The sequence below is a fragment of the Accipiter gentilis genome, chromosome 13, assembly GCF_929443795.1.
Source record: "Accipiter gentilis chromosome 13, bAccGen1.1, whole genome shotgun sequence".
NCBI classification, from domain to species: Eukaryota; Metazoa; Chordata; class Aves; order Accipitriformes; family Accipitridae; genus Astur; species Astur gentilis.
Window position 1 is genome coordinate 23,239,980 of NC_064892.1, and position 72,089 is coordinate 23,312,068.

Here is a 72,089-nt window from a genome sequence, read left to right on the forward strand (position 1 = left end):
GAATTTTTCATAATGTAGACCTCTTCAGTCTAACAGATACAACTGTAAGATATTAAAGGTGCATAAACTGAAAACTCAGAGTAGAAATAAGAAAATTTGTTATTATAAGAGAAATTAATCTCATTGTTTACCAGTTTTAAAGTTTGGAATTAAATTCTTCAGCTCAGATTTGGATATTCTAAGAGTTATAGTCATAGTTAAAACTGGAATTAATTCAAGGAAATCATATGACTTTTGATACATCAAGGGATTTTTGCAATCCTTCTCTCCAGTAGATAAGTGAATCACCAAAAATGCCATTATAGCACTGACAAAACTTTCTACTTTCCATTTAACAGAATATATGTGGTGTTATTCAACATTGTCTTCATAATTCCTGCTTTTGATTTCTGAATGCTTACTTTCAGGAATAATCAGTTGAGATTGATCTGAATTAGAAAAAAAAACAACTTCATTAAGCCTTTCTCTTGCTTCTTTCAAAAAAAAAAAAAAAATGCTTTTCCCTGTCATTAATTAACCCCTTAATTTGGAACAATACTTCATCTGTGATGGTACCAGATATGATCTGCCACTAACCTTAAAATAACAAATAACAAAAAAGGGGGGAAAAAGACAAACACAAAAAGGCCTATACTTCAGAGAGGAAAATACAAGTAGTGCTGCATAGCTGTGTACACAGTTACACATTTATTTCAAGTGTCTCACTTTTCTGTGCTGGTAACACACTGGAATTACTGTATCTGAGATGGTAACTGCCTTACATGACACAGAATATCAGTATTGTTACTAACCTGCACAATAAGAGAAATCTTAAAAACAAGAATACAATGAAAAGTTATAGAAAATGTTGGTATTTTAGCAACTGCCCCGAGGCATATTTGTCAGGAATTGTAGTTTCAAAGTGAACTCAGGACTGACTTGATCTGAGATAATATGCAATTGTTCTATGCCAGCATTGTAAGTCCAAATGACCTGAGATTGTGCATTCAAAGAACAGCTTTATGTGTGTTCACTATACAATTTGACTGGAACCCTCCTCCTTTTTGAGCTTTATATTAAGTCATATTCTGGCAATTGCACTCGTACACATGTGCAGAGACTTTGCTTTCACTTTCAAACAGGACAAAAGGAAAATAGAATGGCAAAGCAATTAAATAAGAATAAAAAAACCTTTAGTCCTGCCTCAAGAGAATGGGTGAAGAGTGAAAAAGCATATCCTAACATAGATTAGGACAGGACAAGAAATACAGAGATTAGTGACAGGACAAGAGGCAATGGGCACAGCCTGAAACACAGAAGGTTCCATCTGAACATCAGGAAACACTTTTTCACTGTGAAGGTGACTGAGCACAGGTTGACCAGGGAGGTTGTGGAGTCTTCCTCCTTGGAGATATTCAAAAGGGATCTGGACAAGGCTGTGAGCAACAAGCTCTAAGTGTCCCAGCTTGAGCAGGGCGGTTGGACCAGGTGACCTCCAGAGGTCCCTTCCAACCTCAGCCATTTTGTGATTCTCTTATTACTAAGATGTTAAAGATTCTTCCTACATCTGAGAAAGAAGCAGAGCAAAGTAACAAAGAGAAATTAAAGATATTGTGTGATTATGTTTTTTTAGAATATCACAAGATTAATGACATTAAAAAAATTAAAGTATCAATTAGTTTATAATTTCCTACTTTTCAGTAGGAAATTGTATTATTACAAATTTAATAAGTTATTCTTGCTACTTGTAAAAGACCCACAGGAACATCTGGTACTTGTCTCTCAACCTTAGATGTAGAGGCAGGGAAAAGATCCCTGTAAGAACCACATGAGGCTTAAAAAGAAGGAAAAAATGCACACATGAAATTAGTTTATGTTTAGTTTGGTGGTCATGAGTTGATATAAAAAAATTGGTGGTTAATAGTGATATCAAAAATAATATCATCTAGGCTCATATGTTCTCACACTCATTTCCTTCCTCTGAATCTCTGCGGAATGTATCATCATGAAGGTCTAAAAAGCTGAACAACTGATTTTTTTCCTTCAAGCAATGAGCAGAGGGTGCAGCTACCCTTGGCTATGGCCTGCCATTGTTGCATGGGGAACACATGCATTCTTTCCCTGCCACCACAAGTGGAAAATGTTGCTGACACTTTCTTTGGCAAGAATATTTGATGCTCCCAGGCCAAGCAATAGTGTCCTCACAACACATGGTATTGTTTTAGTTCAAATGCACTTTGTGGGTTCTGAAGGAAAAACAGTCTCTGGGGAGTTTAGGAAAGGAAGAAAAAGTAAGCGTTCAAAAAGATACTATAATGGTGCTAGAGAACAATTCATTTACCAGTGGACTAATGTCTTGGGAGACTCAGATTTTGCAAATCAAGTGCAGGCAGTACCCTCAACATCACTGTCCTGGTTCCTTTCTGTTCTATTAAACTGTTCTTATCTAAACCCATGAGTTTTACCTTTTTTTTTTTTTTTTTTTTTTTCCGATTCTCTCCACCATCTCCCTGGGTGGGAGGGGAAGTGAGTGAGCAGCTGTGTGGCGCTTAGTTGTTCTCTGGGGTTAAACCACAACAATCATATATCCTAAACATCAAGATGGAGAGTAGCTCTGGACTCACTGAATGAATCTTAGATTGCATGGGTGTTTTTGCTGCTCATAGGCAACGGTGTCTTTGATGCAGCTGAAAGATGGACCCTTCCCTCTTATTATAACAGGCAATGTCACTCCATTGATCATTCAACTGCAGTACTTGGCCATCAGATTGATGGGGACTGTCTTTCCCCCTTCTTCAAGTGGGCAAGAAGAAATCCCATTGACTCCTACTGCTCACTGTGCCTCACCTGATTTTTCTAATATACCTTTTTTAAAATTAAAAAAAAAAAAAAAAAAGAAAAGAAAAGTAAGTGATTTTCTTCTAAGTGCTTAGATTCATTTTGTGGCATGCCTCATGCTTATCCATATTGTTAACAAGCTCTACAGCATAGCTCTATATTGTGGCAAATGGTTCTCACCTAGATATGTCCACACATGTTGCAAGAGATAACATGGGCCAGAAAATACTTTTTCTTGCACTTTTCTGAGAGTTAATACAGTTTAGGTCTTTCAACACACTCTGTGCCATGCCACCTGACCTCAGGACAAGAGTGTGTTCCCTGGCCTGTGTTGATTATCAGCCTTAATATAACCAATGAACATAAATCTCTGCATTCACATCTCATCTTTAAAACCCAGCTATCTGAAGTATAATGTCCAAAGGGTAGCACCTTATTTGGCTCCTTCCTCATCTGTTCTCTCAACTTCTTCAGTTAGCAGAGAGACAAATTAGAAACAAAGCTTTAATTGCTTTAGGCAGACCTAGATGCCTAAAGCAAGGACAGATGACTTCAGCTTAAATGTCTAACATTCAACTTCAAAAATTCAGAAATTTTTTTGTTATAATACCAAGACCTAGAGAATCATCATCCTCAGATTTCTTTTATCTTCATTAATATATGATACTCAAAAGGCAAAGACCTAATGTTATTTTTTTGGCATTATTCAAAATATTTTAATAAGGCTTTACTTTCTGTTTTGCTGTATAGGCACTTAGGCATTTTCAGCTTCAAAATTTTATATGTGGTGATCCATGTGTAATCTCTTTTAACCTTCCATTTTAACTTTCAGTTCTAAGTATTCAGGGACAAAATCATCAGCACTTTACTCTGATCTCCCCTTCATTGCTTTTGATAGGTAAAAACACTCTCTCCAGCAGTATGACTGTAAAATCTGATGCCTCAGAGGTGTAGTTCCCACATACAGTCAAGTAGCACCCTTGGGGAATGGTTAGTTGCCATGAGCAAATCATGTCCTTTAAGATACCCCTACTGATTGAGAGCAGTACTCACTGATCTTTCCTACTGGGATGTTTCTAGATTTTTTGTTTTTCCTTAGCAGTCTAGTGTTGCAATGTATAGGCAATAAAAGGAGACAGAAAATAAAAGTTCCTGTAAAAGGAACAAAAACATTTGTAGTCCTGCTGTGGCGAGAGGATAAAAGATCCTCAAGTACAAAGACACACACAAGTGGTGAACCCCCGTCACTCATCCAGCTACTGTCTCATTTTACTCTCCCCCAGACACTTTTTAAAAATATTTCTTGGGGATTCAGTTGTAAACCAGAATTTATCTTGTGGAACAATGTGTCCATATGTTTTATTAAACAGCAAAAGCAAGACATCTCAGAATGTGAAAATTCAGTCAACCAGAATTTCAAAAGGGGCTGAAAGCCAACCTCCAATATTTGCATGCACAGTTTTGTGAAGAGAAGTCACTTGAGCACACAAGATGCTTAATTTAATGCACTTACATTAAAGCTTCATGAATTTACACTTGAGTGATAGAACAGCTACATTTTTAATATTTCTGCCAATTTATAGATATAATAGTTTTGCAGCATTTCATAAGCACTTTGACCAACTAAACATATAGAATATTTTAGTTTGCTAAAGTTAGTGTTTCCGTGCATTGAATCCAGAATAAACTCACGATCTCAGCAACCCTTTCTCTTGTCAGTAGCCTCCTAAGAATGCACTGAATAGTTCATGCACTAATCCATACCAATTGTCATTAACACATCATCTTCATTAGTACGTTAATTATGCCTTTCACCATATAATACTATGAAAAGATATCAGATACTGTGAAAGGGATATCAGGAAACCTAAGTTGTAAACTTATCTGAAAGAGTGCGATTTTAAGGAAGAATATGAACGTCACAAGGAACCAAATTAGGCTCCATACTGTAGACATGTCAGATTAAACCTAATACAGATTTAACAGGCAAGCCAAGTGTCTAAGGCCCTACTATATACAGCGTATATATAAAGTGAGATTCAATTGCCTCAACATCAAGACCAAGTGCTATTTCAGCTTTCTAAGTGCTTGAGATATCCACATAACCCTGGCAGATACGATACAGGATTAACAGCAGACACGCACTCATCTGGTCAAGCACCTCAGGGCCAGATGTGATACACCAAGTCATACAATGTTGCAGCGATGCCTATGCTTAGGCAACTGAATCCGCACCTAGACCTTCATTGAATATAATAGAAATATAGAAACCTCTCACACACTAACTTTTAAATGTAGCTGCCAAAATTTACATGTCTACAGTCTGGATCTAAATCTAGACTGGATCTTGGTTGCACAAAATTAGTGTCTAGAGTAATTTGAAGTGATTGCCGGTATTTCACTCAGCTTTCAGTCAATACTACAGAAGGGGCAGGGTACGCGTTAAAACTTCGGTCCTGTCTGTCATTTCTATGTGCCTGACTTGAATACCCTAGAATCTCAAACTGGGAGGCTATATTCTGGCAGGTGCATTGTATGGTGTACCCCAGGGGTAAACACTGGGTCCGATCTTGTCTAACATCTTCATTAATAATCTGGATGATGGAACAGAGTTCACCCTCAGCAAGTTTGCTGATGACACAAAACTGAGAGGAGTCACTGATACTGCCATCCAGAGGGACCTCGACAGGCTGGAGAAATGGGCTGACAGGAACTTCATGAAGTTCAACGGAAGGGAGGTGCAAAGTCCTGCACCTGGGGAGGAACAACTCCAGCACCAGTATGTGCTGGGGACCATCCGGCTGGAGAGAAGCTTGGCAGAAAAGGACCTGGTATTATCAGTGGACAGTAAGTTGAACATGTGCCAACCATGTACCCTTAAGATGAGTGTTGCCAACAGGTCGAGGTAGGTTATCCTTCCCCTCTACTCAGCCCTGGAGAGGCCACACCTGGACTTCAGTGTCCAGTTCCTGGGCTCCTCAGTACAACAGAAACATGGACATAGCGGAGGGAGTCCAATAAAGGGTCACAAGGATGATGAAGGGGGACTGGAGCATCTCTCCAATGAAGAAAGGCTGAAAGAGAAGAAGGCTCAGGTGGAATATTATCAATGTATATAAATACCTGAAGAAAGGATTCATAGAGGATGAAGCCAGGCTCTATTCAGTGGTGACCAGTGATGGGAAAAGAGGCAATGGGCACAACCTGAAACACAGAAGGTTCTGGCTGAACATCAGGAAACACTTTTTGACTGTGAGGATGACTGAGCATAGGTTGCATGGGAAGGTTGTGGAATCTCTTTCTGTGGAAATATTTAAAAGGTGTCTGGACGTGGTCCTGGGCAACCAGCTCTAGGTGGCCCTGCTTAAGCAGGGGGTTTGGACCAGGTGACCTCCAGATGTCCCTTCCAATCTCAGCCATTCTGTGATTTTGAGAACTGTGTCCAAAACTTTTTACTGTATATCCATTTGCTAACTTAATTTTTCCATGTCCAGGTTTGATTTACCACTGATTGAATATTAACAGAGGAGTCACTACATTCATCATTTCAGACACACAACAGTTCAAACGAGAGAATTATGTAATTCCAATCAAGAAGTAGGAGTCTCATTCCCTTATTTATCTTTCTCCATTGATCTCAGAGATATAACATGTCCAATATGCTCCAAATCCAGTAAGGACATCAGCATCTAGAATTTAGGAATTACAGATTAAAACATAAAATACAAAGCATACCTAAGCTTTGAGCATAGAAACTGTTTCCTAAAAGTACATTTGACATTTCATGCTGATTCTCTAACTTTGTTTTTTCCTCTGGAAACACTGTTGCGCTTGACCTTAAAGAAAAATTTGATTGAACTTTCCAAAAAATGCAATGCACAGTTAGAATTTTATTTTATTTTTTAAATAAGACTCGTTAATATATAGGTAATACTGATGAAAATAAATAATTTTACTTTACAGGAGGAAGGTAAACAACATAATATATGATCAGTATCCAAATTTTACAATGAATGTTTTCCTGACCTTGGCAAATAACATCATTTGTTACTATTAAGCTGCTGGCAGAAATATTTACATGGCAGCTTGCATTTTGCAGTTCCAGAAGAATGATTTGGAGCTCAGTATATATGTTCTCTTTCTACTTCACTGACAATTAATAGGTTAAAGAAGCCCTAACCTTATTTGGAAATATAATTTATTAAATGCTATCACAGTAATCATGCAGCCATAGGCAGGGTGAAAATGTCTTTCAAGTTCTGCTTAGATTTTCCTGTAAAACAACATACTGGAAGATCCCTTTTTCTTATATCACAAATGAACTCATTCATGTAATAACAACACTCATTCATGCGCATTATTCGTATAGTAAGAGAAATATTGTGCTACTGATAGTAATACAACCTCTTTGATATGTGTTTTCTTTTTTTTTCTTGGATATTTTATGAATTCTTAAGTACTTCATTCATTGTTTCGGAAGTACTTCACTGATTACTTCTACTCCTGGTGAAAGTCCTTAAGAATGACTGTATTTTGTGAAAACCGAAGTTTTCCTCATTTTGTTATGAATTTCACTATGCTTATGGGTTCATCTAATAGAATTGAGTACTACAACTAGGACTAGGCCTGGGAGGGAAACCCATCGCAATTACAAAATCAAAACAATTTAATGTTAATGCATCTTGAAATGTACTTCCTTTTAATTTTTTGAGAGTGGGAGTTAACTTTTAATTAGTTGATAACATCTCTTTACATGTTGCTCCGATGTTTGCTAAAAATAAAAGTCTTATTAATATAAGACTCCCAGTACTTTGTAAGCAATGTCTTTACCTATTTTTCTGTGTGAATTTAAGTTGTATGTGTTGATTATGCATACGTATGCTAGTTAGTACTTTAATTGTGCAGTAGTTTAAACACCAAGCCTGAACATGATTATATTATGAACTAAAATGTAAGGGCTACAATAATGACCAGTTTTGCATTCTCATCTATACTTTATCATAATCTTTTTTCTTTTCTTGTTTCTTTCTGGTATGTGATTAATTTTGAGGACCTAGAAATGTCAAGACAAATCTCATCTTATCTCATCTTTCATGTGAAGAAAAGCTGAACATACAGATTAATGCCACTGTTCAAAATCTGTCTTCTATAAAGATCAGACATTAGTCTCACTTCCCTCCTCATGCTCTTTCTTCCACACTTCCCTTGATCTGTTCCTCCGGGTCTAAGAAAAAACTGACAAATGCTGATTTGATTTTTGGAGGTCCCCCAGATCGGTTCATAGATTTTGGAGGCAATGTTGCTAAGGCTGACACTGATAACCCTAGTGTTACAGCCAAGTCCAGCTGAGCTCTGTGCCTTTCTGAGAAGTTCTACTGGCATCTAAATAACATATGAACAGCATGATTTATTAGATTGCACAAAGCAAATTTCTGCACTCAAGCCATCTCTCTGGTGTTCTGTCCTTTATTGCCAAGTCATTAACTTTTCTCCCTTAGTTTCCTGTGAAGTTGAGATAAAATACTAAGTACTTAACATCTGTGAAGTACAATATAAATGACAACAGGCACCAAAATTACACATTGCTCTGGAGTGTAGCTGGTAGCCTAAGGATTTGATTCACTGCTCTTTCTCTCTTAGAAAGCTATCTATTTCATTGTCTTGGAAATTTTAGGAAGTGCAAGCCAGGTATAGGTATGTGCCTCATTGCCCTATTCACAAGGAATCTAGTAGAACTGGAAGTTGTATTCATGATATTCTCTTTGTAAAAGAAACAAGGAATTCTAGCAAGACTAACAAGGTCTGAACAAATCAGTGAAACTCTTCCACTGTCAGGCTGGCAGAACACACACTGGTGTGACTGTAATGACAGAAATTTGACAGTGGCAGTGAACAGTTATTCTTCTGGTCTTCTACGGTATGTTCTGACAAATTGGTATAATGGTCTGCTTAACTAATTGAGCCCTATGTATATAGTAGAATATCTTTTATGGGATCTAATAAGTTTCAGTTTCAGCTTCTACAATCGTAGGAACTTTGATCTTGATGGAGTTACTCCTGATTTTTATCTAGGTAGATCAGAAGAGGATAAGCACCAAGATGCATTGACCTTTTATGGTAAAAAACTAGAATGCTAGATATTATCTGGAGGGGAAAAAAAAAAAAAAAAAGTCTGACATTTAAACTTCCTGGGTTTGGGCTTTTTTGTTTGTTTTTTATTTTGTTTTAATTTTGGAAACCCAACATGAACATTAATCAGCCTTTTTTAATACCCTCTGACATACTTTTCCATTGGGATTTGATTTCAAAAAGGCTTAAATCTATGTCCTTAGAGGAATATATGCTCAAGAAACCCGTGTTCTAAACCTCAGTCCGTTCATTGTTATACCCATGTAAATCAGCCACAAATAAAAGAAATCTGCCTTTTCTATTCACAGAAAACATACTACTTTTTTTTTTTTTTTCTGCTCTAAAGAAAACAGTTGTGCTCATAAAGATGTCAAAAAATAAGAAGGTTGTGCTTAAGTTTCTAGCTATAACACTCAGACTCAACATATCACATCTCCAAAAAAATGATGAGATCCTGTATTTGAATTATTGAAGAAAAGTCCGTTTAAAACCCTTGAGAACATTGGTGCAATGCAGAGAAATGGAAGTATTTCTCTCTTACACGGAGCTTTTTACCATAAATAAAATATGATAATCTCTTCTACAGAAGGACCATTGTACAGAGCTCAACACATAGAAAAATGTAGTGAGATATCTTGAATACCCAGTATGGTGTGAATTTGCCCCCATCAGCATCAGCTGAAGGTTCTGACTTAAGTTGCTTCATATAATTTATTAAATGGTAAATGACTTGGTTTACAAGTAATTTTAATGGTATCTGACAGTTTTCAGGATTGACCAAGTAGAATTTGCAGAATATATTTTCTTGTAGTAATGACATTATCAAAACTCCTCAAATAATATTTATTCTTTTTGCAATTCTTGTTTTGATGCAACAATGTCATTATCTCTTCACAGTGTATTACAAAAAAAAGATAACTAGAAGTCATCCATGCATTAGCATAGCCTACATCTTAGATGTGTAGAATCCCAAACACAAACCCTTAATGTTCAATAACTGAAATGAAGAAAACTATCACATGCCCAAATTGTCAATTTTCTGTATAAGTAATTACAGGAAACTTAGAAAAAGACCTTAAAAAAATCCTGTTTCTGCTCCTTTTATTTAAGTATAGGATTCAGCAGGAGTAAAATAAATATACCTGAAGTTCATAGAGTGATAGAACAGTCGAGATTGGAAGGGATGTTTGGAGATTGCCCAATCGAAAAACCTGCTCAGATCAGGGTCAGCTAAAGCAGATTGCCCAGGGCAGTGTCTGGTCAGGCTTCCAATATGTCTAGGGAAGGAGACTCCACAACTGCTCCAGACAACCTGCTCTAGAGTTCAACTGCCTTCATTGTAAAAAAAGAAGTTCCGTATGTTTAAACAGAGTGGCTTGTGTTTCAGCTTGTGCCCATTACCTCGTTCTGTCACAGGATACCACTGTGAAGAGTCTTGCTCCATCTTCTTTACTTCCTCCATCAGGCATTTATACACTTTGATAAGATCCCCCCAGCCCTTCTCTTCTCCAGGCTGAAAAATCCCAGCTTGCTGTCAGCCTCTCCTTGTATGTCAGATGCTTCAGTTATCTCCATGACTGTCAGCTGAACTTGCTCCAATACATCCCTGTCTCTCTTATGCTGGGAATCTCAGCACTTGACTGATCACCAGAGGTGTGTCAGGGCTGGGTGGAGAGGAAGGATCACCTACCTTGACCTGCTAGCAATGCTCTGCCTAATACAGCCCTGGAGGCTGGTGGCCTTCTTTGTTATAAAGGGCATTTTGTTAGCTCATGATCAGCTTGCTGTCCACCAGGACACCCAGGTCCTTTTTGGGAAAACTGCTCTCCAGCTGGTAAGCCCCCAGCATTTACCGGTGCATGGGGTTATTCCTTCCCAAAGGGCAGAAATTAGCATTATCCATTTCTGAACTTCATGAGGTTTCTTCCTGCCCATTTCTCTAGCTTGCTGAGGTCCCTCTGGTACATCAACCACTCCTCCCAGTTTTGTATCACCAGTGAACTTGCTGAGGGTGTATTCTACCCCATCATCCAGATCATTATTGAAGCTGTTAAGCAGTATTGGAGCCAGTACTAGCACCTGGGCTACAACATTGGTGCCTGGGCTTCAGCTGCTCTTTTCACTGCTGATCACAACTTCTGAGCCTGGCAGCTCAACTAGTTTTCAGTTCACTTCCCTGTCTACTTACCTAGTACATACTTTATCAGCTTGTTATGAGGATTTCACAGGAAAAAGTTTCAAAGGGTTTGCCAAAGTTAAGGTAAACAACAATCACTGTTCTCCCCTCATCCACACCACTTGTTTAATTATAAAAGTCTATTGGTTTGATTAAACATCATTCCCTCTTCATAAATCCATGCTGACTATTCCCAACCACTTCATCCTTTCCATGTTTGGAAATGGTTTCCAGGATGATTTGCTGCATCACTTTCCTAGGGATTGAGGTGAAGCTGACTGACGTTAAGTTCCTTGGATCTTTCTTCTTGTGCTTCCTCAAGATACCAGTGACAGTTTCTTTCTTCCACTCCTCAGCAAGTTGTCCTGATCACCATGAACTTTCAAAGATTATGGAGAGTCGCCTCAAAATTACATTGGCCAGCTCCCTCAGCACTTGTGGGTTCATCTTACTAGGCTTTGTGGACTTGTGTATGTCCAGTTTGTTTAAATGTTCCCTAAAGTCATCCTCCTCCACCAAGGGTAAGTCTTCCTCCCTCTAGACTTTCCTTGTGGTCACAAGGACCTGGGATTCCTGAAGACCGGCCTTGCTGGTAAAGACTGAGGTGAAGAAGGCACTGAGTAATTTGGTCTTTTCTATGACCTTTGCCATTAGGTCTCCTCTCCTAAGTCTAAACAGCACTAAATATAGATAGTGGCTAGAACATTGCCTGGAATTCTTCTAAATATTATTCTGTCTGCTAAGCAAACAAGCTGAACTTATGATTTAAGCCAACAGAATAATATACAAGCTGTATACAGCTACAAGCTGCAGTCACCTAAATATATCTCATTGTAGCAGTCAATTCAGTTGCACATAAAAAGGTGCTTAGTACTGCATGAGATACATTAAGGAGACCACAGTATTCACAAAGTTCATTCAAACACAACAGAGGTTAACATGATACCACTGGGTGATTTGTGCTTTCTTGGACTGGCAGTCAGAATCCGGGTGATGTACCGCAGACCGCAATCTCAAATGGTAGCAGCTATGTATGGTCAAATGACTCAAACCATAAAGTCTGTATGTGGGCTAGTTTTCTTATCTCCCATTATAAGCAGTGGTGATATAGTCAATGGAGTCATGGCAGTCAGAAGGCATGTTGGTCCTAGCATGACATCTGTAGCTGTTAAATCTGCAGAACCCCCAGCGGTATTCCACTGCACACACACAGACATCTAATGCCACTTAAAGCAATGTATGACATCTCAGGCCTGTATACATAGGTGGCAGCTACGACATGGCTAGGAAAGACCTGTGCTCTTCTGGAGTCAAGATCAGAAGTCAGGCAGTATAGAGGTTCTAAATCACCCATCCAGGGCACACACAGGTGACTAAAGACCAGACTGGCTGTGGAACCACAGCGACGATGTTCCATTGATCCTAAAAGGATACTAAATACAATCAGATACATTTGTGATGCTAACCTACCAGTTTATGACATGCACAGTTCTCATGTATCCTGCATCTTACCTGTCCATTCCAGGTAGACATCTGTGACAAGATAAGGGATCTCAAATGACAGTATATGTGTGTGTCTAGACTACTGAATCCACCCTAAATTTTGGTCTACCATCTGGAACTGTCCCATATTCCTAGAACCATTTTGCTGCCTTGGCATGCTGTTGATCCTTCTATTAGCTAAACTGAATGCTGGTGTTACTCCCAGAGTTTGTGAAGTTACTGCCCTTAATTAAAATGAGAAACATTAACAACAACATTGTTAGCACTAACTGACAGTAAATCTTCTGCCCTTTGAAATGAAAGTGTGGTGCTGCTATTCCTAGCCACCTAGTAGCTGGCCACTTAATTCACTGTCTGGAGTTGGATTTAAATGCCTGTATTTATATGCCCAACCAAATAAATGTAAGTCTGTGACCCACTGAACATTCATGAGGAATAAGTGACACACCTAGCAATGAAATTGAGGATTCTGAGATTCCCTTCGCTTTGCTAGAATTAAACTACAACAATCCCCTTAGGAAAAGGTGTAATAGCTGTGTTTCATCCTTGCATTCTTCTAAGCAGAATTATTAATGTATCAATAATGATTGGGACTGGTTTTGTAAGTTTTTAAATAGTAACTTGCAGAGGAAATTTAAAACAGCTATAAGAAGAAGTAAAGATTTTTGCTGATGTGTTCAGCCTTAAGAAAGTCTTGCTTTTATCCCTCCAGAAAAAGATCAAAGATGAAGGGGACAGATGAGGACTTTTTTAACTAATGCTGTTAGAAGATTTGCAGATGATAGCCTTCTTAGCCAAAAACAGAAGTAAAAGTATTCTCCTTTCATCCATAATTATTACCACAGCAGGCCACCACCCCCTTACTATTTCTATTAATGGAATTTTGGAGAAAATTGTAAGATGTGTCATTAATTCAACTTAATATTTTCTAATTTCTCTGCCAGACATAACGGAAGTCTTAATAGATTAAAATCTAAGCTTCTTCATTTTATTTAAGGCCAGGTGTAATGAATTCCATCATCTCGTTTAACTTCTCAAATATCACAAATTTAGAATTGTATCCACTGTATTCCGTCATGAGCTCATTAATATATAGTAGTGATTGATGAGAGATGAAGGTTGAACAGTATTAAGGAGAAAACTATAAACTACAAACAAATTTCTATTTCCTATATAAGTTAAAGAAAATGTAAATGCAACTTGTAACAGCGCAGTAGTTTTCAACATCACATCAAATTGTCTTGGAGATCAAAAGGTCATTCCATTTAAGCAATGTGCACATACTTGAGTTTTAGAAACTTTATCAGTGAGCACTTTTTGATATTTCTTTAATAATTTCATCAAATGCAATTACTTGCATAGTTGACTGCAATATTGTGAAGAATTTACTGAGAATATAACTTTACTAGATTAAGTAAAAGAAGATTTTTGAAAGATATAGAAAACAATAAAGGATGAGCTTCAGGGAAGGAATACCACTAATCCATGGCTGCTTTGGAAGCTACATCAGGATGTTGATTCTAGGACGAGGTTAGCAGGAAAGACTTGTTATAGGGTCACTTTCTATAGGAACTTTGCAGAACAGCTATAAATTACCCCCAAAATGTTAGCTTTCTTTGAGATTTCTGTGTTCCACTTATGAGGTAGGTGGACAATGTACTATGTTACTGCCAAAAGAGAAAAAATGCTGTACAATGTAAAATTGATGAGAAGCCTACAGGTGAAATCTTGTCCTTTTAAAGTCAGGATTTTACCTCATAAAACTATTCAGATTACTCTGAAATTGAACTTCCATGGTCCTTCTTATGAGACCAGGTTGTGAAAATGGAAGTGTGGATCCTATTCTCAAAAGTCTTGTAACAATTAAGCCTTTTTATTTGTGCAAAGAATTCTGACAAGGTACCCATAAAAAATTATCTGTTGAATAGCTGTTTTGATGATTTCCAGGATGCTTGTTAACTTCCAAGTGTAGAACATACTTTAATATTATCCAGAAGAAAACAAAAAAAAACCAAATAAAAACCCCACCAAGTTTTGTAAAATATGGTAATATTTTTATAATATTAAAATATATATATAAACTTGGAAACATGCATGGAGTTAAAATATTTCACAGTCATAAAGCTATTATAAAAGTTTTAGGATTTTCAAATTCGGCTTATTAAATACTTTATGTTACAGAGAATAGCAATAAATGAAAACAATTTAAAAACTTTTTGCCCTAGAAAGTAGTTGGTTCTTTATTATATTAATCTTTAGAATTTATGAGTAATGTTCAAAAATTTCATTTTTAAGCACTTCTTTGTCAAATTGGTAGTGTCAGTGTTTAACTGGATTCCATCACATAAAGAGATTACTAACCCACATATTAAATCTTAAAAGTACAAGATAATCTACTATTCTGGTGTAGGTTTAAAGCTTTTTGTGTATAACCTAGCTCATAATTGTTTTCAAATTCTATTCTTTATCATGAAACTAATATTTTTTCGGAAACTTCCCATGGTATTTCTTCTGAAATAGGTAGAATTTTTAACTTTATGTTTTCAAAATGTCAATAAAACCTGAGATGATAGAATAATAATCTTTTTGATAGATAATTACCATTCCTTTCCATTTTTTTTTTAATCAGAAAAGATCACCAGGTATATCAATGCGAAGCAAAATTTAAAAATGTGTTAATTGTGCATGCTTTCCAATAAAAAAAACCCCAAGTCCTGTTTAACAAAGTCTGACAAGCTTTGTATGAAAGAAGTTTCCTGGAGACAGGATATATTCCATGGATTTACTTTTCACTGCTTTCTTCTGTTGTATTCAGTAAAAATGTCAGTCTTAAAATTAAAACCAGGCCTAACTGCCCATCTAATAGTGTGCTTCACATGTTGCCTTACGAGACCATGTGGCGCACTGACCACAGGCAGAAGCTAAGCCCTGCACAGCTGCTCGCTTACACACACACCAGTGGGATGGGGGAAAAGAACAGGAAGAGCAAAAGTGAGAAAACTTGTGGGTCAAGATAAAGTCAGTTTAGTAAGTGAAGGCAAGGCACAGACAAGGCGAGGCGAGGCAATGCGAGGGAAGGCAGGGAAAGTGATGGGAGAGGAGGCGAGGTGAGGAAAGGAGAGGAAAGGAAGCGATGCAAAGGCACTCATCACCTCCGACAAGCAAAATGATGCCCAGACAGTCTCCAAACAGTGGCAACACCTCCCCTCCCAGCTTCCTGCACCTACTCATTGGGCAGCGGGGTGGAGGGAGCAGAGTGAGAAACAGAGAAAGCCTTCAGGTTATGCAAATGCTGTTCAGCAGTAGCTAAAATGTTGGTGTGTTATCAGCACTATTTTGGTCACAAATCCAAAACATAGCACCCTGTGTGCTGCTATGAAGAAAACTAACATCATCGCAGGCAGACCCAGTACAGACCACAACTTCACAAATTCAGGATGAAGTTTTCCCCTTTCAGCAATATATTTTTAATTTGTAGATGTTTTAGAGAAAGTAAATAAATTCTTATACAAGACTAGAACATTGTTTTGTTTAAGTTAAAGAAAAGGATTCATTTTCCTCTTCTTAGAAGTGTATGATATCCGTAAGGGTTTGCAGGAAAAAAGTTTCATGGCAAAGTGGTAACATGGTAGCCTTTGTGTCGGGATGTGATTGTAGTTGTTCCAAATGTCCAAATTAATTTGAGTTATTGTTGTGGTTTAACCCCATTCGGCAGCTAAGTACCACACAGCGACTCGCTCACTCAGCCCCGGTGGGATGGGGGATAGAAACACTCTTCTGTGTACTTCAGGCAGAAAGCTTGTGCTATTTCTAGAAGAACAATAGTCTTAGTTTTAAAGTCAAAGGCCTGAGGCATAAGTATGGAAATTAAAATCTTGCATTAACAGTAAAAAAGGTGACTAATTACCCGTGACTTTTAAACACAGAGAACAGGTCAACAGAGAGACTAAGCCTCTACAACAATGAACAAACTTCTTACGGAGCTTGTTACAGTTTCTTTTCTCTGAAAATAACAGAGGAACTGAGTTTCTATAAAAAGCATGTTTGTGACATTAAAAGCTAGCTAGCAGTGTTCCTCAGAGGTGACTGACTTATTTTTTCCAAGTTAACTTTTAACATCTATTTCCAATTTTTTTTCTAATCTATGATTATATTGCTGTGTGAAACCCATTTATACAACCTTTTACACAGGGCTGACAACTGTAGTTGGAAGTAGAGATTACTGACTCACTTAACATTAAAACAGAGAAAGCATTTACGAATGTGTTGCCATTGTGATCTCAAGGTTTGTCACTTACACAGCTGAAAGATATAGAAAAATTCAAATAGCTACACCATGGGTCAAAACTGGTGTTGATGTAATTAAGCATGTGTAAGCAGCAGCCCATGGAATATTTCTACTATTCAAATGGCCTTAACCACAGACTTTGTTTGTCAATAGGTCCTTTATCCAGCCTCAAGAATATTAGATCTAGTACTGTTTCATTGAAAATTTTCTTTTTCTGGGATAAAACTGAAATACCAGTTTGTGATTATTTCATAAGAGAAAAGTGAATGATTAAAAAAATAATCCAAAAAAAAAAAAAAAAAAGATTCAACACTTGGTGAAGAGAATCGGTCTGTATTACCCCTCTTATTCATATGCACCTGCAAAATCAGGAATTTTGCATTTGTGTAGGTTGAGTTCCATTTATTGGGGGAATAGTTCATTTTACTAGAATTCCTATTTGCTTTTTCTTCCTTTCAATCTTTAGAGTAGCACAGACCTGAAGTCTCATTTATTTAACTATTCTATAATGCAAACAACTCACTTTCTCTTGGGCACTACCAGTCTATTTAATAGACTTTTAACTGTTATTTGTATATTTTCAGGATCACATTTCTCAGCTTTTACATTTTAGACCTCTCCAAATTTGCAATTTTTATATGGCAGCTTTTACATTTTTCTAACGTATAATGCTCATAGTACTTCTCTTTTGTCATTTAACCCAATACAACTAATTTCATACAATTTCAAATTACGTGTTAAAATTCTGAAACTTCTAAAGCTCTTCTCTTCTTTTCCCTTGTTATGCTTTCCTTAGCTGTATATTCACACATTCTTTTGGTAAATCTGGGATCGCATAGAAAGACAGAACTATGCTCAACCTATGTGTTTTTCTCTTTCTTGCGGCATATTTTTTTTATTATAAGAATGTAGAAATTATATGTTTCATGACATAAAGTTCCCCACACGACATTCTACTCATCTTCACTGCTGTAGTCAGACATGTATTTTTCAGTTGTGTTCACTTATTTAATTTCCTTTCTTGAAAGTCCTATTTGTTTTTTTCAGTATTTTTTCTGTATTAAAATTACAATACTAAAATGGCATGTCTTCTTTCTTGGATCATGGCCTGTTTCTATCTATCCTTTGCATGTATTTTATGGCATGAAGTAGAATTAATATCACATATCTTCCAAAAATATCATCATACTGCATATCCTAATATAATGCCCCTCAATATTTCTTGGTTCTTTTCAGTATGCACCACCACAAACTCCATTTTTTTCATTTGAATTTTCCATTCCTTCAGCTAGCTTCCAGATCCATTCCATACCTTTTTTTTGTATAAAGGGTAGCCTACTGAAGGAGAAACAGGTATAGGTGTTGTTTTTCCAAATGTCATACAAGTGTCTTCATAAAAAACATGTCAAGAGTATGTACAACTGAAACTCAGACAATTTTTATTCTATTCTTTGTTTCAAACATTATTGCTGAATCTAAAAATGCATGCCCTTATAACTATATGATCTCATCCTTGTGTTAGGTAAGTTTACCTTAAGACAACTCTTTGTGTCCATTTTGACATTTCAGTGTTACTGATGACACCAGTTGCTGCTTTCCAGATCTTGTTTTTGTACAATCTCAGAATTTGTTCTCCTGCTGACGTCATTTTCCATGATACTAAAGACAATGTCATCTTCGTGCTCCCTGTATTTCGTGTCAACGAGCTAGATGTCAACTTTGTCTTCATATATTTAAGATTTATGGGGGTTTGTTCTGCGATTTTTTTGTTTGTTTGGGGATTTTTGGTCTTGATGTTTTGTTTTGTTTTGTTTTGTTTTGTTTTGTTTTGTTTTGTTTTGTTTTGTTTTGTTTTGTTTTGTTTTGTCGAACAGAAGTTTACAAGTTATCACAGTTGATCTTGCTCTGGACTACCAACACTTATATCCAGGAATTTTGTCTTTTTTTCAGTCTCTCATTTTTTATTACCAACAACCATGAATTTATCAGGTAGAAGTATGGGTAAAGAGCAGGAGAGGATTTACTGATGTTTATGGAAGTAGAGGTGGTAGTGAGCTATTCAGAGAATTTACTGTTGCAGTTTAGTAAGTCTTTACTCAACAAGCACAATTCTTCACATCCAATTACTTATAAAAACTTTAATCTTTGTTCCAAGACACCCAGCACAAAAACAATGGAAATAAATAAATAAATAAGAAGATATAATATTTCATTATGGGTAGTACAGTGCATCTTTTTCAGCCCCAAAGAGGTATTCTGGCAGAAATATTTGATATGTAAGTAAAAAATTAATTGTCTTGAAGTGAAACATGTAGAACATGAAGTTTCACCCTACACATTAGGCTGTTAACAGCTTTTTTAAGTTTTAGACAGAAAAATAAAAGAACTTACAATAAGAACATTGTCTTCAGTAATGCTTAGTACTTTCATTTTGCCATACCTTCGCGTTCAAAACTTAAAATTTAAACATGCTATAGGTACTTAAGCTAGCAGATGGAACCTAACACCTGTGATGTGACTGAATAATACTGTTTATCTGTACTATTTTTTTAGTGTTTTTTTTTTAGTTTACCAATCTCCCTTTGTCATCAGAAGGGAGAAATTTTTAGTGGTTATTCTGTACACATAAGGCTGATTTTTCCATAAAGAGTTGTTCTAATCACTTCAAATAAAATCCCATTACTTCCTCAATTTCTATTATGTCTTTGAAAATAGAACATAATGGTCTATTACTGTAGGTGCAGATACATGTCAGATAATTTTTTACATCGAATGCACTCTAATTTTTGTTGCTAAGCCAGTTGTGTTTTGGAAAGTGTTTGATTCAGAAATTCTAAAACTGCTGTTACTTTTGTGATTATTACAGCATTCTCCTTCATTATATTTATTATCAACCACTTTTTTGGAAATTAGCATGCTTTTTTATAGAATGACATTTTGATTATTGAAGCACTGTTTACATAAGTTTTCTGTCCATTTTTTTCGTCAACATACATAGTTTTGAAAGTATAATGTAATGTACACCTGTATACACAAATTTCAGTTATGTACTTTTATGTCCCAGAAACTTCCAAACAAAATGGTGAGACACTCGAAAACTTAAATGGCCTTTGAGATTATAAATACATATATATGTATGTGTGTATATATACATATATACCTATGTATATAAACCCAAGAATGTATAATACCATTTTCAAAAAAAGTGTATATTTTAAGACTTTTGCTAAAGGGGGGGGGGGGGGTATATTTTCTAATCTCTCTTGCTATCAAAATATCTTGAATAATATTGGATCTTAAAGAGATGAAGGGTTTGATACTATTATCAGTGAAATAAATACAATTAATTCAATAAATATAAGACGAAACTTATGGATAGGAGATGATCAATGAATAAAGATCATACTTAAAATATAATCAGCTAAATGTATGATAAATGAAACTAAAACTAGGTCAATATTTTACAATGAGGTAATTAAACAATTAAATGGATTGCATAACCTGTGACCAGATGATCTTAACAGAAGAGCTCTATAATAAGCACCTTACTGGTTCTTTCAGCAAAGAGGCAATGTTTTGGCTAAAATAATTTATTTGTTCCTGAAATAGTCTTCATGACCTGCTTTAATTTCTTCTGTGGTCTGGGGTCACATAGGTTGAACCACCTTTGCTGGGGATCTTCAGACTTTCTCAGAAGCACTGTTGTTCTGTTCTCATTGAAGTCAACAGAAGAAAAATGCAGTGATGTTTTTGGGAATAGACTTTGGTTTTATTAAGCCGTTTTGAATGTCACTATGACATCCTTCTCTGACTCAGTAGTCATGAAAATCATTTTGGACTTGATGAAACAGAAATGTATCTATGTTTGACTTCATGGAAAGTCCTGTTCAGGAGTAAAAAAAAAAAGAAAGAAAGAGGAATGGTAAAAACTAAGGAGACTGGGAGAAAGGAGAAGAAATATATTCTTTTTATAAGGTAGTGAACTCATGATACTGTCATCATCAGCAGTAGCATTGATCTGTTTTACTACAGACCCTGATACTCTTATTTGTCTGTCCAGCTTCATTTGTAGTAGATCTGACACATTCTTTTCTAACATACAAATATTCCATAATGTTCATAAATCAACATTGCTTTAATTTACCAGCTTCACTATCCAAATAAGTATAAAGTTTTCACACCTACTGTTATTGCCTTTCAAACCGTGATGGTGACAAAAGTTTTGGCTCTCCTTGGAATGCTTGAAAAGTTTATTTCTTCAATGGGGAAGTGAAAACCTTCAGAAATCACAACATAAGTGAAGTTTCCAATTTAGAAATAGGCACAGATTTATTCTGTATTTATTTATACACAAATACAAGGGAAAAGGCACCATAGAGTCCAGCCAGGAGGAATAGCTGCCGAAAAAGCTAACATACAGAGTGGCACAATAAGGAAGAAAAACTTAAACGGAGGCCAAGTCCAATCACCGTCTTCACTTTGCATATCAATAGAAAATACTGAATAGGAGATACCCACCCATCCTTTCTCTACACACACAAATGTTATTTCTTCTGTCTCCAGCCTGGTGAGAAAGCAAACAAGCAGGCCAGAAATTCCAGTAGCTACGAGTAAGTGCAGAGGAAGACAGGGGCATTCAGAAGGTCCATATAGACTGGACTTGCTCTGTGATGGGTTAGCTGGGTAATTGCTTCAACCTCCTTCTTTCTCCACTTTTTCAGTCCCTTCACTGCTGTCCTACGTGGCATCTGTTTCTCTTTCCATTTTCTCCCTTTGTCCATGATTCTAATATCTTTTAATTATTTTTTCCCATTTAATTGATTTAACTCTTCAGTCCACACCTCCCGCACTTGACTTTTAATACTTGTTTATTCTTCTTGACACAATCTTATTGTTTCTCATTGAAATTTTAAAGAACAAGAACAGTCTGGTGCTCTGGGTTGCACTTTACTTAGTGTAATAGGGACCCCACTGACTGAGTCATAGGTATGACCATTTATAACCAGTTAGGCTGCAATGAAGTAAAGGTGTTCTGTTATCGGGATCTCTGTAATTACACCACAGAACATGTCACAAAACATAGTCTGAATATAATCAGTGAGATTGTTTTGGAGTTTATATGGCAAGGTTGAGGGGACGAGGACTGCAGGGTGGCTGATGTGAGAAAAGATCAGGAGCTGTGCCCGAGTCAGAGAGAAGCAATTCCAGCTGGCTCCGAGACCGACCCACTGCTGGCCAAAGTTGAGTCAATCTGCGACATGGGTGGCGCCTCTCTGATAACATATTTAAGAAAGGGTAAAAAAATGCTGTGCAGCTGCTGTGAAAGGGGATTGAGAAAATGTGAGAGAAATAACTATGCAGACAACAAGGAGAGAAGAAGGAGAAAGAGGAGGTGCTCGAGGCACCTATGCAGAGATTCGTGTGCAGCCCATGGGGAAGACCATGGTGAAGCAGGTTGTCCACCTGCATCCCATGGAGGTCCACAGTGGAGCAGATCTCCACCTGCAGCCAGAGAAGGTGGATGCACCTGAAGGAGGCTGTGAACCCGTGGGAAGCCCGGCTGAAGCAGGCTCCTGGCAGGAGCTGTGGCCCCATGGAGAGAGGACCCCATAGTGGAGCAGGTTTGCTGGCAGGACTTGTGACCCCGTGGAGGATCCACACTGGAGAATTCCATTCCTGAAGGACTGCACCCCATGGAAAAGACCAATGCTGAAGCAGTTCTTGAAGAATTGTAGCCTGTGGGAAGGACCCGCACTGGATTAGGATAACAGTATGAGGAAGAAGGAGTGGCAGAGATGAAGCATTATGAACTGACTGAAATGCCTCCATTTCCCATCCCCATGTGCCACTCAGGGGGAGGAGGTAGATGTGTCCTGATTAAAGTTGAGCCTGGGAAGAAGGAGGGGGTGGAGGGAAGGGATTTTTTAGTTTTCTTTTTATTTCTCTCTACCATACTCTGTTATCAATTGGCAATAAAGTAAATTAATCTCCCCCATGATGGTAATTGGTGAGTGATCTCTCTCTCTCTCCTTATGTTGACTCACAAGCTTTTAATCTTATTTTCTTCCCTGTCTTGCTGTGGAGGTGGCATTATAGAGCAGCGTGGTGGGCATATGTCAGCCAGCCAAGATTAAAACACCACAGAAATTCAAGTCACTTCAGACATCAAAAATGTACCACAGTTAATTTTCCTGTAGTTTATATTATGTTCTCAGGCCAAACCAGTATTTTTTTATGATTTCCATGTTGATTATAATTCTTCAAAAAGATAAATTGTTTACTTTTTACATTATACAATGGTTTTTGTTTGTTGCTTTTTTTTAATTAGACAATATTCAAAGTTTCTTCCATTTAAAGGTTGACAAAAGTAGGACTTATAATTTTTTTCAAAATTCTGTGGTCTGTACTGTAGTTTAGCAAAAAAACCCTCAGAAGTAGTTCTGATCTGTGAGCAATATTCACCTATTTCCACTCTGTTATGATACCTCTATACTCTATCCCAAGTGATTAAGAATTAGTTTACCAGCTAGAAACAGACACAAACTCATCAGCTGTTATATAAATCCTGAGGCAACTGAATGAATGTAGCTTTCAATTTAATTATCAGTTGCATATATCTAATTCTGCACAGCATTTGCATCTGTTTCTACTATTCTTGTTCCTAAAGAGACATAAATTGGTCTAGTTGAAGATTAAGTGGTTTTATGCAACTTAGAAAATACAGAAGAAACAGTGACAACTGTCAGTCTCACAAGAAAAAAAATGTCTATTCTCTTGTGCTATTGCCATCCTGTAATACAAAGTTTCATAAATCAAATGGTTTTTGGGGGGGATGTTGCACTGTAACTTGTATTGTTGAACACTTAGGTAATAACGTTTACTTATATTTTTATTTTGTATATGAAAAAAAAAAATATTGTTTTAGTGTTTTTTCATTTTGATCCTGCTCAGAATCTGCAGGTTTGTTTCTTTATTTTAATCATGCAGCAATTGCTTGGGAGGTCACTTTTCCTAGTTTCCTTGTCAATGTAAAGCACAAGATTCCTGATACAGAGTGAGAATGAAAGACAGAAAAACCTTGAGAGGAATGATAAGAGAGGCCTATGACATAAGAAAATTATTCCATTTTTTATCTGTTGTGTAACAGTTGAATAGTTTCACCCAAAGCTCATAAATAGTCTTTATGCCTCCTGGCTGTAACTCTGAGTGAAGGCTGGAATATAACATGAAAAATATATGTAAGCTGTGTATATGTCTCATCTGAAACAAATGGTTATGGCTACAGTTTATTTACCAAGTGGAGTCCCATTCTGCTGCCATGCAATTAGTACACTAGCACAAGAGAACATTTGAGATGTATTGCTAATTAATTGTTAATAACCTGCTGGGAACATAACCAAGACAGACACTAAATTGCAAAGCTAGTTATCAGGAGAGGCAGAGAAAATTATTTAAAGTTTTTAATCTGAATTCTGCATACAGCTTTCTTCCTCTCTATGTAGTGTATACATATATCACACAATATCAAGAAATTTGTGTCCATAATGTGAATTCCATCTGAAAAGTTTTATATGACAAGTTCTGTGAAGCTCAGCACGCTTAGGACTATGTTCGGTAAGCAAGAGAGACAATTATATATACATTCAGGTAATTAACAGTACAGTTTAAGTAGAATTCAGTCAGACAGTCCCTCAGAAGGACAGTAATAAGTGAGATCACCAAATTCTGTAGGGAGAAACTGAGTTGATTATGATAAAGACAAAGAATCACAATAACTTTGAAATCATTTGTAATTGTCTTTTGAAGTTTAAGGATACGATCAGGGTAAGAAAAGAATTCTTCTCGTGCATTTAAAGCTACCACTAACCTTCAAGCTTTCGCTGTTGAAACATTTTCTCATAGTTCTAATGCCTCTAATAGAAGAATAAAGTATCTGTAAAGGGCACCAGATATCCATGACTAGAAGTAGATGATAATTATTGCCTAGCTGTAGAATTTCTTTTCTGTAATAAGGTGATTTGAACATGTCGATTTAAAAAAAAATGCAAGAACCAGTTCTAGGGAGGTGAAAGTTGGAGACAGTTAAGATTTTTGTTCTGGTCCTGCCAAGTATAATAACATAATAAAAGTGGGGAAGGGGAGCGACAGAGAGAAAAAGACAGAAAGCGAGGAGGGCAGAGAGAGAGAGAGAAGGATCTTTCAAAAGACACACCCATGCTGAATGTTGAGTATTTGAAGAAATATTGAAAACCAGAATATCTTTTTTGAAAACTGAAATTTTAACTAATCTGGCACTGGCTGAGCAGAGAGGAAGACCCTCTCTGAATGCCTTTTATTCCTATGCACTTCTATGGTTTAATTATTTTGAGTCAGGCAACTCTGAAAACAAACTTTTGAGAAGCCCATGACACTGACTAACGAAGAAATGGCCTAAGCAAGGAAGCAGAAAACCCAGAAATCATGAATTTAAGACCTGTCCAGGAAATCTGAAAAAGGTTTGTTTAATAAACTGGAAAGCAATGGGATCTGGGCAGTCTTGGAATAGCTTATTAAGAGATTCAGATAAACTGTATGCGAAAAAGCTGGATATTTAAATGAAAGGCATTTAAGATTACAGTAATTCAAGGGAGGTATTCACAATCTAGAGAGAGGCCAGACCAAAAAGGATGTTGGCCATCCAACCACAAGATCTCATGAAACTGATTTATTCTCTCCAGTAATTTTAGACTGATTCAATTTGCATTTTCAGTTTCTAAAACTGTTCTTTCATCACATTTATGCTCAACTCTAAATGTCCATGTTCCAATGCTCTGCTTTCCTGTGCCAATACTTTCTGATACAGAAAATGCCACTTCATAAAAAAAAAGAAAAAGAAAAAAACCCCAACAAAACAAACAGTAAAAAATCATGTTTCATGCTGAGGAAGGATTTTTACATTTTAGATTCCATTACAACTATCAGGTTCTTTCACTTTTTTTTTTTTTTTTTCCCCTACTTCCTCATTTTAACCACAGAAGTTGTGGTGAAGTTCTGTTAAAAATAATACACATATACTCAGGGTACCAAAGGAAGGGAAAATAAGGGATCCTAATTCTAAGCAAGAGCCTTCAGCTGGAAAAAGAAAGATATGAGTCATTGTTCATGCTGCTTAGTTCATCTGTCCTATTTATACTGGACATTTATAAACACTTTTTAAAGAAACAACCAAGTCACAAAGAAAGGGTAGGAATTCCTCTCCCAAAACTAGGGCAGTGCTTCCCCTAACTTTTTGTCACATCCACTGTGAAAGCCAAGTTTCTTCTTGCCTCCTTGTCCTCTGACTAGTATTTCTGGAATTCAGTGGTCTAGCTTCTACAGGAAAAGAAAACATTATCCTTCTTGGACAACTCCATGACCTGGAACTTATGGTATTTTGGGGAGATCTGAGTGTTCCAGTGTTCCACTTCAGCCTGAAACTAATGCACTAGGTTTAGAGCTCTAATACATTAGGAATTACATGAAAGACAGTCATTAATACAGAAATATTTTTGAAAAGGTGAGGACTATGCATCTAACCACCTGCGAGCACATGGAAACAGATATCACAGGGGAACTAAGGGTAGGGTAGCCACAAGAAAGACCATACCTCTGAATGGCATGTAATATAAAATTTATTGAGTGAGATGGGTATAGCAGGTAGATTGCAATTTCTGTTTCAAGACTGCTATTCTACAACACTCATGCCCTTCACACGCACACCAATCAAAGCCTCAGCCTCTCCAGTTCAGCTGTGACCAGCAACATGGACTCAGGGAAGAGGACACTGTCTAGCTATCATTCAACAAGTCAGGTAGTGCAGAAGTTCCACCATGGGCTCAAACATCTACAGGGTGTTGTATGCCCCATAATCAGGCACTATTGTCTTCATTTCTTGTTGCTTTTCTAACTTAGATGGTTGGATACAGATGACCTCACTGATCACATCACTCCAGGCCAACTTATTTGATTTTCTCCATATCTAAAAGCCTCTTGGAATGTGTTACTGGGGTTCCTGTTACCCACTGGTCTCACCCCACAGTTGTGAGACAAGGGAGTAAAGTTGTTAACAGGTCATCGGAACCTGGTGTTTTATCCCCTACGCATAGCTAAACCATTAGTGCAGTGCAGTCATAGTCCAGACCTCACTGGCAATGCTTTGAAGTAGGCCTCCTCATCATACGTATGTGTGTTTGGTTTGTTTTTCCAGTGCATACCAGAATCGTCTAATGAATTCAAACTAGGCAGATGTCTACAAGGTCTCACTTATTTGTTCAGTGTTTCATGCAGGCTTTATTCTTCTGACAATGTGGCATCTGAATTGCAGTCTGGATGCCTATCTGCTTCTGTCATCTACAGAAAGTGCATGATGTCAGTGGGTGGGTTCAGCTAAATGTCTATAATTCAGTAGTATGAATGTAAGTTCTTATGCGTAGCCTTGAATCAAACATCTAAAATCCAAGGAAATACTGTACCCTCTAACAAGTTTCCTGAAAGTTGTTCTTGAAACACTTCAATTTCTTCCTGCTTGGCCCCTTTGTGACTGTGCCTACTTTCCACAGGCCAGTGAACACTGGCCAGTATTCCCACTTCTTAAGATAAAGCAGTACTGCACTTGAAATTTTGTTTGTATGCACACTGCTATGGGGAACCTAATTTAGACTATGTATCTGGGTTGCTTGCTTCAACTCCAGTTTTAAAATTCTTTTGCAACCCCTGTGATGGCATTTAAAATTGATGGTCTGGATCTTGTGTGTTTAGTTTTTAGAAATACCTATTATCTTTAAATAGGTGATGACAGTAAATCAAATCCAAACTGATTTAATGTCAGTATATAACAGAATTCTGAGAAGACATTTTTCAACCCCTTAAGCTATTTTCTCAACCCCTTTAGCTATTTGCTACAATAGCCCAAGGGGAGTGGAACAGTCCTAAATCATTTAGTCCTGAGTAATCCAGAGAGATTGGTGACTAGAGTTATAGTAACTGGAGTTAAAGCACTAAATAGTAGTAATCATTGTAGAATCTTATCTAGCAGTCTCTTGGAAATAATAATACTAAAAACCATACTGTGAGTCTTTACTTAGATTAAAAAAATTAGGCAAGAAAATGAAAAAGACATTTTCAGTCTCTTTGGTATAAAAGAGATTACTATTTATAATAAGTAACGATAATCAGTATTCAGTACCTAGAGAAATGAAATCTCCATATACTTGAGATCTATAGTAGGAAGAAAAAGGAAATTTAAATTATTATTTTGGGAGTGAATGCTACACATTAGAACAGACTCATGGGAGGCATGTAGTTAAACAAACAACCTCCTCTCCCCCTAAATCATAAAGACAAGAGAAAATAATTATATCTTCAATGTACATGGGTTACTTGAGCAAACCAGATATGTTTCAAAGGCTGGATTAAAAACTGAAATTAAAAAAAAAAAAAAAAAAAAAGAGAGAAATATTTTCTATCTGAAATAATAATGTAATTTAGAAATTACAAAAGTCTCTACCTCAAAGAACTAACTAACTATAAGAACTAATCAATGCATAGTTATCAGAAACAGGAAACCTGCAACAAAATATGTGGAATATACCTGGAATAATTTTACAGATAGGAGATCAGATTCTGGCTCTGGCCATCCCTGATTATTCACAAAATGTGTGAATGAAAGATAAAAAGGTGATTTGTTTTTTCTTTTCCCCTCCCTTCTCTGTTCTGTTGGATCCATCACATGCAATGGGGTAAATTTTCTGTTTCCATTAGACAACATGAATTTAAGATGATAAGGCTGAAGAAGATTAAATAAACTATGCTAAACAAAATTAGCAAGGTATGACAGAGATGTGTAGGTTTTATATGAATTCCAAAACCAAGAAAGTCTGTAATAGAAAGAAATAGTTTTAGCTACTCAGACATATTTCTGAGCTAAAGTTAATTTTAGTTGTTAATGAAAAGTGAGTTTGTGTTTTAGATAAATTTAATGAAGCATTTACCAAATATGAGTATGAATAAAGATAAACTAGATTTTTTTTTCTGAATTGTTAATTACTCAATCTAAATAAAAGCAAGAACATTGAACTGATGAAAGACAACATGAGGAGTTAAACGACTGAATTCATTATCATAATATAAGACATCTGTCAATTTCTAAAGACAATAGTTTAAAAATTGGGTGAACTTACATAATATAATATTTCTATATTACTGGAAAAAAGGATGGAAATTTCATATTTAACAACATATTTCAAGCAATAATTCAACCTTTAAAAGAGTAAAATTTCATTATAAGTTTATGCTTCTTCTCACATACACTAGTTTCTTTCACCCTTAAACTAATTAACTTTCTCTTTTATTTAAGGCGTAATTTTGAAATAGATGGATTGCTGATCCATCCATGAACTGAAATAACTTTCGGATTTTTGTGGAGCTTCTGTCTTCAGAGATCTTTTTTAAGAATGTCTTTTTCCTCATCCCTATAAAAAATATCTGTTTGTTTTTTTTCCCTAGAAAAGCCCATGTCCAAAAAAAAAAAAAAAAAAAAAAAAAAAGAAAAAATTTTGCTTTGGAAGTAGACATATGCTTTTTTGGAAAAGTAAACACTCAAGAAAAGAACACTCTAGCCAATATGATTTTGCAAACTAGACATATTTGTGCCAGGAATTCATTAAGTTTATCCTTACAATGGATTTAGTGCTGACTCTATCACCTTCAAAAGTGTTGTTGATTTCCAAGGTTGAAGTGATTTAATTCCTCTATTGTATTTTAGCATGTGCAATATATGGGGCCTAAGATCTGTCATATCCAATGAAATATGTTTCTGACCTAGAAGAAGAAAAAAAGGAGCTCTTTCTGCAAAGGAAAAAAAACTTAAAATGAAAACAAAATTTGGTCTGGTTGGTGAGATAATATTCCTGTAATATGACTTGGCAAAGCTCTAAAAGATTGTAAGAGAATTCTGGTGTACCTGAAAGGAATAGCAAAGAAACTATTGGCTTATGTCTGGCCCAGATATTCCCTCCTAATAAGGAAATAACTTTAGACTATGAGTGATCTAAGTCTTTGATCAGCTTAAGTAACATAATTTTTAAGTCCAATATGTTTATTGCAAGCTATTTCATTACTTGTTTGTAAATGATTGTGTCATTTTCTGATTATTAAAGAAAAACAAAACAGAAAAAAAAAACCAACCAAAAAATCCAAAGTATTTTCAAGCCCCTAACATCTACTTCTCAGTACAGATGGACACAAAGGACAAGGACCATGTTATTCTAACTGTAAGAAACATAATAATATATAATTCTATATATAATATAGAAATTTTTTCCCATGCTTTTGTATACTTTTTAGAAGACATATATGATATCAGTTGTGCGGATCTGTCCTCAGAGAAATAATCAAATGCCTCAAGAAGCATTAGTGCTTAAATAATAGGAGTCTCACTCACCCTTTTTTAAAAAAGCAAAAAGCAAAAAAAAAAACCCAAAACCAAAACAACTTCACTTGAGTTTAGTCAAAGATATTCTTTATTATCTCCTAAATTAAACTATGTATCTTCTGATCTGCATTGGTGCTTGAACTCAGAACAAAAATCCATCAGTACCAAAGGGCAAAAATCAAGAGATTCTTGGCTTTCTTCCACAGCACACTAAGTTGTACATTCCTTTGTGACAATGAATACCACCAAACTGCAACAAAATCAATGAGAATGGAGAGTACTTAGACATAAGTAGAACAAATCCTTTCATATTGAGTTTTTTTCTTTTTTTTTTTTTTTTCTTTTTTTTTTTTTTTTTTCCCCCTAGGTAAAGGTCAGGATTTGTGCAAGTCTTTGATTTGAAATATTTCAAATGTTTCAAAATATTAGAATTTCTTTCATAATTACCATTTAGGAAATATGATGTTTGAATTTCACTTTTATTAAGTTTTGATAAAACTGTGGCACCTTCAAATTCACAATTTTTTAAGTTATTGAAGAAATAATGCACAGGGGAATGCTATTGACAGTGCTATGCAGCTTGTAAATCAATATTATTAAAACAGTGTCATAACTATGATATTGAAAATTTGTGTTAAGCAAATAAAAACTCAATTCAAATACAAATTAACCATAGGATTGTGTTAATTTCTGTTTTATTGGATTCTCAAATTACCATTTTGATAATAATCTTAAACAGATAACATTTTGAATTACTACCTTTAAAAAAGAAAATGTTCCAGTAAACAGATTATACTTATACACACACACACACACACAGACACACACAAAATTCCATTCCAATAAGATGACAGGATTGATCTATGGAATATAACTCAATCAATTTCCTAAAATAATTAATTATGTTTTTGTTTGACTGAGACTTGTTCAACCTTATCTGAGATCTGCAAAAGTGAAAAAAAAAACCCAAAACAGTGTAAACAAATAGTAGGCTCAGTAGAGAAGAATTCAATATTCTGAGAGGCTTCATGATATAATACTCCACTTACAAAATGTTTTTGTTAAAATAATATTTCTGTATTATCTTTAAAAAATATATACATACATTTTGATATAAAACATAAGAAAGGATATAGAATCCCCTGAAATATTTTTCATGAAGTCAGAAGGATTTCAGGAAAGTTCGCATTTGCAAAATCAGAATGATTTCATCAGCCACTTTAGGTTATTATTCGTGTTTAAGTTTGCTTCAATTTTTTATTTTTCTGATTCTTATTCTTACAGGTGCTTATTGCTTTAATAACCTCACCTTCCTGCTGTCCTCTCTACTGCGCAATGACAAAGGGTAATTAAATATTAAAACATTCAGTATTGGACTTCTGGTATTGTGTCCAAAAAGTTAAATTGTTAACCTCTCAATAAAAGGATTGCAAGTCCAAGAAATATACTGACATTTTCAACCGCAAAATAACTAACACTTAAATATAATAGACAAAAATATTTTTTTTAATTGGGTTTGATATATTATTAGTATTATTGTTATTATTAATAATTCTAGCTTGATATATTACTACTATTACTATTACAAGCAGAGGTACTTTACCTAGAGCTATGGAAATACCTGTCTTTTGTTTACAATAGTGATGTTGTATTCCAGAGAATGAATGAAGATCAGACGGCTTATTCCCCAAGTTTTTTGTAATTGCCACTCTACCGCTTGAAGACTTTGGCATGTTCGTCTGGCCCCTTGGTGACTTTTATCATTATCATTGTCTTTTTTCACTGAGTTGCCATTCCTACTGAGTTTTTAAGCACTAGTCTTTGCTTTACCTATCTCAATTTACATGTCACCAACTGTCTTCTCATCTCCCTAAGTAAAATTTTAAAATTTTGGCTGTCTCTCATAGTACACTGAAAAAGAACTGATTTTGAAGTATGATAGTGAAAATTACACTTCCAAGTACTGAACTTCTCAGAGTTTGAGTGGGTTATTGAGAAGCCTCTGCCGTTAGACTGAGCCAGCTAGAACCAGCACAGTAAAATAGAGCAAATGTCTTGGGCAATAAATGATTACTGAAAATCGTATGAGACCACAGCTTTATAATCTTGATTCCACTCGTGCAAAAAGTGAAATTTTCTTCTTTTCCAGGATGAAAAGGTAAATATAAAGCTATTGTTTTCATCTAAATTTCTGTTTCTGATTTCATTGAAAGAAGCAGAATTGATTTTTTCATAAGTTAGGGGGGGAAAAAAGCACTGTTTCTTTGTATTCTCTTCACGGACTTGCCTGCTTTTTAAAGGTCCTTTAGTAGAAAACTTAATGATAGTTGAATCTCTGACCTACCCATTTCCTTCTTTAGTGTTTATATCAACAGTTTTTCAGCAACAAAGTTAGGGGGTTTTAAGACAGTTGTAATGACTACTTTTTATGTTTTCTAAAGCTGGGCCCATTCACTATTTCTGGCTGAATATTTCAATGTTGCATCAAATTACTACGGTGAAGTGGAATGAAAAGCATACTTGTTTTTTTCAGGTTGGTCCCATAATTGAAAAGAAGCTAACAGCAGGCTAATGTACACTTATTGTCTACAAGAAAAAATATTGAAAGATAAATCACTAGAAGTGTTTCAAGGTGAATTTTTTTTTTTCCTCTCAAGAGTTTAGATTTGTTTTGATTAGTAACAACTACACTGCCTACTATGCTGAATCAGGTTGCAAAATCACTGAATTCTGTTTGATTTTTGGTAACATTTTTTCTGTTACCAGGAGAAACCATCTAGTTTGTGGGATGGGGGAATCATAGACCTGTAAAAATACATGTAGAAGTGATACCAGAAGGTCATCTACTTCAGTTTCTGTCTTAGAAAACATTCACTTTCTCTGTTTTCCTTCCACTGATAGTAGACTCCACAGTTTCCACAGACATTCTGTTTCACCACTATTCTAGCTTAATGATTGTATTATTTTTCTTCTAAAATTTATCTAATGCCTCCCTTTCTGCACTTTAAACACATTTTATTTTATTTTATTTTATTTTATTTTATTTTATTTTATTTGTCTTGTCTTGTCTTGTCTTGTCTTGTCTTGTCTTGTCTTGTTTTGTTTTATCCTGCCCTGTCCTATCATATCCCTCATGGAACAGAGGACAAGTCCCTGCATCTTTGCAACCTATCGCATAACTGAAAAGTGTTTTCATATTGTCATCCCCTCCTCATGCTCCATAGATTAACCAAATCATTCAATCACAGGTAAAAGATGTTGATAATGCCCATTAATCTCTTTTGACCTGCTTTCAGTTGGCTTATAACTTTCTTGAAGCGAGAAGTTCAACAGACAGTTTGAGGTTGAGTACACAGACTTTTCTGTACATTTTTCAAAGTATCTCCATACTTCTGACCGATAAATCTCGTGACTATCAGTACAGCCATTTTCAGTAATCTCACTAGAAATTTTTCCAGAACATTAAGGTTTCTTCTTTACCAGCCATTTTTAGTTCCTCTATGCAAACCAAAGAGAGAATATTTTCCTGAATGTAAGTTAATCACTGATTATTTTTTTTCTTTCATTCACTGCTTTAGTTCTTGTTTGTTTCAGAGGTTTGACGTGTGTTTCATGATTGTTCTTCCATCTGTGAAGTATTCAAGGTATCTGCTGATAGTTAAAGACCCCTTATGATTTATGCACACCATATATAAGTTCCAGAATACAAGACTTCTAATACACTGCATTAATATTTATAGGCCTTTTCCTGAAAGGTGCTGAACATTCAGTCATGATTTATTTCTGTTTCAGTGAGTATTGATGATACCCAAATCTCTGCAGGACATACTAAGCCTTTTCAGGATTATGTTAAGTTGATTTTCTTTAAGGAGGACACAGCTGGTCAGAGCTAGAGAGCACTCATCAGTGTGAAATTGTAAAATAATAATTTTTGTAGTGCAGTAAGATCCAAGAATATCATAATAGCACAAGAAATAAAGTTTATACAAAGGTTAAGTGTGTCGCGTTAAAGGGTAAAGAAATTTGGCAGAAAATAACCCCCCCTGCGCTCCAGCTTGTGCTCAGATATCAGAGGGGCTGGGGGCAGCTAGGCCTAGATTCTGAGTGATGCCCAATTCAACACTATAAGCCCGGTCACGTTCAATGTATTGAACTATCACGATTATGGATGCACAAATAGTGTAATATACTTTCAATCTAGCCGTGTTCAACAAACTATCATGGCTAGATTAATGAACAGTACTTTTGATCTAGTCGTGTTCAATGAACTATCACAGCTAGATTTTTAATGAATAATACAGTTTATTAAAGCAAGAGGAGTACAGGTTCTTTTGGATTGCCAGTGATAAATATACTGTCTACAAAGCATGTGCAAGTACCAAGAATATGAATAATACAGCTGACTTCAAATGCGCTAAATTATGGAAAAAGAACTCTGTAGAGATTTCTACATTTCTTGGGGAAGGACTCGGTATAACCAGATGTTCGAATCTTACCCAATAGGCATCCCTATGGGGGGGAAGAGACATTCAGAACTGGGAACTTATGATATAAATGAGAAGTAAGACAACAGCATTGACAGAACCCCCATTATTTCACCTCCTTGCTTCAGTGGATTCAAAGCAGGGACCTTCCATTCTTGTTCCTGTCATTCCAGTTCCCCATCCCTGGGATGAAATCACAGAGCCTGGCCACGGTGCTTCCGCTCTGCTCCACCCTCCATGTTGTTTCTCTTAGAGTCAGCATACCAAGCTGCCCTGGTGTTGCTAACATCTAAGGTTGCAGGTTATGTTGCTTAGGGAATTATTATGGGACAGATTTCTTGTATATCCACCGCATTCCACCCTGGAGGTTTACCTTCCCTTAAGAGGGGGATATATCAATATATCAATAAGTCACCTCCAACAATTAGTCCACAGTGCAATGAATATTACTTTTATCTTATAATTTTATTTAGCAATGCTTTTTATTTTCCATCTGTTATTCAATACCTTTAATAGCTTCTCTTACTGGTACAGGTTTTTAATTGGAATTAAACATTTCTGGTAGTAATTTCTGACTTTCATCTAACTGCAAACTATCTGCCCAAACTTAAACTTTTTCATTTTCTGAACTTTATATATCTTATGCATAGCTGGCATAGTCCTAACTTCAGTACCATTAGAAGTATAATAAGTTATAGACTAGAAAGTATTTCTAGAACAAGCCTGAATGTTTTGCCCTTTATCTCTCATATTCACGTTTCTACTTCCTTTTTGTTCCCCCCATTTTTAATTTCTTTTTGCTTCTTCATTCATACTGTTATTTAGGACACTATACTTTCTTGCAAATTTAATTTTTTCAAATATATTTCTAGACTTCTATAAAGATCATATTTTCATAAAATTTGAATTACTTACTAATAAGTCACAAAAATCATGCTGTTGTAGCCTTTTAATACAATCTGTCACTAAAATCATGCAGGCTCTTTAGCACTTTGTGATTTCATGTTGAACTGTTAGTCTGTCTGACACAGAATAAGTTGTATATATGAAGAATAAGCATATCTCTATTTCATAAGGGCCATTTCAGAACTTTGTTTGCAATGTGTCTCATTTTGTGCACCTCATCAATATGGAAAGCCAAAGCCTGAGAAAGCCCTTTGAACAACTAAGTCATTTTGCTCAACGTTGTGCTTAAGCATTCTTTGTGGCTGAGGGTAAGAAAATGAAATACACAAACTATTTGAAAAATAGTCTTTCCTGTATTGAACCATGTACAATTCCCGACTTAGTGGCCACATGCTGAAACAGCATTTTTTATTACTATATACTGCCTGAAACACAACATTTATTAAAAGCTTGGGTAGTAGAATAGGTGGCAGCTGGCATGATCCAGTTTGTCATTTGTTTCTCAAGGTTACCAGAACAAGGACAGCCAGCCATCTGCATACTTCACTTACAGAATAGCTCATAGCATACATTTCTCAGTACATTCTGGGAGCCAGAGGTCCATCCCACTTCACTTTTGTAAGATGAAAGAATGGAAGATATTTCTAGAAAATCATTCTCGGCCTCTGGCAGAGGCCTTTGATAAGTGCTTTGATATTGGACTGACAAGTAATAAGCCACTTTTAGCAGAACAGTCAGATCTTTTTTTGTTTGTTTGTTTGAAGCAACCATGAGAAGTTCAACAAAGAAACTTATAACTTGTGTTACTCATGAGAAAGGAGGTCAACCAGCTATATCCTGTATGAAGACCTGAAGAATTTCAACCCTGCTAAATTACTTTCACAGTCAAAGACGCAGCTGATTGTAGAGCTATTCCCAAACCTATTCCTAAAGTGGAGTTGCTCTGCACTCATGTGCTTGCCCCAGATGCTATTTTTTATCGGTACTCAAATGGAAGAGTTCAGACTGGGTTTATTCAGGCTGGTTAGTGGGAAACCATCTGCTGTGGTTAGTGAGCATTGCAATACAATATAAAGTTATTCTCAACAATTCCACAAAGCAATTCACTTTGAGCACTGGCAATCCAACCAACAGTGACATCTGCCAGAAAATGAATATAAGGCATTGATCTACTTTCATTACAATTTGGTACTGGAAAGTAAAAGAAAAAAAAAAAGAAAAGAAAAGAAAAAAAAAGAGAGAATGAGTAGCAATACAAAGACAATCACTACCATTTGTATCTACCTCCTAATCTAATACCTAAATTCTCCTTTCACAGGATTAAAATATTCTTGTCACAAAGCCAGAAGACCTTCCAATTGTGGAATAATATTACAAAACTGAACCAGTGTCATTAAAGCTTTTTGTCTTGAAAATTCCTTAGGGACAAATTTCTCAGTAAAGTGTAAAAGCACTATCTGTAAATATATAGATAAACACCCATACACAGACTGTACATTAGCACCCAATAAAAGGTGTGCTAGTAAAGTAAAAAGTGTACTGCTGGAGAACATTTAGCAGTGAACTTGAAGTGACACATCTGAAATGGAATAAAACACAAAAATACTTTTCACCTGCAAGAAAGATGACCCTTCCTCCTTTACTGACAATCCATGATTATAGGTAGGACTTGAAACAAAAAAATGGTGAAAAAGATCAATTGTTTCTGTAGACTTTAATATTTTTAAAAGATTTTCCACTGCTTTTGATAAAAAAAATGAAATTTAAAGCAAAACACAAGCAGCTTTTTTAAAAAACTTGCAATAAAATTCTTCTATGCATAAGAAAATAGAAACAGTTTCAGGAATTAAAATAATACAACAACAACAACAAAAGCTTGCTTTTTTTTCTTTTTTCCTTAATGAGAAATACTGAAGCTTCTTTCTCTTTGTTAATGTTTGTTTAGAAGACAATTTTCTTTACAAAATAGTGGTTAACCTTTTATTCTTAAAAAATAAAAAAAAATAAAAAAATTAGTCTGTATATTTATGTGGCTGTGTTTGTGTGTATTTCCCTTTGCCAGGTTCAATAAAATTTCTGAAATGAGTGCTTATTCCAAAATACTTACGTTCCTACATAATTAGACATAAGTACTGGTGTCCTGGTTTTAGCTGGGATAGAGTTAATTTTCTTTCTAATAGCTGGTACAGTGCTGTGTTTTGGGTTCCGTATGAGAAGAACGTTGATAACACACTGGTGTTTTCAGTTGCTGCGAAGTAGTGTTTAGACTAAAAGTCACTGATTTTTCAGCTTCTCATGCCCAGCCAGCAAGAAGGCTGGAGGGGGCACAAGAAGTTGGGAGGGGACACAGCCAGGGCACCTGACCCAAACTGGCCAACGGGGTATTCCAGACCATGGGACGTCATGCCCAGTATATAAACTGGGGGGAGTTGGCCTGGAGGGATCACTGCTCGGGAACTAACTGGGCATCGGTCAGTCAGTGGTGAGCAATTGCATTGTGCCTCATTTGTTTTGCATATTCCAATCCTTTTATTATTGTTATTATTATCATTATTAGTTTCTTCCTTTCTGTTCTATTAAACTGTTTTTATCTCAATCCACAAGTTTTACCTTTTTCCTTCTGATTCTCTCCCCCATCCCACTGGTGGGAAGGAGTGAGTGAGCGGCTGTGTGGTGCTTAATTGCTGCCTGGGGTTAAACCACATGAACTGGGAAAACTCATAATTTTTTTCTCAATAGACAGTAAGGTGTGATTTTAACCAAGAATACGACTTTTTTTTTTTTGTCTTTTGCTTAGTTGATTGGAATGGAACGATCTATATGTTGCCACTTAGGTGATAACAGAATGATAATGAAATAAAAAGGAGAAGCAGCAGAGTAATCTGGTATAGTATTTAAGGTTCTTCGCAAAAATTGGCTAATACTTGATGGTTTATATAAAATTATTTTTTTAATTAAATTTGTTTTGCTAGAGGTAGAGGTAAAACTCAAGACACTCCCTAAACCTTCCGTTTTTCTAGAGAAATGACTAGGTTTATATTTAGCAAGTGCATCTGCTATAGAAAGGAAAAGAACTGATTTTGGCTATTTTTGAAGAATCTGAACAATTTCAAAGAAAGCCTGGAATGTGGAGAAATGAGGAAATAATAGAGCCAAGTTAAGAATATGGCAAGGCAGAGAGACTAACAATGTAAGGATAAGGAGACTAACAAGTGATGAAGGAAGGAAAAGAGAACAAATGAACTATAAAACTAGAAGCAAAAAGTAAAGTGAGCAAATATGAGGCTGCTGTGAAAGAAAAGTTACCTGCCTTTTTAACTAAAATGTGCCTCTTTTCTCCTGGTATTCAGTAAAAAAAAAACCATAAAAAGTCATAGGTAAGTAGAGATATTACTAAGTATTCATGTAATTCTACTGAAAATCAAACAAACAGGGGAAATACACCTAGAGAAAAGCAAATATCCTTAGCTCCCATGTTAATTGAGCTAGTTAGCTTTGTTTCTTAAAAAAACCCATTATCTGTCTAAAATATTTTGATTAAAATTGTTTTGCACAGTTTGTTTTTAGACATATGTAGTATAATCAGATAAACCAGTCTTATTCTTTGATGTAAATATCCATATATTCTTCAGCATAGCTTTATGATGGTGTAGTTGCAGCTCTACAGCTAGTGTTGACTGAAAGAGATGTCAATCTTTGAAAGGGAAAATGAGTGTATCCTGAGAAAACGTCACCCCATTTAGAATTCAAGTTCTTACCAATACATGTTGCAGAGAACATGTTATGTGAAGCTGGTATTCTCAGCAACAATTTCATCTTGAATAGAATGTCTAGATTGAAGTTTTAGTCTTGATTTTCAAAACAATGCATGGAATTACTGTCATATGCATTTCTCTGAAAGGTGTCACAGTTGACACATTTCCTCAACATATTCCCACTGTGTAACTGAAGTATAAGACTGAACCCTATTTCTGCATTTCATTTGCAATTTCCTACAATTCACCTTTGTTTTCCTAGAATGATGTCTTTTCAGTCATTTTGCAGAATGAATTGATAAACTTCCCCACAAATAAACCTGATTTTTTAATAATTAAGAGCTCAATACATTTTACTCTCAGAACCATGTTTGGGCTGGGCTTCTAGTGAACCAAGGAAAGATAGCAAACACTGTCAGGGAAGCTATTTTGATGCCAGAGAGGTCTCTCAATCAGCTTTACAATGCCTGAACTACCAAGCATGATTGTAGTTTAGGCATTATCTCCTAGAAACCCCGTGATCACAAACCTTAGAAACAGTAAAAAACAACTGTTACTTGAATGAGGTTACCCCTTTCTCCCTACCTAAATCAACATTTAGTTCATGTTCTAAACATGTCTTTTATTTTATAGACCTTTCTGTACAATGATGTTTTAAGTGAGCAGTGTATGCTAATCAGGAGACACATCTGTGCTCCTCAGTGAGGTGGCGTTCCACATCACAGGAAGCATTTGAACCCTTTAGCCTGAACCCGCACTGAACATATGTCTGTCGGGTGAGTCATGGGAACTCTTTCCTGTTCTTGGCTTTAGTTTTTAAGGCTTTTAAACGTAGTATTCTTGTGGTGCATGGCAGGAAAAAGAGGATGGTGCTTGCAATATTGTTTATGTTAATGCGGTAGCATATCTTTTACTTCCTTAAATTCTCTTGAGAAGATTAAAGAATAAAAAAAAATGCTGTTCAAGAAGTAGTTTTTGTATAGCTGCAAAACTTATAAAACCCCCCACAATTCTCTAGCACCCTGTTGGAATTTCTGAGCTAGCAGAATATATAGTTACGCTTAAAGCGAGTCATTATTTTAACTATTCCCATCACTTGTTGCAAAATATCGAGAAGTGCATCACTGACAGCCAGTACAGAGAAAAAAAAAAAAGAAAAGATAATTTATTCTGTTTTAATAACTCTCATGTTGATTTTCGTGCTTTCAGCGGTGCATTATTATTTTGCACACACACACACACACACACAAAAGACTGCTGATAATGAGGGGGATGCCATGAAGGAGCACTGTTGAAGACTGTCTCTGATAAACATAGTCTAATGTGAGCTATTTCTTGTGAGCACACACATACCTGTCCTTACGTGAGTAGTGTTATGTATGTGCTCTAGCCAGACCAATTTAAGATGAACACAAGCATGTTAACTGAGAAGCATTAGCATTGATTAGAAAGGTTCATTTAGCATGAGTGCAGTTGTTACTGCAGGTGACTTATACTAAAATCTGACCATAATTAAATTGCTCTGTTTATACATTGACCTAACATTTACATTTGCTTTTTTTCTGTTGTTGTTGTTGTTACTATTACTGTTAATTACTGTCACTATCACTATTACTATTAATTTGGGTTGTTCCAAGAACAGGGCTCTGAGCAACCTGATTTAGTTGAAGATGTCTCTGCTCATTGCAGGGGGGTTGGACTAGATGACTTTTAAAGGTCCCTTCCAACCCAAATTGCTCTACAATTCTGCAGTAAGTTCTGTTCTGATCACTCCAGGTTACAGTGCAAAATTTCAGAATAGACTATTTTAACACAGGTGACAATTTTATTTTAGGTTTTTGTTTTATTACAGGTTTTTAACCTATAGCCACTTACTGCCAGTAAAGTAACAGCTTATTTTAGTCATAAATATACTGCATCCCTCTACAAACAAAAAAGTAAACTTTTTTCAATTTATCTTACTTTTTAACTTAAAATTTTTAGCTGTTAAAAATGAGCCAAAGATGTATGATAAACTCACTAATTCATTTGTGTTTTCTATCTGAAATGATGTAAAAACTGTAGCATATTTTTTATACTAGAAACACCAAAAAATATATATCTGTTAAATAATAACACTATGCATATTGACACTGCATGGAGTAAGCACAGACTGCTTATTCATCTTACAAATAGTAGGTAGTACAGGAAGAATCATGTTATTCTCAAGGGCAAGCTTTCCAGAACAAGTGTAAGAATCATCAACCTTATTTGGAGTCAGATTATTGGGATATGTGTATTTAATGTATTAAATTAGTTCCACATGCTCATCCAGGTGAGCATGTTGCTTATTCACACACAAACAGTTGGATTTCTCTGTCCTGGCCTTCAGAAAAAAGGAATATGATTGAACCACACCGTGCCATGATTTCTTATAGCCTGTTTAAATTTGTTGCATCAATGTTTCTTACTTTCTACATTTCAGTTTTATCAGATAAAACACATTCACATTAATATCAAGTAAGTAGTGTTAAAGGTTGGATAAACTGAGAACTGCTGTCTCAGTTGAAAGACTATGCTGCCACACATATGTTGTTTTTCACTAATGCAGCACTAGTTAAGGAAAGGTCTATCTCCTTCCATTTCTTTAACAGCCATGTTTGCTAGCTTCTTATCTGACTTAAGTGTAGTTTGAAAGTCCTCAAGAGCGGTGCAAATTTTAAAACTTACCTAACTTTAGACTGACAAATCAGAATAAGAGAAGGAGGAAGGGGAAGGAAGTCTGTATCTAGAAATAATAGTAATTCAGCAACTTGATAGAAAGGGAATTTGGAATAGATGACTAAAAGAATGCAATTTAATATATTACTCATTATTTAAGCCAAGAACGTTGAACAGCTGTGGGACAAACTTTAATTAGCAATTGCAAAATAGCTGCTGAAAATTAGACAGGTAGTTGGTCCACATTGTTTGTTGATAGTAAATGTCACTGATTCCCCTATCTTAGTAGAATTACTATGATTTATAGCAATGTTTTCAAAGAAATTTGTTATATAGGAGGAAGAAATGTCATAGCCTCAAAAGATACTGATTCAATGAATCCTTTTCTTGGCTTGGTGATCTTGCTTTTGAATGAGCTTAAGGACAAGAATTCTCCGACTGCAACACTGTGAAGATATTGGCAAGGCACTTCCTTTCTGAAAACATATCTAGAAGTGGAACTTTGGGTTTAGCTTATTCTTGAACTCACAGCTCCTGATCTTGACGAGTTAAGAAAATTCTCTGCACATGCACAACCAGCTGTGCTATAAATTACCTCACTTCTTTAGATAGCTGTAGTTCTTAAAAGATTGCTAACTTTTCTTCGGTTTTGGCAGCCCCAGTTAAGTTTTTCTCCAAAACCTATTTGCATTATTTCTTTCTCAGAGTGGACCATGAAAATACATATATCAAATTAATTTGGAAGAAATTTGAAAGCAGACGTTAAATCCATTGTTGCCAAAGTAGGTTAGTATTAACTGTATTTACAGCATAAGATAAGGTACACTACACTTTTACGGTGAATGTCATCAAACATTTGACCACACTTAATGCATTGAGTAATAGTAACCATCACCATCCACATCACTGCTGACTTCTGCTAGTGTAATAAGAATGCAGTAGGAATAAACATCTCTATTTTTCAAAGGTAAGTGATTTTTCAGATGAAGAACAGATATCAGTAGTCTATACCAGTTACAGATCAGACACTAACTTAAATTTAGGACACAAGGAAATGGAATGACGCTGTGTCAGGGGAAGTTCAGTTTGGACATTAGGAAAAGGTTCTTTACTGAGAGGGTGGTCAGTCAATGGAACAGGCTCCCCAGGGAAGTGGTTATGTCACCAAGCCTGTCAGAGTTCAAGGACCATCTGGACGACCCTTTATTCATACGGTTTGGTTTTAGGTAGTCCCGTGAGGAGCAGGGAGTTGGACTTTATGATTCTTATGGGTTCCTTCCAACCTGAGATATTCTATGATTCTTTGAAATACAGTCAAGTACATACGTATTAATCTGAACATGTATAGTGAGGCTTAATAAATATAACATAAATTTCTTGGCTTATTCTGGGTATTTTCACATAGATGATGTCATTGCAATGCCTAACTTCAGATATCATGTCACTGTAAAAGTTTAAGTGTCTTGCAATGTGGTTTACAGAATGCAGCACAGTGAAGAAAATGACAGTGAAGTGATGACAGTATAAAAGGAGACATACTGAGGAGGTACTGAGGAGAACATCTAGAGAGGTATGCCTTAAATATGTTTTGTATTTGGAATTCCAAATGTTAATCTTATCCTAAAGCACCTAAACTAGATTAGATCTTTCTTTCTCACTGAAGGCATTGCACAATCCCTTTTAAATTCCAGAAGATGAATCATTTTTCTGAAACAAGATAAGGTTTTTGATCTGATCAATTTTATTTCCTTTCCTATCATTCAGTAGTCAAATACTGAGCTATGTGGTATTCTGAGTGAAGTTCTCCCAATCTTTTCTTGCAGAAACTATCCTAGTTTGTATAAATATTTTAATAATTATTGGAGCAGGAACTCAAGTGTAAACATCCCAAAGGTACTTCAGCTTTTCAGATTATATCTTCCCTGATCAAAAAAACAAAAGCAAAAAAAAACCCAAACAAAAACCCAACCAAAACCCCAAACCAAAACCCACCACCACCCCCCCCCCCCTCCCCCAGTCTTTAAACAATACATAAATTGTTCTTGAAGCAGTAAATTCAGGCCAGATAGTACCACATTCTTTTTAGGTGTGCATTCTAAGAATTTAAATGCAGAATCATGTATTCCAGTGTGTATTCTGTTCCATTTTAGAACAGCTTCAAAAGAAGAAACTGCAAGAAGCCCCCATTAATGCATTCCATAGCTGAAGAGGTAGAATATTTTTTCTGCTTTTCTGAAATCCAAGTTCAAATCTGCTCAGACTTGGGTAATACAGTTAAGTCTGTGTCCCATACATTTGGTGAACTGTGCAGTTGCAAAGCATTAGGAAGCATTAGAGAGACGCCATCAGACTACTTTTATGGTCTCTTGGCTGAGGTTATTCAGAGGGTACATAGCATGCCTGATGGCCTGCAGGTTGGATGGTAACTCAACTTACTCAATATTTAGACATTTTTATGCATTCTCACTTTTAGACACTTAATTGTACAGAGATGCTACACTATTTCACTGCTACATAGCTCAGTGAAAATGGATAAGAGTTTTATGAATACTAGAATCTCCTACATTTTTTCTGTAAGTGCTTAAATGGGTATGTATAAACTTAATTCTGCCTTTTGAAGTAATTATCAAATTGTGATATAACTGTGAGAATGCCACCAACTGCACACTGTATCTCATAACTTCTTCCATGACTTTCTCTCTTCCTCTTTCATTCTCCCCCCCCCCCAATATCACTTCTTTCTACCTCTCAAAATGTATTTCCTTCTACATCTTAAATATACATTAAAAGTGTTGATGAAATGTCAGTTCTTTACCTCACTTTTTAGGCAGATGAATTACTTTTTCCTTTTAGACAGTCTATAATGTAAATTAGATTTTTTTTAAAATGTCACTCCACTGCTTAATTGGAAATACTTGCGATGCATCTAAAGAAATACAGAAAAGACAAGTAAAATTTAAAAAAAATATAGCTTAACTGGTAACGAAAATTACTAACTTACATGGAACACCATGCATTAGGTAAGCAGTGGCTGTCATTAAGAACTTTGAAAATTATCATCTTCAGGCAAACTAAGTTTTTTATAATCTTTGTGATACATCTGTAATTAAAATGCATTTAGAGTATTGACAAAAATACAGAACACTGAGTTTATGGTACTACCAATACTCCAGTAAATGCACATTTAGAACACTGACCTTTGTGAAAGAAATATATGAATGTGTCCAGAGACCCATTTTTACTGTTGGCAACCAAATATATAGTAAGAAATAATATAGTAAAAATTAAAATGAGTTACAATAAGTTACTAGGTAAATAGGTTACATGTTATATATTTGAAGTATATTACTAATGTATTTAAAACTGATACAAGCCTTAGTATATACACTGAACTAGGAAGTGACTAATCATAACTTGTGGACTAGAACTTGTCAGAAAGTTTTCACATACTGTTCTTGAGAATTAAGATCTATAGCTCATTTTGGCCAGACTGCAGATTCTTTTCAAGCCAAAGCAAAGATTTACATTTATTTGAAGGAAAGTTGGATTGGGACATAGGATTCAAATCTTTCTTTCCTTCCTCCCCTTTATTTTTTTTTTTTTTAATTTATTTATTTTTTAGCTTTTATACCTAAAAACTTATTTTTTTTCAATAAATAGTCAAACAGAATATGCATTCATGCATGTAAACAATACACAGGGTGGGTTTGCTTGTTTCAAAGTTCTTCATAAAAAAATCCACAACACTTCTAGTTTTACAGGTTTACTTCCTTTCAAATGTTATAATGTTATAGTAGAGGAAAAAATAACTACTAAGTTTGCATATATCATGTGACAACATTTTGATGCAAAGTAGTAGTTACTGGTTTCCTAGTAACCTTGTCACTTCTCCTAATTTTATGGTATGGCATCAACATGTCCAGTAATTCCAGTAGTACATGCATTTAGGGAGAGATACTCCATTTTAGGGTCTTATTTCTTTGTAATATCTTTGGCCTCTGGATGTTCTCCTTGGTGTTTTCCTTAATGTTTTACAACCAAAGACACTGTACATGTTCTTTTAATGATCCACATATAGAAAGACCTCTTTGTATAGTTAAAGTTGGATTTTCTTTTAAAAAAAGTTTATGCACAATTAACTGCCATTAGCTGTCATTTCCCATTCTTAAGCATATCTTGGCCAATGGAGTATTTTAAGGGAATTAGTAGAAAACCCTGTGTGATTATACAGTCACAGAATATACATAGTTCAATTCCTGAATGACTGTATTGCAGAACACACATATTTCACTTCCTGAATGATTCTTTTCCTACATGTTATTAAGCCAAAAGGAGACCTGCTTATTCTCCTTGAAGCAGATACCTGTTGGAGAATAAGAACTGCAGTAGTAAATCAGTGCGTAACTGTGAGTTCTTCCTTCCTTCCATCCTTCCTTCCTCTTTTGTTTTGTTTTTTTTTTTTTTAACCTGAATTTTCTGTTGTGGAAAAGTAATTTTTGGTGCTGTTATTTTTACTTTTTTTTTTTCCCAGACAGAACAACCGTTGGAAATCTCAGGAATTCTTATAAAATTGAACTTCTATTTTACACACAGCTTCAGATATAAGCCTGCAAAAGAAATTTGTGGGTGATGACCTATGCCAGTCTATACAATAGAAGTGGTCAAATTAAGTGTACATAACCAGTACTTCTGGCCTTTGACTCTACTAATCACACAGACAAATAATACTCTAATGAATGCAGTTCTTTATAAGTTATTTGTATTTTATACCTTATATTAACCAGGATATTAAAGGAATATACAAATGCATATATTAACAGCATGCACCCAGAGTACCAAAAAATTATTTCAAGAGGAAAAAAATCCCCACTTGGCAATATGCCTATTTTTTCACTGTGTTTCTTCTTTACATAGCATACATTAAGTAGCAAGTGTGAATAAAATGCTTATGCTTGGATTCAAACCACTGCAGCACTTAATATTAATTGTTGTTGACAAAATGGGTGTCAGAAAAGAACAAAACAAAACAAAAAAACCTGACTGAACAGCTTTTGTTGAAGTCCCAGCTCCATTAAATCTTCCAGACAGAACTTCCTTTGTGGAAAATTTATAATTCCCACTTTCCCCTTTAAAACAGTAGGTGTCCCTTACATGAGCTATAACTCTTGCATAATTGGGTAGACTAGGACTCTTTCCAAATTTTCTGTGACAGGCATAATTTTTCATGAATGCATCTGCCATAAGTTTACAAAAATCTAGGAACAATTATCCAAAAGAAGTAAATCGAGATTTATGCAGTGCCTATATGTTGTGATAGAGAAAATCTTGTCTTTGTCTTTTTAGCCACAAAATATTTGTTCTGTCAGTTTGTACTTTAGACACCTCCTAATAATATATAACACAGGTGTCTTTCTGTTATTTGTTTCATCATGCATTACTGGTTTATTGATGAAAAAGTGTAGTTTCATATGGAAAATATATGGCCATTTGGAAAAGAGCACTCCGTATTACTCCAAATAAAATTTTATTTTGTGAATAAACTACTGTTTCCCATACTGATTTAGCAAGAGAAAAAGTAGAAAGAGATTTTGGTAGCTGCTTTGTTGTTCATAGGTTCAAGTCAAACTCCAGTACAACCAACATGAACACTTCTGTTGATTTGAGCTGACTTAGAAGCTGTATTTGTTCTCATGGTGACATCACGGTTCAGATTTTAGAAAATGAGTAGGCATTATAAGGCCTTATTCTTACGTTACCTGTACTACCTCAAAGAAACCTCACTTACTACTTTGGTTTTGCATCTTCAGAAACCAGCTAAGCAAGAATTTAACTAGGTGTAACTGAGATGCAAATGAAAACAGAAGGATTTTGGACAGTGAGGAAATTAGTTAAAGACTAACCTATCTGTATTTGAGATTCTGAACTTTTTCCTGGCCTTAGGTGCCTGGTTTTATATGAGAAAATGAAGGTTAGCAGTTGTTTCTATACTGTGGAGAAAATGCTTTTTGTGTAATTCTGGTTCAGCCCTAATTCAAGCTTCACATACTGGTCATTGATTAGTTAAGAAGGTATAATCTACAACAAATTTTGCACTCTTTAAGTGTGTACAGTCAAAATGTACAACAAAACTGTGTCTGTTCTGCAGGGGTCCTTGCACGTAAATACATTGGTTGGGGAAGGGTGCCTTATGCTGACAACGAGACAGAAGGTGGAAAATCTGGATACCCTAGGCCAAAACTGAGTGGCTTCACTGAAGACTGAAGCTGACCATCAGGTTACATTAAAACAGTAGGATCCATTCAATCCCCTTCAGTTTAAGATGAGTCAATAATATGGTAGATGGAATAATAACCTAAGATATGGGGCAAGATGCAGATGCTGATGAGATCAAAGGTATAAACCCTTACCTAAGAAAGAGTCCTTATCACCTAACTATTAGATGAGTTAATGCTGGCAGTGCTCAAGTTTTGATTTCAGAATTGTGATATTTTATTTAATAAAATATGTTTTCCTCTAGCACAGAATAGAAAGGAAAAATTAAGAGTCAGGACGCTTAATTTTGTTACCTAAAAGGAGACTTGGGTAGAACTGAAGCACCTAATGACAAGAAGAACAATCAGAAAGCCAACATTTCATCAGTCACCATGTTGTGGTTAACCCCAGCCGCTAATTAAGCACCACACAGCCACTCACTGACTCCTCCTATCCCAGTGGTAAGGTGGAAAGAATTGGAAGGAAAAAGGTAAAACTCGTGGGTTGAGATAAGAACACTTTAATAGAAAAGAAAGGAAGAAACTAATAATGATAATAACAACAAAAATAAAATGACAATAATAATAATAATGAAAGAATGGGAATATACAAAACAAGTGACGCACAATGCAATTGCTCACCACTTGCCAACTGAGGCCCAGTTAATTCCCGAGCAGTGATTCCGTCCCCGCCCCCTCCAGCCAACTCTCCCCCCCAGTTTATATACTGGGCATGACGTCCCATGGTCTGGAATACCCCGTTGGCCAGTTTGGGTCAGCTGCTCTGGCTGTGTCCCCTCCCAACTTCTTGTGCCCCTCCAGCCTTCTTGCTGGCTGGGCATGAGAAGCCGAAAAATCCTTGACTTTTAGTCTAAACACTACTTAGCAACAACTGAAAACATCAGTGTGTTATCAACATTCTTCTCTTACTGAACCCAAAACATAACACTATACCAGCTATTAGAAAGAAAATTAACTCTATCCCAGCTGAAACCAGGACACACCACCTTCAAGTCACATGTGTTTGTGTATTGCTGACATTTTATATCAGTACCTTCAGCATCTTCAATTCTATGTTGAAACGATATAGTCTGAGGAGCTACATGCCATCAGCAAGGACCACATTTCCTTATGATTTATTTAATAGTGTATATACTTTAGGAGGGGTAACTAAGTTCCCACTGACAAACAGAATATTTATGGCCCCTCAGGAGCTCTCTCTGGCTGTGAATACTTCAGTTAACTTCTCTTTGTCTTGATTTGCCTGCTGGTTAAGAAGGGAGATATAAAACCTTAATAAGAGGTATAATACTTTAAACAATACATATCAATATTTTTAATCAATTCTGTGACCCTGGAATGAGGGAATTATAGCCATCCAGAACACAGCTGAAGGAATAAGAAAGTTAGTTGGGTTTTTGGCAGGAAACTTTTTTGGTTAACTTTGCAGACAAAACACTTCTGCCCTAGTTAGAGTTGACTGTAATTTTTATGACAAATAAATTAAGTCTCATCATGATTGCATTTTACTGTTCAGAGAGTTCCCTGCAGACTGGCTGGGAGTTGTTCATCATTTAGTAGAGCTGATTTGACATCCATTCTAAATTCTGTAACAGCAAACATGTCATTTAAACCACTCTTGACCAGGGTAACTTAAAGTATCTCTGAATGCATTCAGAGGTCTAGCACATTTATTCTAAGACTGTTTTCTCATGCAGATAAAATAAATAACAAAATAAATAAATAAATAAATAAAAACCTGAACTACCTTAATTCATCAGGAAAAGCTCTAGGGTAAAATTAAAAAAAAGAAAGTATGAAAAATAGAATGTTCTGCATCAAACTGCTTTCAATACTGTAAGTGTGTCAGAGTACGCTGTTCTTTTTTTCTTTTTCTGGGGCATTGCACCAAAAAAATCTTTCCAACTCATATGTGCTAATTAATATATGCATTTGTATATGGCATCATAAAGGAGATCATTTTAGTTCAAAATAATCTTCCACTAGTTCTAACACAAAAGTGAAAAAAGTATGGTGTGAAAAGATGTTTAGCAGATGTAAAACTGTCATATATAATCTATAAAACATTATATCAGTGACAGGGCCCTTGTTGATAAAGTGAACAGTGTCTGCTTGGGCTTTAGCTAACTGTCCCAGTTCTGCCAATTACAAGGTGACAAAGTTAATTCCCTTAAAGTCAGTGCTCTGAAATACATTACCGTAATACCATGAAAACCATTCAAGTCCATATTCCCTGGAAAGTGACAGAATTATGAAGATTTGAATTCTATGTCAAGGACTGGATTTTGGAGTGAATTTAAAATGCCCTATGGGAATGTTAAAACTTGGAGACTGAATGTGACATGTCCCATTATTAGGAAATCTACCCCTTCTCAATTCCTTTAAAGGCAAGTGATAAAACAGCATATGTTGACTCACAAGCTGAAGTGTGTCTCTGCTGTCAGTATGAAAGACTAAGATTCTTAAAGATATAGATCTCAAAGAAACCATTAAGAAAAAGAAAATGAAATAATTAAATCTTCAGTTTCTGTGTAAATTCACATAAACTTACTGTTTCATGTTTCTGCAAATCAGTGAATAAAATTTCTACCACCAGCCTTAGTTGTCCTAGATGTCTTAGTTACCACCATGCTGATACATGGTGCTTTGAACTCCAAAGAAAAGGAAGATTATTAAGGATTTGATGGAGTAGACTGAATATCTTATTTAAAGATTCACTTCTACATAGAATTTATTTTTCTTAGGTGCTATAGGTCCTTTGGTCAATCTTTGGACTAAAAGAGAACAGAAGTAAAGGGGAAGAAGTAATTGTTAGGGTCACAGTGAATAGCAAGAAATCTAATGGAGATAGGAAAGATGTAAGATCTTGGGAATGAGGACAGACTTGTGGTGAAGAAAACAGAGGTAAAGAAGGGGATCAGTTTGGCTATGTTAAGATACTGGCAAAAGAAAAAAGTGATTTGTATGGATGTTTGTTGTGAACAGATCGGAGAAGTGAATGTTAAGAAGCAAGGAGGGTGCAGAAGGAAAAGTTGAAACACGAGAAATGATCTAGCTGAATATGTGCAAAACTGGGGCTTTACCACAAACTAAGGCTTTTTTCTATAGATGTTAAAGAATGTTGGAAACTTCTGTGATTACTTGCACAATATTCATTTCGGTAAGGATGAAGAAATAAATCTAGTCCCTGATGACTTCAGTGCCTCATAGATGATAATGGTTTGAATGGGTGAAAAAAAAGGAAGTTCCTCCTATAATTCTTTAGGTATGTATTTAATTCTTTAGGTATGTATTTTGTCATGTGTACAGATATTCACATAAGTATGAATGCAGGTAGTCAACAGACGTATTGGTGTAGAGAACTAACAATACTTTGCAAAAGTAGTACAAGTTGTTCACTATATATGTACTTACATGTACATTCTACAAAATGTCAAAAGTCTGTTTTATTCTGAGAAGTTAGGAACTAAAATTAGCATTCAAATGTGACCAACCATACAACAGACCTAGAGGCACTGAGAAGCTACAGACTAGATGTGCCAAGAAGCCAGATGCTGCCTTTGGAATAATATTTTTCAGGCCTTGGCATGAGAAATCTGTGATACCATCCAAATGATTCGTACACCCTATAAAAGACATTTTCTTCAAACATACTGGCCATATTAACTATAAAGCTATAGAATAAAAATAGATGAGGGTTAAGATACAAAGCAATCTTTTTTCAACTAATGTTACATGAAAGAAAAGGTACATACTTATAATACCTGAGATTGTTCTTTTAAAATGACACCTAAATAAAAGTTAAGAGGACAGATATGTGAATGTTAAAAGACAGGCATTTTTCTGTGTGCTCCATAAAACTTGTTTTCTCTTTCTAATACAGTGCCATGAATTTCACCCTCTGTAATGTTAATAATAAATAGGTTTGAAGACAGCAATCACTCTTATGAAGCCAAGCTAATTATACATAAACATTGTTTTATATTATTTCCATGATGAAAGACCTGCTTTTCTACTACAGGAATTTGAGGTCTACTGATTAGCTAGCCACTGAGGTAATGAGAGTTTTCCTCTTACTTCAAAAGGCTTGAGATTACTCCATAAAGCTCTCACTGTAAGATTTCTCTGGATTTGATTTTTGGTATACCTTCATGATCTTTACTGAATATCTGCCACATAGCTCAAGGCATAGCAAAGCCCCATTGGAAGTTCTAGATAAAACAAGGAGGCAGAATGTAAAAGAAGGTAAAACTGGTCCAGTTGCAACAGTGTGCATGGAAGGTGCTTATTCTTCACCTTCCTTCCCCCAGATGCTCATAACCAGTCCCCAGGAATGCTCATCACCCTTCTGACTTCTTAGCTGCCTGATCGCTCCCTAAACCATTTCAGTTCAGTCAGCAAATACCTGCTATTTAAATTGCTTAAATTAGCTTTGGTTTGTTTTTCCTGAAAAAGGTCACAAAGAGCTTAAACAAGGATCTTAATGGACAGATCTGATGGCGTAGTGTTGAGCAACTGGGGGAGAATGAAGGCTGGGGGCAGGAATTTTTTTCCTGAAAGAACTGTAGTTGGATGAGCTATAGGCTGAGACTACATCCTGAACTGTAGGAGCTGGATAGCAAGAGCTGGATACTGTATGAAAACTAAAAAATCAGTTTGCAAAGAACTAGTAAAATTCAGTATAAAAATATTTTATCAGAACCGATTAATCCAATGATCTCTTTCTTGTGTTGATTATTTACATTTCAGTTAGTTTTTTCTTTGTTGTCAGGAAATACAGCAAAAGACTTTGTCTGTATCTATCTACCTCTATCTCTTTCTCTATCTCTATGTCTTTCTCTATCTTTATCTCTATCTCTATATCTCTGTAACTCTACCTATATCTGTATATGTATCTATATCTATCAAATTTGTAAAATCAAGTATGAGTGTATTAAGAAATCCTTGGGTTGTTATTACTCAAGGAAGAGTATACTTACTACCTGTAAGTATACACTACAACAGCATTTATTATTAAAATCAGTATTTAGTGATATTAAGTGGGACTCTGCCTTTCTCACTATAAAAGAGGCCCTTGACCTAGGCACAAAGATTATTTCTATCATCTGCACAGTCCACAGTCCATTTGCACAGCTCTCCACATGGGTTGTGGAAGAAGTTTACTTATGGAAATAATGAATAGGATAGTAATTCTTAATTAAAACAGTTGGATTTCTCATGGAACGTAAGTGCAAAAGAGACAACTATATCATGTTACCAGAATTCTCCATTTTCAGCTTGAGTTCTCCTACTCTTTTGATGTGTTCTGACAGGAAGCGGTCTGGCTCCATCTCCTCTATAGCTTTTCCATGGATAGTTGAAAACAACAATAAGATCTCTCCTTAGATTTATTTTCTAGGACTGATCACACCCAGATTCTACTTGTACACCATGTGCTCCAGAGTCCTGACTGTCTCAGTGGCCTCTGTTGGGCACACTCTAGTTTATCAATATCTGTCTTGTACTGGAGAGTCCAAATGTGGATCCAGAATTTCAGGTGTGGCTTCAAAAGTGCTGCATATAGGGCCAGACTCTCCCTGGACCTCCCTGAATCTGCTGGCTGCTCTTGCTAATACAGTCCAGTATGAGGTTAGCTTTCTTCACTGAAGGTCACATATGGCCTATAAATATATCTTATTGTCTGACTTGAGAGCTCAGGGGCGTGATTTGCAGAAAGGATGATCTCAGAGCTCAAAACCAAAGAGTTCAAAGGCATTTCAGACAGGAAAATTAAATAAATGGAAAACTTTTACTTTAATTTCTCTATGTGTCTGTTCATCACCTGCAAAATAATACAACTGCATCTCTCAGGGATGCCACAAAAATAAATTAATTAATGTTTATGATACACTCACATTCCCCAGAGGAAAAGCTCACAAGAAGAAAAAGAATTTTGTCTTTGGAGCAACATTTGATTAGTGTGCAGAAAAGAAAAAGGTTGAATTGATATAAAATATATTCCAAAAAACTTCTTGGTAATGGAACTCCATACATCTTGGATACTGAACAAGGGACCCTGTGGGAGGAAAGAAAAATATGTGTTTGGATTATATAGGCTGTGTCATAATGCATATGAAGGACTCTAGCTATTAATTGTGAAGAAACATTTCTAATTGCTTAACTTTGGATTGTAATTTAAAAAAAAAAAAGTTACATACAAGGATGTAGGTGGTCTTAAAAGCAGAAAAAAATCTATGGTATAAGTATTAATTTCAATATATGAAGTTGTTAATATGGCACTGAATTCATTGAATTTTTCTATTGCAATAAAATCATACACACACACCCTTATGCACAAACATGCACAACAGAGTTAATTAACTTTTTGTGCTTCTATCAAATTAGAGTTAGAAAGTACTACCCAAAGCACCATCTTCTGTTGCAGGTAGCTGTATTGATATGCTGACACACTAGTTTACCTGAATATATCAAAATTTTCATTAACTTAGACCTTAAATGTTATCATAAGTAAATACTCTGCTACACAATAAGTGAATTAGAACTAAATAAAATATGAAGATATCTGTCCTAAATGTCTTACACTCTGAGACATTTAACATACAGTCTCTAAATTACATTATTCACAGTACAATAGGAAAAAATCTCATTAACATAGTTCAAAACTAGAATATCTTATACAAAGAGAGAGTTTCAGTTCTATATCTTTTTTAATGAGATTAAAAGTGTGCCTAGTGCAAAATATGGCATCAGCACCTTTCAGTCTTTCTATTTGGATTTGTTTGTTTGTTTGTTTTTCTTGCTTTTGTTACTGAGAACTTGGCTAGGAACAAAGGCCAGGAAATGGGCTTGATCCCAGTCTGCCCCTCAAGTCAACTCCTCTGAAAGCCAGTGTGGCCTGCATTATCTCTGTAGCTTGCCATCATACTGTCCAAACTGTTATAAAGGCAGATATAGCTTGGGTTGCTCATTATTCTCCACATGAGCATGCTGTGGAGGTAGGTGAGATGCTAACAGTATGCATGGCCAAGCAGACTGTGCCAAAACATTTGGCCAAAATGTTTCCTTCTGCTCCACAGTTCACCTAAAATACAATAACTGTCCATAGCTTGCACTGCTGTTGTGGCAGCGTAAGGTCAATCTGGGCTTGAACAAGAGCTGACATTCACATTTAATGTACAGTAAAGTCATATCCATTATTACTATTATATATTTTTTGCTTAAAGATTCATAAGCTGATGATTACCAAGGGTTTAGATTTTAGCACTTCATTCCTGTATGTCTTAATAACATTTGTGCTCTATTTCTCACAATGGAAATGTGGGAAATGGATCTCAAAATACAGCTCCATTCTGAAGGGTACCACACAAGACTCATTTAATCAGTGTAGTACATTGCAACGTCAATAGATAACACAACAATAAGCAGGAAGCCAAGAGTCACATTAAGTCTAGCTCTAACTGCTTCAATATTTGTCAGGTGGAGATAGTGCCTGGTTGACAGAGTCCCTTGGGAGGCAGCCCTGAAGGGCAAAGGAGTCCAGGAAGGCTGGTCATTCTTCAAGAAACAAATCTTACAGGCACAGAGGAAGGCTGTCCCCATGTGCTGAAAGACAAGCCGGCAGGGAAGAAGACCCGCCTGGCTGAACAGAGAGCTTTGGCTGGAACTCAGGAAAAAAAGAGGAGAGTTTATGACCTTTGGAAGAAGGGACAGGCAACTCAGGAGGACTACAAAGTTGTTGTGACATTATGCAGGGAGAAAACTACAAGGGCCAAAGCCCAACAAGAACTTAATCTGGCTATTGCCGTAAAAGACAATGAAACATGTTTCTATAAATACATTAACAACAAAAGGAGGGCTAAGGAGAACCTCTATCCTTTATTGGATGTGGGGGCAAATATAGTGACAAAGGATGAGGAAAAGGCTGAGGTACTCAATGCCTTCCTTGCCTCAGTCTTTAATGGTAAGACAAGTTGTTCTTGGGGTACCCAGCCCCCTGAGCTGGAAGACAGGGGTTGGGAGCAGAACAAAGCCCCTGTAATCCAAGGGGAAATGGTTAGTGACCTGCTGCACCACTCAGACACAAACAAGTCTATGGTGCTCTATGGGATCCACCAAAGGGTACTGAGGGAGCTGGCAGAAGTGCTCACCAAGCTACTTTGCATCATTTGTCAGCAGTCCTGGCTAACCGGGGAGGTCCCAGTTGACTGGAGGTTAGCAAATGTGACACCCATCTACAAGAAGGGCCAGAAGAAGAATCTGGGAAACTACAGGCCTGTCAGTCTGACCTCAGCGCCAGGGAAGGTCATGGAGCAGATCATCCTGAGTACCATCACACAGCACATACAGGACAACCAGGTGATCAGGCCCAGTCAGCATGGGTTTGTGAAAGGCAGGTCCTGCTTGACTGACTTGATCTCCTTCTATGTCAAGGTGAGCCACTCAGCGGATGAGGGAAAGGCTGTGGGTGTTGTTTACCTGGACTTGGAGACTGGCTGCTGATGGCTTGGACAAGTGTACTCTTCGCTGAGTAAAAAACTGGCTAGATGCCTGGGCCCAGAGGGTCATGGTAAATGCAGTTAAATCCAGTTTACAGCCAGTCACAAGCGGTGTTCCCCAGGGCTCAGTACTGGGTCCAGTTCTGTTTAACATCTTTATCAACAGTCTGGATGAGGGGATTGAGTGCAGCATCATTAAGTTTGCAGACAACACCAAGATGGAGGGAGTGTTGATCTGTTCGAGGGTAGGGAGGCTCTACAGAGGGACCTGGACAGGCTGGATCAATGGGCCGAGGCCAATTGTATGAGGTTCAACGAGGCCAAGTGCCGGGTCCTGCACTTGGGTCACAGCAACCCCATGCAGCGCTACAGGCTTGGGGAAGAGTGGCTGGAAAACTCCCCAGGGAAAAGAGCCTGGGGGTGCTGGTCAACAGTCTGCTGAATATGAGCTGGCAGTGTGCCCAGATGGCCAAGAAGGCCAACATCGTCCTGGCTTGTGTCAGAAATAGTGTGGCCAGCAGAAGCAGGGAGGTGGTCATCCACCTGTACTTGGCACTGGTGAGGCCGCACCTCGAGTCCTGTGTTCAGTTTTGGGCCCCTCGCTACAAGAAGGACATTGAGGTGCTGGAGCGCGTCCAGAGAAGGGCAACGAAGCTGGTGAAGAGTCTTAGAGCACAAGTCTTGTGAGGAGCGGCTGAGGGAACTGGGGTTGTTTAGTCTGGAGAAAAGGAGGCTGAGGGGAGACCTTATCGCTCTCTACAGCTGCCTGAAAGGAGGTTGTAGCAAGGTGGCAATCAGTTTCTTTTCCCAAGTAGCAAGGGCTATCAGGACAAAAGACAGCCTTAGGTTGCCCCAGGGGAGGTGTAGATTGGATATTAGAAAGATTATCTTCATGGAAATTATTATCAAGCATTGGAACAGGCTGCCCAGGGAAGTGGTTGAGTCACCATCCCCAGAGGTGTTTAAATGGTATTTAGCCATGGCTCTTAGGGACGTGGTTTAGTGGTGGACTTGGCAGTGTTAGGTTAATGGTTGGACTCAAAGATCTTAAAGGTCTTTTCCAACCCAAATGATTCTATGTTTCTATGTTTATGATCCCTCATAAATTCCAATAAAACACATTATTAAAAGACAGCAAAAGAGCTAAAACTTGTTATTAAAATTTGTACAGTTTCTAAAATATTATTTTCTCCCTTTTCTTTTTAAAAGAAGCATATTTTCACTCATATTGCTATCTTTTTTTTTAACTTGTTATTTGGTTTTACAGATATTCATCATCGGTGTATCAGTGTTATTTTATGTTGGTATTCAAAAGTTCATACTGTTGCTATTAGGACCTTGCTACAGTACAGTAATGTGCCCTCCTAAGAAAGCTGTTGCATCAGCTGTTATAAAAGTCAACTGTTTTCTAAATGGCAGTAATATAAATAAAATGTTAAACAACAGAATCATGCAAATTAACAAGTCTGGGGAGAACTCACTAACTAGTATATCTAATCTAAACCTACCAATCTAAAATCTAAAATCCCAAATCTAATTTATGAATGTATGATAGTTGCTCAAAGTATATTTTCTAGCACTTGATATGATCTATTTTTATACATCCCAGAAGATATTCCTCCCATTTGTCCTTTTAGATGAAACTTCATCTGTTGTAAGAAAAAGAAAAAAAAAATATCTTCTGATCTGTAACAATGTTAAGAAAAATCTTTCCTGAATAGATAGTCAGTATATTCTTACCAGTCCATACATCTGTTGATGCATGAAATTACTGGCAATACTATTTAAAGAAGGTAAATTAGAAACCAAAAATGAATAGTGCAAGAGATAATTTATCCCACTTCTATAATATATTAGCAATATGAATGTCAGCAGAAAGTTACCAAGGAACATTGAGAAAATAGAATTCTTATTGTCCGTCTAAACTCTTATGGTTTTCTTGCAGTTCTGTCACTACTGTGTCACCTGTGGATATGAAGCTAGTAGTCATTGTCAGCATAGACCCAGTTTGACACAGAAGAAGGAGGAAAGTGTTTACAGTGTCATCTCTGGTGGTACAAAATCTCAGTACCCAAGAGAGTCATTACAGATCCAAACTTACACTTTGCTTGCATTAGATCACATATTCGGATTTCTTAGTTCTCGTGAGAGCATCTTAACCAATGAATACAAAATAATTTGAAATTATTTTCCTTCAATCTTATGCACTAATAACATTTGAATTTTCATAAAATATTTAAATAAATAAAAGTCCGTTTCAGGAAGTATCAGACAGATTTTGAAGTTTAAGTAGGTGATCATTTGGAAGACCCTTGGTTGACACTGCTTCATAACATATTGAATATATTTTCTTCCTCTTATTCTTCCTGAAAGGAAAAATTTTGCTTGGCTTAAGCAATTAGGTCTGGAATATGACTGTCATTCTGAACAAAGCATCATTTCACTCTAATCCTGTTTGAAAAACCTAACTCTCTGGAAGGAGTCCAATGTAGGCTCTCCACATCTGCACAGTGTTTATAACTGGTAACTATATAAAAACTACCTAGCTGCCTGTCCTTGATATCAGTGAATCTTATTCTTAGATGCATCAATCTTTCCTTGCATTTAATAGATAATATTAGCCTTTATATCAGGTATCTAACCTAGGAAAGAGGACACCTAAGAGTTAAGTACCTCAGTCTTGAGCCAATCTCACCTTTGTGTCTGGCATTAGATGTATTAGACATCTATCATTAGGTATTAGATATTAGAATTAGATTTTCAAAGCTGCTTTTTTGTTTTGTGTTCTTCCCCTCCGCATATATCTTTTCTTTTTCTTTTTTTTTTCTTTTGCCAGTTTAAAGTATCCCAATGAAGTTACTGAGTTTAATCCTCTTGTTTTATTACTATTTCTCCTCTGTGGAAGAAACTGTACTCTGAGGCAAGCCAAAACCCTGCTTGTCCAATCTTGGAGACAATTAGAGCTGTGCAAACACTGTTGTTTCATTCTGTTTCCAATAGCTTGAGGCTTTCAGTCACACACCCTTTTCTCAGCCACTCCATTGACCTGCTCCGTATGCCCTAATATTCCCTGTTGGCAACATTTCCTATATTTGCAAGCATTTTATATCACCAAAATGCATAAAGAAACCCAAGGGAATTGAACAATCAGGCCCTGAGGGGTTACTGTATTTCTGTGCATAAAGGGAGCAGGATTTCTCCTAGGCAAAGAACATTGCCCTGTCTTTAGTATTCATCTTCAAGAATGCATCTGAAAAGTAAGTCTGCAGAAACTGAATATTAGTATTTTGGCTAAAATTCAGTTGAATAGTCATTACGAGCCCATGGCAAAGCCAGATAGTCTGGGTAACTACAGGCAGAGAATGAAGGAGTGTTCACAGGACACTTAAGTTTAAATACATGCAAATGTCCTTTGGGGCTTAGGATCTATTTAGGGAGTTCTTGTAATAAAAACAAAAGCATAAACTTGTACTTTTGCCAATAAAGAGTTACCTACCCTGCTTTCTGATGAGCCAACCACCCATTTAGAAAACTGTTCTTCATGGGACAAACTTAGGCATATGTTCTTTAGGATAATGAACTCTCTGTTTTGAAATTCACAACACACTAAAGTGAATGATGATCCACAGTCTGTGCTCTGCAGAATTTTTCGCTTTCTGACATCTTTAGTATTTCCAGTGGCTTGAGGAGATGTTATATCTAAAAAGAATGTGACTTTACAGCAGACTGCAAAATATTCCTTTGGCAGCATCAATTGGCCTTGCATACACTGAACTTGTGAGCATTTGTTCAGGGGCCTTCCTCTCAAATAAGGAACAAACCCCTCCAGCTGCAGGTCACTCAAAGCTAAAAAAAGATCCCAGGGACAAGGCAAGCCAGCAAGTTTATCAGCAGTTTAATTCCCCAAGAGGGCACCAGGGGCCATTACATGGCCATTAGCATAGCAGCAATGGAGTCACAGACAGAGCAGAGGCAGCCAAGCAGCCAGCCAAGAAATCAGCCAAGGGCTTTGCGACAGACACAGATGTTGCTGTTAAAAAATTTATTCTAGACCTTGGCATCTGAGTCCTTTATCTGTCAATCGTGTGTCCTGCATGAGGCTCCAGCTGTTAAGTTTGCTGATGAAAGGAGAAGAAGGGGGAAAACTGAGCTGCATTTAGATGACCAGTGTTATGATTCCTTCTAAAGAACTGTTAGTTATTATCTTAAAGGGTTGATGTCTCTTTTAATAGAAGTCTTCTAACATTTTCTGGCAAGGTTTTAAAAAATTTCCTGTAAGTTAGTTGTAATGGTCTAGCACTTCTTACTGGGAACTCTGGGTCCAGTAGTAGTCAATAACAAACTATATTCTCTCACACAGGGGAAGGATAAGTCCTATAGGGAAGAGAATCCACAGTAGAATGGACATCATGGATTAGCTGCCTCTAAATTTTGTTGCCTGACCAATGGTATGAGAATACTTTAGGATGCAAGGAAGAGAGTAGCTGAATAGTTTCACTGCTTATTTCTTGTCCATCAGAGATTCCACATTTAGATAGATGGTCCAGTTTCTTCAAGAAGCTTGCCAGTTGTTTGACCTTTCTCTGCTTTTCTTCCCATTTCCAAAGACCACACTATTTCAGCTACAGTCCCAAGATCTGTTCATGATTTGAAAGCTCTGGTATGTACTCTTGCCTTAGTTTTCCTTCCCTACAACGCTTATGTCAGTGAACACCATTCCTCTCCTACCATATGCAATAATCAATATTTATTTTGAAAAATACATTAGATTATATTCCTAATTTTTATCATATCATGAAAAAAGTAACAGTAACATATCTGTTCTTTAAAATTATTATTTGGCATTATCATATTATTATACAAGCAGATAGCAGCAGATATAATTCTGTGTTAATACATATTATCATGGGACAACTTAGGTAATACAAATTGATTTTAGTGAACACATATTTGTTTGTATCCAGATACATATAAATACATGTTTTGCTCTAGAATTTTACTTTCTCATGAGTAGATGACAATACTTTTTCTTTTCTTCTATCTACTTCTGCTTTGCAAAACATAACAAGATTTTCCAGTTTAAACTCTTTTTACCTTAACCATCATTTTCAGTTAAAACCCATCTTTTTTTTCCTTTCCTAGCTGTGCTGTTAATGCAGCTAGACCAAATATTTTCCCTTTCCATAACAAATAACTTACCGCACTCTGACCCTTTTAAGGCTATATCCAGCTGCTCTTTCTTATCTTTTAGAGCTAATCCCCGAGGGCTTGAGGACAACTGCTCCATTCTGCTCAGGTTAATGCTGTTGTCATAAATTCCCGCACTGTTTTGTCATCTAGTCTGCTCTTAATCAAGCTGCTCCAGAGTACAGTGAGCACCAAGAAAGTGTGTTACAGAATATAACACAACAAACCTTTAGGCATTTATAATGATTTGAAAGAGTAAATTCAAGAACAGAGAGCAGTTTCTCCTTTGTCCATCAAAGAAAACCTCTGATTTGGCTGATAAGATTAAATGACTACACTTCCTTTTAAAACAAGCAAGAGGCTAGTTGGTATTACTCACCAAAACCCATAGGAAATTTTTCAGGTGAATGCCCTTGTCATCAGCCTAAAATATCAGAATCTTTCGTTCCTTCCTTCTTTGTCTCCCCCTCTCCTATGGCCCAATGACTCTTGAACTACTTTTTGCATTATAATGCAATGCCAAAGAGAAGGGGGGGGGGGGGGGGGGGGGGGCGGAAGCCCAGGAAATAATCTAGTTATTAAAAGAGTCTCATAGAAAAGGCACATTTGATCATCTCAACTCAAAATAAAGCAAGAACTGAATCAATGTAACCCACTTTCCAAACAGTTGTTCTAACTGGTAAACTATTATATAAAAAATGAGAAACAATATAATTAATGATTCTTTTCTGGCTGTGCTTTCTGAAGATAAATAATTTGTCAGTTCTTTTCAAAAACAATTGTACATAGCTACTCTGGGAAGGATATAGCAAACTGAAGTCAGTCACTGGGTCACTATTCTGAAACCTTGAGTAAATCAGCAAACCCAGAGGAGGACTGTTTTCTTTGAGATTCTCTTTTTTTCCCACATTTTTTCTTGTTTTTCTCTAAATAGCTGCCAGTGATGAATGTACCTTCAAGGATTCTGCTATTCATAGAAGCACTGGATGCTCTTCATCCAGTCAAAAAGCCCTAAACCTCCTTATTCACTTTTTACAGAGGTGGGACTCTAAAGCAACTTCTCTGAATTTCACCCAGAAACAACAACAACAGCAACAACAAACCAAAACAAAACCCCTGATCTTTTAAGGCAACTGCATCCTTTATATCATTGTGTTAGGTTTTATAATTACCATGTTAGGTGCCAGTTCTGATATTTAGGCGCTGACTACCTGCGCTTGCACTGCAGGTCTTTTGCTCTGCTGTGTGCTCGGTCATCCTGCTGTCTGAGTACACATTTTAGCTGAGTCCCAAGTATGGGGCAGGTGTATGCCACATTTTTGCCTGCAGTGCTGGTCTTCAGACATTAAGAGAGGAATTTACTAGAGCAATGACTTCTTATATACTAGGATTTCTTTGTTTCCTTCTGAAAGAATTGGGGCATCTGAGGAGGAACAGGAAGAAGTCAGATCCAGGCCCAGCTCAGCTGTGAGATCACTCATACCCAGGGATGAGGATACAAACATGGAAAGCATCTGTCAATGCTGTAAACACAGCCAAAGGACAAACTTAGAAACTTCACTTGCCTCTAACTCCTCCAGAAAAAACCTAACCAATATGAAAATGGGAGGCCTGTATGAATAGACTAATGACTAGGAAAACACTAATGGGTAAGAAACTGAATTCTCACTGCACCAGACTTGAATTTAGACCTTACGTTTCCTGAGTAATTTGTCTCTGTGAAAAAGAGGAAATAAGACAATGTGGATTAATTGTGATCTTGTTTTTCTTAAGAAAACTGTTCTGCTTTGTTTTACTAATGCTTAATGGCAGAGGGCAAAACTGGGAGAGTCAAAAAGATTCCTTACTGCTGTGAGCAATACATTCATCAGGAGTATCTCTCCTACGAATTTTAAATTGTTTTATCAGAGTGGGGAAGAGATTGGATAAGGAGATTCTGAGATCAGTTCTACAATATGGACAGCTACAAGGCAATGTGGATAGGAAACATTCTTTAGGATTTTAACTCTCAGAGAAGGAAAGTTACTCTGTTTAAATAGAGAAATGTAGGCAAGACAGACAACTGTTTGCCAGTGTAAATAGATCATCCTCATACAAAAAGGACTGTGATAAATCAATTTAAAGACTATTCAGACTTAAAGATTTCAAAGCTATTAATTTTCTTACCTGAACTAGGCTGAATATGCTGTAATGAAACCTCAAGCTATAAACTCCAGAAAGCAGAGCAGTGACAAACCTAATTAGCATTTGAATAAAGTATTTAAAAAGAAAAGAGGGGGAAAAAAAAACCCCTCTGAATACTTCAGCAAGTTCTGCTGATGAGTCAGCAAATTGTACTGTCCCCTTTTCAGACTTTATTCAATGCACTTGAGTATGTTCTTAGTTTTAAGAATGTGTATAATCCTACTCCTACTTAGAAAATAGCTTAATGCTTGTCAACATTCCCTATTTAAGTCAATTACATGCTTGAGTGCTTCACATAGTTGAGCTTCATATGAATATGTGTATGGGTATGAACCAATGAATCTGTATATTGCTACTATGCTGCTGGAAATAACAACTCTTCAATTAAAAAAAAAAAAGTGCAGCCACAAAAGCTATACTGTGTTTGACCTAAGTGTAGGCATGTAACCCCTCTGTGAGAGACTAAAAGAGTTAATGTCTCAAACATTGTGGTAGGGCAAGTTCTGCATAACAATGAACATAACAAGGAACCCTGCATAACAAGGAACCACAGGTGAAAAGAAGCCGATCAGATGAACGCAAATCAGCACAGGACATCAGCAACAGGACCAGGATGAGGAGGGCGTGCCAGAGGATATGCAGCTCCCTGTTCAGATACTCTGAGGAGGGCAGCTCACCATGCATGGTCAAAGATCAAACAATGGTCACGTCTACAGGGAAGGGGAAGTTACTCCACAAATGACCCCCAAGCCCACCGACCCATTTCCCGAAGGTTCTGAAAGCACAAAACGGACCATGACGCTTAATTAGCTTAATGAGTTCGAGTGCCCACTCAAAGGAGGGGCAAGGAAATGATAAAAGGACACGAACAGAAACCCCAAGTGTGCACGCACCCTCTGGAACTGGACCATTAGGCTGTCTGGACATAGGAGGGAGTGTCAATTTCCATATATTTGAGTTATTCTGTGTTGGTTTGCTTACATCTATTCTGAAAAAAAGAGGTTTAATACTTCTATTTAAGGCTCTTCAGATTAAAACACATGAGCAATTACTTAATTAACATATCTAATATAATTAAAACCATGCATAAATCAGAGTTGTTTGCCGAATCACATTCAAACAGGTAAGTAAATGTAGTTTAAGCATATAACTGGATCTTTGCCTTACCCTCTGTGCCTTAGTTCTCCATCATGGAAATACAGTAAATATAAATACACTTCTCTACTATGCAAAGCAGCTAATTACATAGGTGATTGAGAGGTGTTAATTTATTGTGATGGGACAATATTTAAGTATGTAATGAAGGAAATATGTAAGTATATAGGTAGATCAAATGTTTAATTGAAATCTGTATTACCACTTCCCAGTCGCAAAAAATCAATTCTCTATAATGTTCAATTGTTAAGAACAGTCCCTGGCATAGTTTTGCCTTAGCCAGGTGTGGTGGGTTGACCCTGGCTGGATGCCGGGTGCCCACCAAAGCCGCTCTATCACTCCCCACTTCTCAGCTAGACAGGGGAGAGAAAATATAATGAAAGACACGTACGTTGCAATAAGGACAGGGGGAGATCACTCACCAATTACTATCATGGGCAAAACAGACCCTACTTGGGGAAATTAGTTTAATTTGTTATCAGACAAATCAGAGTTGGGTAATAAGAAAGGGGACGGGGAATGGGGGTTGTGGTCAGTTCATCACACCTTGTCTCTGCTGCTCCTTCCTCCTCAGGGGGAGGACTCATCACTTGTCCCCTGCTCCACCATGGGGTCCCTCCCACGGAAAACAGTCCTCCACAAACTTCTCCAGTGTAAGTCCTTCCCACAGGAAACAGTTCTTCACAAACTGCTCCAGTGTGGGTCCCTCCCGTGTGTCATGGTTTAACCCCATCCAGCAACTAAGCACCACGCAGCCACTCACTCACTCCCCCCCCACCCAGTGGGATGGCGGAGAAAATTGGGAAAAGAAGTAAAACTCATGGGTTGAGATAAGAACGGTTTAATAGAACACAAAAGAAGAAACTAATAGTGATAATGATAACACTAATAAAATGATGACAGCAATAATAAAAGGATTGGAATGTACAAATGATGCTCAGGGCAACTGCCCACCACCCACTGATCAACACCCAGTTAGTCCCTGAGCAGCGATTTCCCCTGCCCCCACTCCACCCAGTTTATACACTAGATGTGGCATCACATGGTATGGAATGCCCTGTTGGCCAGTTTGGGTCAGCTGCCCTGGTTGTGTCCTGTGCCAACTTCTTGTGCCCCTCCAGCTTTCTCGCTGGCTGGGTATGAGAAGCTTAAAAATCCTTGAGTATAGTCTAAACACTACTGAGCACCAACTGAAAACATCAGCTTTATCAACATTCTTTGTATACTGAACTCAAACCAGGACAGCATGGGCTGCAGTCCTTCAGGAACAGACTGCTCCAGCGTGGGTCCCCACAAGTACTTCCAAAAAACCTGCTCCAGCTTGGGCTCCTCTCTCCACGAGTCCATGGGTCCTGCCAGAAGCCTGCTCCAGTGTGGGCTTCCACAGGGTCACAGCATCCTTCAGGTGCCTCTGCCTGTTCCAGCGTGGGGTCCTCCATGGGCTGCAGGTGGATATCTGCTCCACCATGGACCTCACCGTGGAAGCTGACCTCAGCCTTGGGTCCACTTGGAACTGTTTTCATAGATTTTCCTAACACAGTCTGCTTGCTTGCTCTTGTTTTCCCTTGGTTTCCATCAAACACTTGGCACCACTTAGCTATTAGTTATAGCAGCATAATAGTTTCCCAAAACACTATAAAGGGCTAATGTTTTTTTTTTTCTTAGTGATTACATAGGATTGTCAGACCTTTTCTGTGGAGTGTAATCACAGAGCTAAGCCAAGCCAAGTTAGGAAATATTCACATTCTCCCAGACACTTACTGTAACAGTTAAAACTATCAGCTCAGACTCAGATAGGACAGAAAAGTCCTGAGGGCCTTCTTTGTCAGGCCAATAAAAGGACTGCACTAGGAATAACAGCACCGTATTTTCTAGCCCCCAAAATAAACAAAGTCTTCTTTTTACTTTGGGGCCATGAGTTCAAACCACAGAGTGGAAGAGAAAAGAAAATATCCTATGGGCTCCAGGGGGGGGAAATCATATACAAATATTATTTCTTTGATTATTTCAGTTTGATCTTTCATCAGTGTGTATAATGTACAAAAAATAAGAAACTTTTATATTAAAATACAGCTCAAAGAATCTGGTCTTAAACCCAGGGAAATCAATAGCTATTTATTCATTTACCTTCATATGTTTTGAATAAAGATCTACACTAACAAACAATAAGACACTGCAACATTGTTTAATTGTGTGATTAACTATAGTTAAGATGGTATTTTGAAACCTCAGAATGATGAGCCTTATGTGACTTAATAAGCCATGTGTGAGTATATACTTTCTTCCTGTTCATAATTTATTTTAAACATTCTTGCTTCTAAACTCTTTTTCTCTTTCCAGGACATCTGGTGCCTAAAAAACACAGCAGAACAGCTCCAGACTTTCTCATTTTGTAATTAAAGGCGGCCTGGAATTTTCGGTCTTGCTGTGAAGATCACAGTATGTGTATTTATGAGTCTGGCATATCCCTGTCACTGACTAGCCTGGTTGCATTTTTTTTATCTTCTTGTAAGCTCAGAGCTGATAATTCACAGAGTGTTTGTGATGCTGTGAAGGGACCTAGTTTCTTAAAAAGCTGACCTTGGAGTCAGCTTTGAGGGACAGGATCTAAGACGGAGAGAACACAGGTTGTGGATCTCAGCGAGCTATGGCACGTGGATTCATCTAAACAATCCACATTGGATCTAAAGTACAGACATCTGTGACATTGAGCTAGCCACCATAGCTTTTCTTTACAGCCAATAGAGAAAATTATACTTCTTATACCAACTTAAGATACTATATATACCAGCTTATATGTTTTATATTAACTTACATATCTAAAACATCTTGCAAAAATAATGAGTGAAGAATTTACTTCTCTTCCTTGAATATTAAGGTCACCTAAAGTAATTAACTGAGATGTAGATGTTTCTTCTATAGACCTCTAGATTCCTGCTAAAGTCTGGTATGGCTAAGGTTCCCTTGCATACCTATTTCATAGATGCTGTTTTCTGGCCAGTTTAGCTCTTTTTCCAGTTGCTTGTGTCATTTTCTCTGTTGTAAAAGACAAATTGACTTTTTTTTTATAAAACAATAAGAAGAATTCAAGCTAATTGAAATAATTCCTTTCCTTGCCAATTACTCAAAAACTTAGAGCACTTAATTTTTTTTCTTCCACACTCTTTTAAGTACTCCTCCCAATTTATTTAAAAAACAATTAATAAATCATATTATACATTAATCCCACCTAGTAGAATACAAGGGCTAAGAACACATGTTAATGAAAAAAGGAATTTGAATTCCATCTTTTTACTTTTTTTGTCTTTATATAATCAATATCTGAAGAGCTGCTTTAAAAAGCCAATGTAATTATTTTCCCTAGGGGATCATTTTACAAATTGGAAGACTTCGCCATTACCATTCAAACAAATGTTTGATTTGGGTTGTCAAAACAATGACAGAAATGACAGAACCTTCAATTTAGCGTTCACAAAACTTTTTTTAAGTAGCCTCTGGAGATTTATGAATACATTTAGAAACACAAAAGAAGATGGGAATTGCCAAGAACCTTTAATGTTAATTTTCTAAGTGAAACCTCTCAGCTACTGTCAGTTACACCATCTGTAGATAAGTTTTCCAGCTTTATAGATTGCATTCATGCTTATCCTGTAGGTATGGGTAATAAGGTAATAATACCCGTATGTGATCTGCTGTACTCAAGTAATGATCTCCAAGAAGTTAACTCTTAGGAATCCTTCCCAGCAAAGCACTATTCGTTGCTGTAAATTACCACATTCAAATGTAGGAACAATTTCTGATACCTACTTCACCCCAAAGAAAGTTTCTTTAGCAGAACTACTTTTAAGTCAGTACACAACAGCAGAAAAAGGTGTATTGCTTCCTCCTAAGACTGACAGGAAAATAAATTTATTGTAGGAAATGAATTTCTTAGCAATGAGGTAATATATTTTAAAGGTGGTGGGGGATTGACTTTTTAAGCTTTCGTATTTTTTTGCTAGATCAAGCCAAATAATTCCAATTTATGCTCTATTTTAGTCAAGTTAAAATCCTCACCAGTTCCTTAATTTCCTTATGGAGGTTGTTTCCCCCAGTCCTTTTTTTTTTTTTTTTTTTTTTTTTTTAAGTTCAGTTTTATTAGAGCAGCTGATGAATAACGGTAAGTTACACCTACTATTGTGCATGACGATACTGAGAAAACGTAAGTTTCTTCCCGATAATTATCAGTACATTGGAGATATTTTAATCTAGTTCTCACTCAAATAAATTATTCTATTTTTAACAACATTTTTTAGAAAACTAAAATGGAGGCAGCATTTAAATTGAAATTTATGAATATAGAGTTCAGAGTGCTAGTTAATCTCAAGATTTTTATTTGATGGCCAGTAAAGTTTAATTCAGAGGGAACTTAAATAAAAAATCCTTGATGAAATTTCCATATATCCATAATAAATGAAAGAACAAAATCTTGTCATTGTTTAAAAGTAGACAAGTTCTGCTGTTACCCAAAGGAACTAGACATTTGTTTTAATAACACCTGGCTACTGCCACGTGTGATTAAATGATACGTAACTGCAGAAGGTCTTTATCATGTAAAATTCTTTCTAGTTTTGTGAAACTAACAGACATCATCATTGCAGTGTTAATCATTATTGCAGTAACTTTGAAGAAACTGCTTAAAAGTGCCAGGAAAAATTCTAGATGTTACAATTAATTTTTTTTTTTTTCCTGCATTGAGTGAAAGTTGCTTCTTCTCTGTTTTAGAGGCCTAAGGACTACACAAAATAAAACATGCCCAGGCTTTAAAAATCTTCTTGACAGTATTAAAATAAACATCAGAGAGTTTTGTGCCATGTGGTGTCTTCCTCTATTGTCTTGCTAAGTAGTAAGAGAAATATAAGATATTTATAGCTGCTTTTGTATACTCAACATTTCTTTCTCTCAGCATGACTTGTCTGTCTTCTGTCAGAATCACTTTTCTGTCTACCTAAATATTTTTTTCCTACTGTATATTGATTAAGGTATAGGAAATAAACATTGCTAAGGGATTTGCAGACAGGCAGTCTTCTGTGATCCCTAGAATTTACCAAGAATACAGCTGATCTCAAGCCCCAGTGTGATTTTGTGGGGGTTTTAAGGTAATGCAGTTACAGAAAGTGCTATTTTTTAATTACATTTGAAATGCATATGTGGGACAGGGAATCCAGCAGCATCATTGTCAACCAAAGTTGTGTAAATTATTTCCTCTGAGTCTTGTGAAAGAAATCCTGTTCAGGATTAGGTATTAAACCTGAGGGGCTTTATAGAATTGTAAGACATTTTATAACACAATTACAGCAATATAAAAAATCTTTTTTGTAACCAAAGCAAATTTTATTGTCATATGTTGTCATGATACTTGTTGCCAAAATTCTTTCCACATATCTTAAACTTCTCTTAGGATTTAATCTCTTCCCTGAAGGAAACAATTGTCCTCTGAGCATAGAAAAAGGCTAGAAAACTGAATTAAACCAGACATCTAACTTCAGGCATTTGAAGCTAGCTGAAATAAATGGCATTCAAAATTACTTAAGAATATAGTGTACATTTTTAGGTAAATGTAGAGATACTGAGAAAAATCAATCATTAATTCTGACACATTATCATTCAGATTACTTATCAGGATGATATCCCTGGTAAGATGAAGAACATTGCTTTATATGTAGGTAGGGAGATGGTAAAACAGTATGTTTTTAAGGGTAAACAATGAAATATATGGTTGATGTTTTCAGCGATTCTCCTAAAGTATTTTAGAGGCTTATTAGCTTGTAAACATGATGCTTAGAGACACGGTTTAGTGGTGGACTTGGTAGTGTCTGGTTTACGGTTGAACTCGATGACCTCAGGGGTCTTTTCCAACCTAAATGATTCTATGATTCTAAAACCAAACAAGATTAATCCATCATTCATCATCCATCATGCTCATTCATCAGGATAAGCTTTCACAACTTAGAAAAGTTATTTTAAGGAAACTTTAAGGAAGTAAATACGTATAGACATTTCCAAATCATAAGATGCTAACTTTCTAACTGATCTTTTCTAGCTGTGCATTTTTTGTTATCTCCTTCTCCTTGTGGAAGGAGAATGGACTATATTATAAATATGCAGCAGGAAACAGAAGAATAAACTGAAGACATTCCACATGTGTAGCTATTAGGAAACAGCGAGTTTGAGGTCAGTGCACTGATGAATACTGAACCAATGAGCTGAATTACCATAATTGACCATGTACGTATGTTAAATCCTCCTCCATAGTAAGGTTTAATGCAATAATTTAAATCTTGGTTAAGGTTGCTAAGCCAGTATAGATACCCTTGCCCCATACTAGTGAGTGTAAATGGGGAGAGGAGGGTGAAATTATCTTCTACCTACAACAGTTTATCTTGTGTTTAAGATATGAAAAACAATTGTATCAGCTATTGTATTGGGTTTGTGTGGTGGGGTTATTGGTAGCAGGGGAGGGGATGTCCCGATCCAATGTTGGGGAAGGTTTCAATATGATCCCAAGAGTGAGATTAAGACACAAACAAGGTCAAATGTCATAAGCCC